This window comes from Chelon labrosus (assembly GCF_963514085.1).
Source record: "Chelon labrosus genome assembly, chromosome: 21".
Classification (NCBI taxonomy): Eukaryota; Metazoa; Chordata; class Actinopteri; order Mugiliformes; family Mugilidae; genus Chelon; species Chelon labrosus.
The window spans coordinates 14,709,338-14,765,259 of NC_140354.1; the positions used below are offsets into that span (position 1 = coordinate 14,709,338).

Below are 55,922 nucleotides of genomic sequence, written 5' to 3' on the forward strand. Positions count from 1 at the left end.
TCCCTTGAGTTCCCTTCACATTGTATGTGTGGAAATGCTCTTACTTTCACTATTAAACATAGCCCTGAGTTCTACTGTTGTTTTTCTTTGATATGATTTCACCAAATGTTTAACTGATCACAGATCACAATCAATCAGGATTTTCTTAATCCAGTTTTAGTAGTTTCTTCAATCACCTTAGATGTTTTCTCTGCTTGATGCATGCCAATGATTTGACCCTTCTCAAACAGACTAACATCTTTTCCACAACCACGGGATGTGTCTTTAGACATGGTTGTTTAAGAAATGAGAAGCTACTCATTGCATCAGTTGGGGTTGAATAACTTGTTGCCAGCTGAAAGATAATCACCCATGCAGTAATTATCCAATAGAAGACTCGTACCTCTTTGGTTTGTTAAATCCAGGTGGCGACTTTTGTTTTGGCCAGGCAGTAGATTTTTATAAGTGGTCAGACTCCGGACACCATGACTTTTGATATGTGCGCAAAATGAAGAAAAAAAACACGACTCCACACGAATGCCAGGTCTAAACGTTTCCTAGCAGAACATTGTATTGTCACAAGATGTTATTTACTTCTCCTGCCAGTGGTCATAATGTTGTGGCTGATAGGTGTATTGCCTTCGCTTTGCATTTTAGAGTTTTAACCAGGTAATATCTTTTACAGAAGGCAATGTTTTTAATGCAGTGAGGGGTCAAAGGGCATTCAATGTTGGTTTTTGTCTTTGCTGCTTAGGTGCAGAGATTTCTCCAACTGTTTTGAATCTTTTGAGGATATTATAGACTATAGATGATGAAATCCCTAAACTCCTCACAAATGTACATTCAAAAACGTTCTCAAACTATTCGCTCACAGTTGCTGACAGAGTGGTGACCCTCACCCCATCCTTGCTTCTGAACGACTGAGCCTTTTGGGAAAGCTCCTTTTATACCCAATCACGACCATCACCTGTTTCCCATTAACCTGTTCACATGTGGACTGTTCCAAACAGGTGGGTGTTTTTGAGGATAGTGTATGGGAGTACTGAGTCACACTTAGGTAAAGAGGAAAAGAATGAAGAATTTCCACGTTTTCCTGTTGTATTGGCACTTTAATGTCGACTGCAAGCTTTTTAAAAAGTATCTCAAACACTGATCGTGGGCTAAGCACATTCAACACATCAACAGCATCAGTTCTATCCAGTGTGGACACGAAAAAAACAAAAAACAAAAAAAAACAAGAGGTTAGTAAATGCTGAAAGTCAGCACGACGAAACAGTTGATACACATGCCCTCCAAGGTCCTACGGTATATTCTTTTAGTTTATATTCCCTACAATCAGTCGAATCTATCATTCACTTAGATCACGTTGGTGAAAATAATGGCAGCTGTCTCTTCAAAAAAAAAAAAAAGGAAACCAAACAACAACCAAGCAGGCTGGATGACAAAACTCTTCCAAGATTTGCATACTCCATCCGAATCAGAACTTAGAAACAGATGATCAAAATGAACAGGCAAGCAGTTGGCACAGCAGCTTTTCGATGCTGCAACTAGATGTCGCTATTTCGGTTGCTTCTACCGCAAATCATCAAATCAAAACCTTTCCAAACAACATTATTATTTTCTTTTGATTAAGATGACATTTAAACACACGTGACCTAAGCAACAAAAACATCTGTCGCTACATCGATTCGTCTGTGGACACTGGTAAAAAAAAAAAAAAAAAAAAAAAAAAAGTATCTGGTCAAGACAAACTTGGACATCAATCTACAGCCTCCGGTTTGAGTCTGTCCGCCAGATTTTGTATCCCGGCTGCAGGGATTTCCTCCCACTGAGCCGCAAGAGGTTGAACGTGATCCAACGCTGATCCTGAATGTTAAGGCCTGGGCTAACTATATACACATTTGTGAGAGTTATGCTTATGTTTCCTCCCACCGCGCCACATTGTACTGTCCTGCTCTCTCTCTCTCTCCCCTGACCTCTGACCCCTGGCTCTCTACATGCCACCATCCTTCCAGAATGTGACCTCACATTCAAAAACACACATTATTTTTTTACGCATTTCATATGTCTTATGTAAAAACAGATAGAATTTCACTGATAAACAATCCACTACTTGGTCCCATAATTAAAAAAAAAAAAAAATTCTCCATCTCCTGTTTAAGTGGAAAAAATAACCCCCCACCCCACCCACCCTTCGTTCTGAACATCAGCACTCCTTTGTCAACGCGGGGACAGAGCTTAAAGCTGGCTCTCTGAATCGCATTTGTCAGTTCCGTTCTCCAGCGGCCAGCCGGACGGCCCCAGCTCGCTGAAGTTTATGTTGCTCTCGTTGAGTCGCCGCACGCGGTAGGTTTCGTAATGGATGTTGTGTGTCACGTCCTTTAGGTCCTGAAGGTGAGACCTTTGTGTAGAGAACAAAGACAAAAAAAAAAAACTGTCACATTCAGCTCTGCGGCACCTGGTCGTGATTAAGTGTATCGCCGTGTTTTGGGTAATTTCCTGTCTAACTCTCTCTAAGTTACAAACTGTCAACTGTCATTTCAGATGTCTTCACTTCCCTCCGTGTGGTTACTGTCCCACCTGTGCCTCATTTTCCCCCTTGTATTTAGTCTCTGTGTTTCCTTCCAACTATGCCAGCTTGTCTTTCTAGTCCTTTCCTAGGGTGCTTTGTGCTTTTTGGACTTTGTCTTTGCCAGCTTTTTTTTTTTTAGTATAGACTTTCTATCCGCTATCTGTGTCCTGAGTCGTGCGTTTGAGTCCTCCTCAACCTTGATATTTATTTGGCTGCCCTCTATCTGATGTGTCTGATTCGAAAGAGCGAGCCGTTCCCAAAAGTGATGTGTGTCTTGTTAAGAATACTGATGTAGCTTCTACTGGAGTAGAAGTGGTTTATCTGAACAGCTAGTGGGGTGGAAAAGCTCCCACATAGATGACGTCAATTACATGAAATTAATTAATTACAGTTCATATTCCTTTATCTTGATGGATATGGTTCATCTGAACATGTGAAAGGAGTTTTAATATTTAACAACAAGGCTCAAAGGCTGTTTTCTGTGTTCTGTGAGACTGGATTTCTCCATTTAGTAAGAGAATAAGATCCCAGACTGGAAACGGAGCACATTTTCACACAATAATGTCAATAGATTAAAATATCGAATCGCGATTAATCGCACGATTTCCTTAGTTAATGCAAGATTAATGAAAATCGGTGCGAACTCAAGTCAGATCAACAGTTCATGCAGATAACTTTGGTCTTGTTGAAGGAAGCACTTGGCAGGACTTTGAAGCTGAACTTGCCGTTTCCATATACATTTCTGCACATTTGCTCATGCTTTATTTGTTCTTCTATGACCACTTTTTCTTCTTCTTTAGGGATTTTCAGCTACAGTGCATATTGCTGCTCTCTGCAGGGTAAAATTGTTCATGACAACTGCAAAAACTATTGATGCGTTCATTCTGACAGCCCTAATTTTCTGTCAGTTTGCCAAGTTTTGTTTTTTGTGACTCCAGGACTGATCTGGTTGAGCTGATGAGATAGGCTCATGTGAGTCTTTGTTAATGCGGCTTGCCCTGACTCAACCTGCTGATTCTGTAATCCTCCCACTAACAATGTATGCAGATAAAGTCCGGCAATTTATAAACACCCACACAAAGCATGTGCCAACAGTTTAGACGCACATCTGCCCCTTCACAGTATTTTTTTTTTTCAACAAAGAAGCCTGCGTCTCTTGCATATTTTTGTTGTCTCCACCTGATGTATCCAAATTTGGTGTACTTACGAAAGTTGTAACATAGGAAGCAGCTATATGTGTATGTGTGAGTGTGTCTATATAACACCATGGTGACTATTAGTCGACAAGGTGCACTATGACATGCAGGAAAAGGACGCTCTTAGCAAACATTCAGCTGCTGACCCTCATCTTGCATGTCATAGCAGTTCCCTGCCTTATTTCTCAGAAATAAGCACCACAGCCAAACTCACCTGATGAGTAGATCTCTCAGGTGTGCAAACTCACAGTGTGCCACATTTTCAACTGTGTAAAGAGAAAAAAAAAAAATGACATTAAGCTCTTAAAAATCTCTGTGACATTAAAGTAGGGGTGCAAATGAACATCATGCCACTCCTTTTGGAATCGTTATATATTGCTGTTAACAAACTATTAACACATTAAACATCTGAATGCATGGAACTCCTGCACTTTTAACCCTCATAAAGCATCAGGCTTCTGTGTAATCACAGACAATGGAAGTTAATGCGTGATATTATAAAAGACTGTCTGTTCTGTTTGTGTTAAGGGGTGTGAGAAAGAGGTCACTGAAACATAAGGCTGATTTGTGTAAAGACACATTATTTAAACAAATTATCGTTTAAACTTCTGTCTAAACTCAGACTTTAACTGGCTAACTGAAATCATTCACACAGTAATACAGGTGCTCAACTTTCACATAATGACATCAGTTAAAATGATTAGCGCCAAACGAAATTAACATTAACGAAATTAAATGCATTTCTAAATCTCAGTCAGCTGTCCTTTTAGACTAAAACTCCATTTTTCTCTGTCCAGATTTGAGCTTTTTCAAAGTGGGTAAATCTTAAAAAGGGCCCTCTGTTATGCCAAGTTGGATTCCTGGGCGGCTACAAGAACTAAATCTTAAAAATCAAGTGTGACACTCGTGATTTACCTTCAATAATTCCCCACTTTGTTTTACGGCCCAGCACCTTGTTTCCATTCACCTGGTGCTCCTTGTCAGTTCCCACCACGGCGAAGGGAATGCTCTCCTGGAAACACACAATTGAACAATCATTGAACATTTTTATTACAACACGTGTCTCATAAAATTATGACACATGTACTTGTACACTGTGCAAAATATCTGTGACAACTGGGAGACGCAGTACAGTAAGTGCTACTTCCAAAACAGCACAGGTTTACATCAAATACTGGATCCAAGAGGCTTTTTGTGGTGGTCTGTTTCTTTGACATGTTATACGGGGACTTTGTAAGCACTTAATAAACTCTGTAGGATTTATTTTGTGAATTAATTAGTTCAGATCTGTACTTAAAAAATGCACGGAGCTCAAATGTACTACTAATACTAATAGTAGTTATACAATGCAAAATGTAAAACACAAACTTTGTTTCATTCTGTCTAGCTTTAATTATATAATTACTTCTTGATGAATCTAGTATAATGACAAGTAAAGGAAGACAAAGTGAATTATTGGTCTGGCTAGATGGCAGGAGTGGAGATGTTACCCGGATCCTGTCATTGAGGATGCGCTCTTCGGGATCCTCGTCGTACTCTTTCTGCGGGTAGACACGAATCCCGTTGGCTGCCAAGTCTTGCCTTATCTGCAATCAAAGGTCAAAAGTTAAATACATAGCTCAGTTTAACTGGTTTTCATATTCCCTGAAGGTTGCATATGGTAATAAAAAGCTATATGCGCAGGTACACAGGTACCAACCATGTCAAGGCCCCGCAAGAACGAAAGTTGAGCTGCTCATGTTTGTTAGCAAGAAGTAAGGCTGACCCTAGATAACCTAGTTATCCAAAAAAGGTTCAAAAAAAGGCAACTGGACTTGTAGAGTTTTTTGAGAAGACGTTTCACCACACATCCGCTAAGCTTCTTCAGTTCCAACCAGAAACCAGTGCACAAGCAAGTTCCAGTAGGAGTTCCTATTTAAACCTCAGACTTCCCACCAGTCCCCTAAAACTGAAGAAGCTACTCAGATGAGTGGTGAAACATCTTCTGAAAAAACTCCACAAGTCCAGTTGCCTTTTTTGAACCTTTTTTGGATATACCATGACCTGGATGACTGAGAACCTTCATAGACATACTCTATATTGTTAGCATCAATCTGGTAAATCCAGTCTGGTATGACCACCTGGCCATCACAAAGTTTATTTCCTATCCCCTGTGTGATCCAATGGTTACTGGTAAAGTTGGACTTCTAACAAGCGCCCCGAATGGTCCCTGCATTTGAGTCAGTTCCCTAAATTCTCATCTGGTTTATCTAACACCTTCCAATAACACAAAAGGAATAACAAATTACATTGCAGGTAAAGTGTGTATACATGTCGCCTCACCCTCTCTTTGAACTCCTGTCTTTCCTCAACGGTAAGTGTGTCCGCTTTGGCGATGACGGGTACAATGCTCACTATCTTCCCCAACCGTTTCATGAACTCAACATCGATGGGGCGTAACCTGGAAACACAAACAGATGTTGATCGTTGGATCATTTTGGACAGTGAAAGTCTACAGAATAGGGAACTTGTTAAAGGCTGACAAACACGCATGATACTTTTTTTTAACCTTCTGAAGCACCTGCATCGACTCTGGACTACTATTCAAGTCACCCGCAACTCATCGCAACAGGAGAGGTTGGACGCTTCCAAAGTTGGTGCCACTTGTGATCAACCATTGAGGTGTTTGTTTGTTCTAATCAGTCTCTAAACCATTTTTTGAAAAATCACAGCTCCATTGAAGGGAATTAACGTTGTTGAGCATATTTGCTTGTCTGTGTGACGCACACTGAACTGTCTTTGACGTTGAACCCAGCAGTGAATGAGTACTGACCTGTGTCCAGTGGCAGGGAGGAAGTAGATGCAGCAGTGGACCCTACTGTCAGGTATTCTCCTCTTGCGGTTGACATGCAGCTCTTCTCTCAGGTATTTCTCATACTGCTCGTTGACGTACTTCACTATGGGCTCCCAACTGCAGCAAGAGGAAGCACAGAACTTGTAAGTTATGCATAGAGGTAAAGCTGCATTTAATTTTAGGTTACTTGCGTAACCCTGGCTCTCTGAGTAGCATAAGTGAGTAGTGTCTCACCAGACCAATACTACTTCTACTTCTGGTCTTGTCCTTTTAAATGTCTCTATGGGTCAGACGTGATGACAGAGAGAAGCAGTGTAAACATCTAATCATGTGCTCAGTCACTGGTTGTTATCTTGTTTGAGTCCCCCTGAAGGAAGGAGCCATACCTTTCTGAACCAGGGGGAGTCAACACCCAGTATAAGTGCAACATAATCCTGGCCAGAGTCACAGCACGTATCAAGGCATTTTAGAAATACTTGCGTTGATTTTTAATGTTTGATATGTCCTGCCAAGAGGCGTTATAAATCGTGCAGACAAGAACTCCTTGTCCTTTGGATAGTTTGCGACTGAAATACCCTTTCTAGCTTGCAGATAGTTATGAGAAGGAGAGCCTATGACCAGAGATTGGCAAAAGATTACCTCAAGAATGCCGCAACATAAAGAAGGGGTTGTGGTATTACTCTGAGCAACAAGAAAAACAACAAGACAGGAAAGATCACGCAGTTGGGATGTTCTACATTTTTCTGCACATTTTCAGCAGTGGAAATGTGCTGGGCCTGAAGTCACTGAGCCAATCAACACTCAGCAGGATGAAGAGATAAACCTCAACGAGCTTGACTGGTCTACAGTAGGGTCACATGCTGCAAAGTGATATGACAACAATGTGCATGCTTGATGAACGTGCTGAGGTGTTATTTTAGTAATTTGATCTGCTACTACTTATAAGTACTGCTGACTTCTTTTACTTCACCACTTTGATTTGGGTCTCAGCACAGAGGAAGACGCACGTACAACGCAACACGTGGGCAGAATGTGGTCATTTGTGAAAGACGGTGATCAGACTGTGGTTGAACTTTAGCCTATATGCACAGCCTGAAATGTATGAGAACGTAAAGGAAGGGCAAAAACATTTTAAACCCACTCTCAAAAGTAACCTTTACCATAACGCCAACGCTAACTCAGTTTCGTATTTCTCAATACACTGTGCAGCGACAATGATCAGATGATGAAGATAAACTGGAAGTAGAAAAGGTGAGATAAAAGCTCAGATCACTGAACCAGACGATGCATGAACTAGCAACCGTTTCCATGTTTAGAGCACACAACACGGTCCAAAGGACTGATCGCTGATGCTGGAATGCTAACATGAACGTGGACTTTATTTTGAATTATTTCACTTGAATAATTGCACTGAAATCTCTGACAGTTGGGGTTTCTTCAAATACTTCAGTCCTACATACTTTATACTACTGTCACTTATACATAGATGCATTCCCTCCTGGCTACTCACCAGTTCTCATTGTTGATCTGGTCTCCGAATCCCGGAGTGTCAGTCACCGTCAGCTTCATCTTCACCCCCTTTTCTTCAATCACTAGACAGAGAAGAGCAGACGGACAGGGCTTTACATGTGTATGCATGGCTAAGTAGTTAACTGTTACCAGACCATCCCTGAAATCCCATGCTGATGTTTCAAATGTGCAGCCGATGTGAAAGCATGGTGGAAAATGAAAACGGTTTACATGATGTTTCTATTCAAAAGTTAAATGTAGGTGTTTATAAGAACATATCCATCTCATTATAAGAATCTACACCGATCAGGCGTAACATTATGACCACCTTTCTAATGTTGTGTAGGTCTGCCTTGTGCCTTCAAAACAGTTGTGACTCCTCAGAGAATGGACATGGACCTTCTGAGGGTGTCTTGTAGTGTCTGGCAACAGAAAGTTGTTAGTGAGGGGCCTTTGGATCCCATGGGTTGAGAGGAGGGGCCTCTGTGGATCATCCCACAGATACTTGATCAGTTTGAGATCTAGTGAATTTGGAGGCCAGGTCAACACCTTGTGCTGTTCTTCATGTTTTTTCTTGAGTTGTTCCTGTTCCTGCTGGGGATGGCTGCTGCCATCAAGGAATGTCATTGCTATGGGGTGGGGGTGCCTGGTCTGGTCTAGGTGGGTGCTACATGTCTAAGTAACATCCACATGAATACCAGGTCCAAACGTTTCCCAGCAGAACATTGAGTTGTCACGAGATGGTCACAGTTATATACTTCTTCCATCAGTGGTTTTAATGTTGTGGCTGATCGGTGTATACAGTAGGACTTTACATTGTTACATAAAAAAATGGTAAACATGTTGTTCATGAGGATGAGTTGAGAAGATGTTGCATTAGTCTTGTGTCTGTGTGTTAAGCACTGAGCTGGGTACAGGGTGTTGTTAGCACATGTCTAAGCAACTGTCACCGGTCATAATGTTATGCCTGATCAGTGTACCCAATAGTAACAAGAGTCATCTCAGGTCACTTACACAGATGAAGTCATGACCAAACAAGTTAGACCTCAGCACCAATCATCTAACATTTCTGAGCGGCACAAGGTGACATGTGGAATATGCACATTATCCTGAAGGCTCAGCCTGGCGTACACTGTGGAAAAACATTTGCCAGTTCATTCATCTAAGATTCCTGTGTGTGTCTGCGTGTGTGTTTAGTTAAAGTGATTCAAGTTTAGCATCAGTGTTTGCTTTCAGGTTGCGGCCGGTTCATTGTCAGAAGAGAGCCTCACTTCGCAGGGTGCAGATTTTTGTGTGATGATGAAATCCCGGTTTTACCTTCACTGAGTCAGTGCGAGGAGTGCGCTTTTGAGTGTTCGAGGAAAGACGCGCGGTAAAGACTATCATTTGAGTCTGCAGCCATTGTTGAGTAAGCAGACAGGAATCTCCTCTGATCGGAAGCATGACAGCGAACATCTGGAACCTGATGATTAAGATTTTCACTAACCTGTAATAAAGTACCTCTTTGTTGTTGCCTGGACTCAATCGACAGAACCGCACGCCGTACGGTTTCACCGGTTCCAACGTATGAAGTAAGAGGTAGCACCTAACTAGAGGCACACTTCCTGTTTATGTAATTCTGCATGCCAGAGCGATCTGGATAATGTTTTGTTTTATTGCTCTAATGGGGCTGTTGTTCTGTTATTAACTCGGTTTCAGCTAAAGGTTCAGGGCGTGTTTAAACATGTGCAGCCTAGGCCAACTTCTCATGATCAGTGAAACATCATTGCCGTGTCTCCAGAAGCTGTGGTTTAAACATGCACACATGGTTTATATGAATCTGACTCGTCTGTCCTGCAGACATTATCTAAACTGTCGTGCAGACCATTGATTCTGAGGTATATCTTAAAACTTGCTGCAGATGTCCCTCAGTTTTAGGTTCTTAAGATTCAGCACGAGGCAAAATATTACAGCTAAGAGCATTTCATTGATTAACCGATGCGTTTTCAACTTGGCTTTCCAATGAAAAGTCACCATTTCTTAGCATCACAAATGTATTTAGATTAAGTCACTCTGGTTAAAGAGCTAGCAAACAACAAAACACCGACTGCTACTTTTACTCATAACAAAGACATTACTTAATATTTGCCCTAGAGAGGAAGCTTTGGTGGCGTTCCCTGGACTTATTGGAAACCACAAATGACTTGTGGCTTTTGTAGAGATTTGCGATCACATGACCTTTGAGGTGGAAACAGAAAGATCTACACAATGCCGCCTCCACGTCCAAGAAGACGCAGCAAATCCACTGCAACTGATGATGAACGTGTCAGAAAAATGGCTCATGGAAGAAAATCCCTCTTGCATAGCAAATGCTGTAAACAGACTCTCTGCAGGTCTTCGCTCCCGTTGCAGATTTTGTTGACATTGTCCACCATCAACGGGACGTCCATCTCACGCGGACGTATGATGACTACAGATGCAGTGTGTCACATTAACAGGGTGATTAACGTGTTTCGTAATTGTCCATTCCCAAAACTGTTTTTACAGAAGTAGTCATGTCAAGCAACCAAACTTGTGACAATGTGGAACTGACTCTTATGATAGGCAGAATTCTAGTAAGAATTCCAGTAAGAACGTAAAAACGCTCAAAATCTGAAAAGGTTTTTGGAAGCAGCTACAGCCCGAACTGGGATTCCTGTACACGACGCAAGTAGTGAAAGGAAAAGCGATCTGATACGAGGATGTGAGAGCGTTCTCTGACAAAACCTTTTCACACTGGCCCGAATAAACAAATCCCGTCGCAGGAGATCAAAGAGGCAGAACAGAAACACACTGACTGGAAACCAACCAGACGTGTGCTTTGTATTCATGGCACGTGGTGTGTCTTCGCTAAGTCATGTGAATGCTATTGTTTAATATTCAAGGTAGAGGTCAAATCATACAAACGCTGTCTTCTATTAAGAGACAAAGGAGTGAGTATAGGGGCATCACCGAGGCTAAGTAATCATAAGAACCTGGCTGAGTGTTTGAGTGTGTACGTGTGTGTGTGGGTGGATGTGGACTCACCGTGGCTGACTGAATGCAATTTGACTGTTTTGGAGATCTTCTCTCCATAGTTGGGCGTGCAGGACTTTGGGCTGATCTTGGACTTGAAAAGAGTGTTGACCAGCGTGGACTTCCCCAAACCACTCTGACCTGCAGACGTGTAAAACCAAAGTTTAAAATCATTCACCAAGTGTGTGTACAATTCATGCCACTGTCATGTGTCCATATCTAAAGGAGGCCGTTAAAAGCCTTTTCATGGCGCCTGGTCCGTCAAAGTATTGTGTAGATTTTGGACTCCCCCAAAACCTGCTCTGTTTGTTAAATGGTGAGCTAAGATAAGCAGCAAGTTACTGTATCACAGTTCAATATCCCCACACACTTGATGCGATGATAATGAGCTCTTCAGACATGTCACAGGATGTCTGACTGAATATGAAACTCCGAAGACATTCTAGTATGTAGGTAGGAGTGTGCGTATAGCCACACAGGTGGAAAATCATTAAACATAAGTAAATGATCAGCAAAAGAAACATTTAACATTAAAAAAATCATGTGCACACTTCCTGTTTTCAGTTCAGCGACGAAGGGAAACGACTGTGAACCACTTCCTCCTTAAAGAATCATACTTCCTCTTCCAAAATGAAGAGCAAAACATGGTATCTCGGTGAGGAAGAGACCTCTTAACTCTATAAAATCACTAACGTGCACACATAGAAGTTAGTGTTGCACAGAAATAGAGAGTGACAAACAGAACTGGTTTGAACAAGATTCAGATTCATGGTAAATGTAGGACATTACTGCTGCAGAGTTCGGCCCTTCTAGGTGCTAAATATTAATTGAATTAATATTTAAAGTGTTGAAGATTTGGTGGGATCTGGGCTTTCTCTGTTTTTTTAAATTACTTGCATCCCGTAGTCATCAAAGGAACTTCGGAGAAGGTTCACTCATTTGACCTCAACCGTCCTGTTTCAGGAAATTTGCCCAACCTTTGTTGCGCCACTCTTTCTTGCGGAGCTAGTTGAAATCTACGCATTGACAATAAGAAGAGCAGAGATGATTGTGCAATCGTCCCCTAGCTTTCCCTTACTCATTACTTTATAAATATCTCTGTGCAAGGCAGAATGAAGGTTTCTCTGGGCTCTTTGGTGCAGACCACTCAGAAGGTGTTCTGAGGTGTTGAGATGTCATGGCATGTTTTTGTAGAGGGTTAGGGTTAGGGCTGTGTGCTGGGCTATTTGCAAGGTGCACTGAAAAACTGGTCAGCATTTCTTTAAAGCATACTAACACCTGGCTACTCGCTCTTGCTGTGAATGTTAAGAAAAGTCACTTTACTTTCAGTGTTTTGGAATCTGATTCTCCTTCTCCCACTCTCTTTTGATTCTTTTCATCAAGTGTCTTATTCAGTATTTGCGTTTAGATGGTTGATTTCACCGGCTGACTGACCGTATACTACCTGAGGGATCATTACTTATGCAAATCATTTCTCACTTTTTGTTTCGGCTTACCGTTATCGCCAATCGCGGCGCTTAATTCTTCACGGCTCTCTAACCCAAGCTCTCGCTCCACTGGCGTGAAAAAAAGCGCCCTCTCTTCAAGGCTTGATTTGCCTATTCTCAAATCGTCACACGGATTTGCAGAGCCGAACTTCTTGGATCTTTTAAGAGAGATATGGAGATCGCGCACCAACGACCATCTCTTGAGCCTTGCCTGTGGTCAAACGGCAATCTTGCCTTTGTGGTGACCTTTACCAAATGGCTTAGAAGAGGCTGCCAACTCTGTGTAGTTTACACCCTAACCTCATTCACACAGCCTGCCCAAGTCTTAAATAGTATAGGTGTTAACTGTGTGTGACTATGACTCACCAACCACCATGATGTTGAACTCAAAGCCAGCCTTCATGGTCTTGCGCCTCATCTGGTCCAGCACCGCCTCGATGCCCACGTACCCCAACAGGTCCGTGCCCCGGATGAAGCTCATCTGCATGCCTGGCGCAGACTGGCGAAGCTCCATCTTCACCTCGGCCTCCAGCTCCACCTCCTTCTTCACCTCTCCCGTCTCCATTCCCTTTTCGTTCTCCTCCTGCTCTTTGTAAATCTCCGCACAGTTCTCCTCCCTTTCCGCCGCTGGAGTCTGGGTGTTTCGCTGTCCGTCGCCCTTGGCCGCATCCTCTCGCTCTTGTCTAACGACGCCTCCCTCCTTCTCCCCTCTCTCCTCCATTGGGGTGAAAAGGTCCGTCTCCAACTCTCTAGCAGTTTCTGTGAGGGAAGGAGACGTGGTTTTAGATCAGTTGGCTTCCTGCTCAAACCTTCTGATCTGGGTGATGATTATGAGGATACAAATAGGATGACCAGTGAAAGTCAACTTGCTGATGCTGCTTTCACAGATCAGACATTAGTTCTTTAAATTTGCTGTGCATTGTGGAACACACTTCGAGATGTATGACAGTTAAACCTGAAATACCTGCAGCCCCGTAACGCCCCCCTATAAAATCAACTTGTCATTTTATCCATTTCTGTGCAGGTGAATCAAACAAGATGCAACGTGTTAATCAGAGGCCTTTAAAGGTGACTGGCAGATGTGTTTTTTGAAAACAGGAAGGCTAGATGCTTCCCCCTGTTTTACATCTTTACGGTATGCTAACAACATCCTGTACACAGCTCAGTGCTTAACACACAGACACAAGCCTAGTCCAACATCATCTCAACTCATATAACCTGGTGCTACTTCATTATTTTTTTTTTTATGTGCCAGTGTAAAGTGATACTGTATACACCAATCGGACACATCATTAAAACCACTGACAGGAAAGGTAAATAACATTGACCATCTTGTGACAACACAATGTTCTGCTGGGAAACGTTTTGATCTGGCATTTGTGTGGATGTTACTTAGACATGTACCACCCACCTAGACCAGACCAGGCACCCCCACCCCGTAGCAATGACGCTCCTTGATGGCAGCAGCCATCCCCAGAAGGATTCAGCCTGACACAGGTGCACACACAAGAACGGTTTAAGAACAACTCAAAAAAGTATAAAAGACGGCACAAGGTGTTGACCTGGCCTCCAAATTCACTAGATCCCAAACTCATCCAGTATCTGTGTCCTCCCCTCAACCCATAGGACCCAAAGGCCCCCCACTAACAACATCCTGTTGCAAAGACACCACAGGACACCCTCAGAAGACCCATGTCCATTATCTGATGAGTAACAACTGTTTCGAAGACACAAGGGAGACCTATCTTTTGTCACATCACAATGCTCTGATTGGTTGTAGCTCTATCCAGTTGTGTGCAGACTTGGCTAATAGCGTGTTACCAGACTCATATTTCGTTATATTTGCACAGGATGAAACAATCATAAACACACACTTACCCACAGGTGACAGGGACCTAACTGTAGCTCCTCAAGGCTAAAACCATGTTTACACACTCAACACACTCCCTTTCCGGGACTTAGCTCACTGGTACATGTGTGCAGGCCGCTCTGCGCTGTAAGAGGATTGGACGGCGCTGACAATCCCCATGACGCCGGGTTTTGCTGTCTGCATGTACTCCTCAAATATAATCATGACACGGTTCGTCCAGCATGACTGACACATCTGCGTGTTTCTGTACTTGCTTACCAAGCCGCAACAACCGGCCCCTCTATGTTCCCGGGCTAACGCGCAAGCAGCGCTCACACATAAAGGCCGTTGATTCGCGTTAGTCCACTTAATTTAATCAGCTATAAATATCCAACCGTACAACCATTAGAGTAGAACTAATCCTCATGAGTCAGGACAGAGAAGGGTGCGGGCGACACAGACGAGACTGGGGGTTTTCAGCTTCATTAAAATTTACACTTTATGTAAAACTGCTGAAGAAGCTTTACTTTCCAGTATGAATAAAGAATAAATGGAAATTTATCTGGTGAATAAATACATCTTAAAAGGATCCAGCCCAACCATTTATTTTTGTAAAAGCTTTTTCGAATACTAAGCTGCATCATGGGCTATTTGTACCGTGCAAACAATGACTCAAGGATTTAAGAAAGTCCTTTACGTTAAAGGCTAGAGATGTTCCCATAGAGAGGATTTTTAAATAACACCGCACTCAAGAGTTGCACAGATGCACCTTTTAAAGGAGGGCTCTGCTAATATATCACTGACGAGGGTCGGACAAAAGGATGCAATCATGCTTTAGGGGAATGTTTGCTTGATCTTTATGCCACCGTCCTGTTTTATAGATAGAGAAGAAAATTAACCAAAGGCGAACACCCACCTTGTTTCAACCGCAAGAGGAAGAGACTGAAAGCTGTGTGTAGCATTAGTGCAAGAAGGTACAAATATAAATGAAAGGGAAGGCAATGTAATATAGAAACCTCTCTCTTCTTCTTCCTCATGTGGGACAACTTTCATCTACTGAGGGCTCCCCAGGCAGTGAACTCACTCTGCTCTTAACAGCGAATTGTTCTCGAACAAATCCGATTATCTCAATGGATAAACATGACATGACATAGAAACTGCAATTGGAATTGGCAAGAATCAAGTATGCTAAGCTCTCTGAAAAGGACTCAGCAAACACACTGTTGCACATGGAAGAGACTGATCGATTAAGTTTTGAGAAGATATACACTTTATCTAACAAGAATAAATCGCATTGTGACCATCATTACACAAGAAATGATAAAAAAAAAAAATGCTTATATTATACGGCGTATGACCGTTTGAGCCGTTTACACTGAATTTGAAGCTGTGTAAAAAAGTCAATGGGTGAAGTGAAATTTGACAGTTCCTTTTTAGTCATGGTATGAGTCGCTGAGGCGGCTGTATGCTTCAAAAGATGTCCTGCAGTAGGTGGGAAGTGTTGTCCCATTAACCTGGAACAGGCTCAGACTCACTTCTTATGGGAATTTGAGTGTGGTGACACACCATTTGGATTTCTATGGTATTATATCTGCACAGCAGCGATGGCTGCAAGCTAAGGTGCAGTATTTGGTCATGTTTGGCTGCATCAAGAGCACATGGACAGCTGAATGTGTAGCTTAATGCCATGAAGACAGATTTCTGTTGGTGTGCATTTTAAATGTTCATATAGTTTTTCTCCTTTTCCTGTATTCACGATGATATTGCCAAATGACATCCCAACCATTAAATCCTCTAATCAGCTGAAAAGAGGACGAGGCAGAAGCTAGACTGTTTTAATGGAAGGAACAGGGCCGGCAGTAGCGTAACCGGGCTCCGACATGGCTGAAAGAGATCCCACAATAACATTCATGTTGGGCTGTATAAAACAGAAACACGGGTGAAACAAAACTCCACACCGCATTACGGTTCAAACGCGCTCCGAGCCGCACAGCGGCTGACACCTCCAAAACCTCCAAAAGACACCTGCAGACACACAGGTCGACCTCACACCGCAGATGACGAAGCCAAGAGGAGGAAACCATTGTGGGACCGTCACCAAGCAGAACCACAACAGCCTGCTCAGTGTGTCTACATTTGGCCCGTGGAGGCTGCAGTGGAAGTGTACGCCCGCAGGGCTTAGCCTTGGCGAGGCTAAAGTAGAAAGGCCCACGGAGGGAAAACCTAAGTCTGACAAAGCCAGTCAGGCAGATGATCAGGCAGGTTGGAAACAAACCAACAGTTGTTGTTCGGTCGCTACCTAAAGCAACTGTCGTCACAAAGTGTTACTGATATTTGTTCATGCACGGGACAACGTGAATGATGATCAATCAGTCTCCCAAAAAAGTCAAATGTCCTCAAATTAAACATTAGGACGATTAGAGAAACGAGAGCTAGCGTTAAAGAAGTTATTATTAAGCACAAATGCCAACCATTTAATAGCCGATAGAGGACTGTTCTCAGCTATTGATGCTTTTGTGTCTTATTTTGCATGACAGTAAACTGCATGAGTTCGATAACATCACTCTAGGAATATGTGGAGGTCATTTCTCGCAGTTCATAGTTGTCACAGAATACATATTAGTTATAGCCTTTTGCAATTTATTATAGAGCCATTAACTACAGCCAGTTACCCCAAACTAAATGGGGACAGTTTGCATATAAAATACCTGAATACAAAGTTTTCCAGGGTTCTCAAAGTATCCGCAATTACATTTGTGAGGTACTATAAATATAAAAGATCAATGTTCGATCAAATTGGGTCTTGCAATCCACAGTGCACGCCCGTCGACTTCTTCGTTGGATCTGTTTGATTCAACTATTTGTAAGAAAACAGCCAAGGCCTAGCAACAAAAAAAAAAAAAAAAACCCTCACCCCATTCAGACTGACAAAATGGACCAGTCCTAGCAGCTTTCATTGTTAGCCCTGAACACTGAGCATGGACGCCGGTGGGGTGACCACCGACGTCCATGCTCAGTCACAGGGAAAAGAACAAAACAAAGCAAAAGACAAATTCCTACCTTCTCTCATTCACATAAACCACTTCGGTATGTCCCTGTGTTTGTCAGCGAAGGCCTCGCAAAGCAGGCTGCTCAACTCCCCGCGGCAAAGTCTGTCCCTTTTAGAAATGATGCCCTCCTTTTCCCTCTCTTTGCTGCCTTCCTCGCTCTCCCTCTCTTTGGTTCTCCCCTAATGTCAGGAGCAGCGTGAGTGGAGAAAAGTTGAGAGGCAGAAAGAGGAGGAGGGGGGAGGGTGGGGAGGGGAGCTGCTTGCTTGCTTGCTTGCAGATCCATTCACATGCAAATGGCCCAAGGAGCTTCCACTAATCCCCGCGAGGAGAAGAACTACGCCCTCCTCACCCGTCAGGATCATTTACCCGGCAGCGGCTGAGCTGTCAGCCAGTGTGGGATGGAGGTGCAGGGAGGCAGCAGTCACCACACTAAATAGTCAGTTAGTGTTCCAATTGGCTCTGTGACTTGCCAACAAAAACCAATTAGTCAAACTCAAATGTGACTCCTTAAAGAGACAACATTAGGCTACTACACCCCCGAGATGTGGCCAGACATTGTCTCCGTGTTGTGGGGCCTCTGTTTCCCAGAAACACTTATGAGCTCAAGGGTCATATATAGATCTCCGAGCACTAAATTTACACAAGTCCCTCTAAGCCACACCACCCTTGATATAGCGTCACACTCAAATTTGTCTGGCTGGATTCGCTGTCCTGAAATAATCCAAGGCAAGGATAGAACATAGTAGCAACCCCTGCCATTTAATTAACTCAAACAGATTACATTTATTTCTGTATAATCACATGCAGCAGCAAATGTTGGCTTAAAATGAGCTCTTCACATCTACATGGGTAGAGGGTTCTCTTGTTTCTCATGTAAACATGTTTGTGTCCCGTATACGGGCTGCTTTAACCTGTATGATTTTATCAGGTCGCTCCAGATCCTCTTCTTCTCTGCCTGATGTAGAGGGCTTTTCCTATAAATTCAACTAAGTCTGCGGCAACTGCAGTCCGAAATCTGTTCCCTCCTCCACCGTCTTTGCTGGACAAGCAACGTCCCTCTGCTTCGGTCCGGGCTCAGTGGCCCGTAAAACACGCCTACTACTCCGCAGATGTTCAATATTTACCCGTATACAAAGAGACTCACAGTTGCAATGAAATCCTGACGGCTACTAGCACTTTGGTGGCGTACTTTCAGGAACGTACACAAGTATAAATCCACCTGAGAGGTCTGCAAGGATACGCCTCGGGAAATATAAACCAAGCGCAATGGTTTATCCTTGCATTGTTTAACTTATCTTACACCTATGTTTCATTTTACTAGTGGTTTTCATATGCAACTGAGCAACTGTAACCAAGCAATTGATCCGCTGTGGATCAATAAAGTTTATCTTAGCCGAAGCCTAAATCTAAATCTTTAAACTGGTTCTTGAAATCTACTGATTCGCCGACTTACGTGGCTGCAGTTGAGGACGTATCTAGGCACGTTTGTTATTATTATATTCTTTATTTAGCCAAGTAAAGTCTCTATTTTTGGCCAAGAGAGCAGCAAAGTCATAAACCACTAGGACCTAAGATGACCACACACAAAACACTGTAAAAATGAAAATCAGCTTTACAGAATATACTGTATATGCACCGACATCCATTTGTACGCGGCCATACAAGGCCCCATGGATGCAGTTTTGGGTTTAGGTGCCTTGCTCAAGGGCACTCCAGCCCTTACCCAGTTACAGCTCTCCTCTAACTGTCCCACCCTGCAGACGAAAGATCACCACTTCCATTTACTCAGAGAGGAATGAATCATGTACGTCTCCTAATGTTCCTGTCATGACCTGTGACCTAGGCCGTGAGTAACTCGGTTGCCACGGTGATTCGCAGCCGCGAGTCACAGGGGTGTGATGAAATAAAGTAGGCTGAGTCGCATCTGACGCTGCGATGAGAGCAATATTTTGTTTTTAACAGTGTAAGCGGCGCTAAGTGACGCACTTTTGTTAAGTAGATCAGGAGCAATTACAATTTGAAGCTGCAAGCAGCCGACGGCGGGTTTTTATTTATTAGAGAACGCCCAGTGATATATGTCCTGTCGCTGCATATTACGTTCGGCACGTGGTGCGCACATCACACCGTGCAAATTTTGTAAACGTGGCGACGCTGGGAACAAACTTCCCAACTTACCTGCCACTAGATGGCACTACATCTGCGAACACTTACACAAGGTAGGTCTTCAAAACACGACTCTTACAGTATCAAGATTGGCTTTTTTTCTTTACATCTAAATTTGCCCGCGCTGTTCTCGTAAAAAAAATAAATAAATAAAATGTTCCATAAAAACTCACGAGATCCGCAAATGTGGCTTCACCGAGGCGTTAAAAAAGACTATTCTGATTAAATTTGAGGTAGATCTGGTTAACCTGTTAGGCAGAAATTGCAAAAGCACTGCAACAGCAGCTGGTGACCAAATGCAGTCGCTACTAATAGCATTACTGCTACCGCTAATAACAATAGTCATGTACAGCTTTGATTTGATTTGAGTCTTTGTTTAGGCGGCCTATATTTATACATAGAAATAGAGCATGTGTGTATAATAAAATAAATTAATTAAATCTGTCATGATGGCAGTGATTAAACTAGCCCGAGCTATGAATGAATGAACAACGTGTTGCACCTGCCTGGCGCTTACTCCGCTCTCCTTTACCTCCGCGAATGTTATTTTTAGCAATTTGCCATCTGTCAGTTGCAGTGATAACATCAACCGACTGCTCCACAGAACTGAAAGCAAAACTCAAATTTACATATCGGCCCGTAATGAGAAAATCTAGGCTCTATGGACATGCAAATTGTTTTTAACTGCCGTGTACGTGTTTGTCTTGTCAGCGTTTGTGCAACGCAGCCATCGGGTTTCCCAATCTGATGTAAGGGTCCATGTCAGACTGGGATCGGCTTCCAAAGTAATTGTGAGGTCACCAATCCTGCACGCAGTTACATGTTATTATGGTGGTGATAGACAAGTGCTCGTTCAGTATCAGGCATAACAGTGTTGCGCCTTAAAAAGCAAGTTAATAATTAACTGACAATTAGACATAAAGACTACTGCTAGTAATTCTATCAGTAATCTTAATCATAAATGTCATAAAAGGTTGGGAAAAGTCCCTCACGTATTGCACCTTCTATCACTTGTGATTATAATTATGTTTCCTGCTCTGAAAAAACCCCAACACAGTCGCAGCTAACAAGCGTGAAAACCAGTTTGTACACGTCCAGATCTGGAGTGCCAACCTTCCAAGGCGCGCTTAACGGCGTAAAGAAGCGGCGGCAGCACATGGAAAGAAAACACAGGGCCCGTACCGCCGGACTAATTAAAAGCTGTTTAAAAAAGGGGCGGAATGCAGGAAGGAGAGAGCGCGAGAGAGAGACGTTCTTTACCTGGCGTTGAGGCACGGCCGTCTGCACTGACACACACGCAACTGGGCAGGATGTAGCATTGCTGCCTGAGTGTGGAGGGGAGTGGCATTGTGTGTAAGAGCATGTGTCAGAAGGTGATGCATTTCCTGGTGTGTATGTGTGTGTGTGTGTGGAGGAAATGGTTTCCTGGTTAAAATCTTCTGCTGCCTGGATAGCTGTGTCAAAAACACATGGTCAGACAATGATTATGATACTTCTACACAGTTTGCAGCACTGTTTTTTTTTTTTTTATAAAGAAGCTCTGAGTAGCGAGCTCTGGATGACATTTAAGATCAACTTAAATCATCAGATTAAGAATTTATTATCCACAATCTGTTGGCAACAGTTTTCTATTTACACACACAGCATTTTTAGTGTCAATTTGTCATGTGCGTGTCAACTTGGTGAGCGTAACGGCCTATATCCACTCAGTTTTGGTAAACGCCTGAGAGAAATATTAGACTGCTGCCGGGTTTGTTTTCCAGCTGTTTTATCAGAGCTTGATTTTTAGATTTTCTACTGCTTGAAACTAACCCGACTGACCCTGACCTGTTGTATAACGAGCCAGTTCCTGTGACACTGACTCTACAGGAAAGAAACGATGTCACCACTCCCTCTCTGACGCTCCACCACCACCACAGTATTTAACTTTCTCATCTCCAGATATAATAATAATAATCAGACAGACAATCAATGTGAATAATAATCACATTTATATTGATAGAACTGCTCTGTGACATAGTATTTTAATCTACGCCAATCAGGCATATCGTTCTGATTATTATTGTGTCCCTTGTGCCTCCAAAACAGCTGGGACTCATCAGAGAATGGACATGGGCCTTCTGAGGGTGTCCTGTGGTGTCTGGCACCAGGATGTTGTTAGTTTTGGGCCTTTGGGTTATATGGGTTGAGGAGATCTAGTGAATCTGGAGGCATGTTTTTCATGATTCTTTTGAGTTGTTCCTAAGCCATTTTTGCATCTGTGCCAAGCTGCATCCTGCTGGGGATGGCTGCTGCCATTAAGGAGTGTCATTGCTAAGGGGTGGGGGTGCCTGGTCTGGTCTAGGTGGGTGCTACATGTCTAAGTAAAGTCTACATAAATGCCAGGTCCAGGTCACATATCCTGTCAGTGGTCATAATGTTATGCCTGATCGGTGTATATGAACATATCTGGATATGAATTGCCATAAAAATGATGGCTGGAATATTTCCTCTGCTGCAGCTTCAAATTAAAAGTTTTTACTAAAAAAAAAAAAAAAAAGCTTAACTATATCGGTCAACAGTTCCCAGATTGGCCACTAGAGGGTGGATCCAAAACAGAGTCAGTCCCCAAAAACCCTCAAATTAAAACGCTCAACTTCACAGCAGAAATAAACATTTACAGCTTGGTGCAGTCTGTGGTTTTAGCCTCTAAAGGGAATCTACTCGTATTTATATAAGTCACCTATTTAAATTTTGAGAGACAGGTGGGCGCCATCACGTGTCACTTCCTGTCTGCCTACGAGGAGGTTAATGCAGCTGTAGTTTAACAGCTCTTCCTGACTGTCTGAATGTGCTGTGTCTAAGATTTAATTAGGCTGTATATATATATAACATAATATTTTATGAAATCTTAACTGAACATCTTTTTCTCTCTGTGTCTCTGCTCTTTCTCCACCAGATTCCATCCCTGCTTGACCTCTTAAAAATAGTTTGCGCACACACAATTAACTACTTGAACCTGTGTCGAATTGTGCCGATCGCCTGAACTCCAATTGACCTCGGCGGAGCCGCTCCGGCCCTGACTGATGTACTGGGTTCATTCAAGTCAAGTGTTGGACTTCCTCGTCTCTGCGTGCTTTATGTAACGGGCCCCAGGTTGATGTCAGACCGAGACAATGAGCCAGAGGAGAGTAAACACTGCTCAAGTGATCTGATGAATAACTCACTAGCCATTCATAGCACATTCAAATGCCTTGTTTTCTGATGTCCCTGTGTTCAGTGGCATTTCCTCATACAGACCACACGCCTTTCTTTTCTTCTCCTTTTTTTTTTTTTTGCAAAAATACACAAAACCATCTTTTTACTCCTACTCCGTGGTTTCGACAAGATGCGCCCAAGTGTGGCCTTTTTTTAACAACACAGCCTGTTCACAGGTGTTTACACAACTCCCTGTTTAGAAAAAAAAAAAAAAAAAAAAAGAGTTGTATGAAGCCTTTTGTGGCTCCAGAGGGAGCTGTTTGAAGTCTGATAAACTGTGGCCGTTTATCAGACGGCCCGCGATGTGAAGAGGATGGCCCTCGGGATCAACAGACGACGGCGGAAAAGATCTGCACGTATCGAATATCAAAAGGGGCATTTTCCGAAAGGTAAAGTTTTCAGCGTAAAGTTCCCCCTTTGTCTTTTTCCCACAGAATATTCTGTTACCAAGCTGGAGCAGAGAAGTCAGTGCATTAAAAGCCTCTCTATAACTTTTGAATTTTGCAGTTTTACAGTGAACAAGCACTGTTCTTTATCCTTTTTTTTCACTAGACATTTAGATAGGAGTATTGTTTTAAGCAATTTTTAATGTAGTACATTAAGAACTCTTGTACAACTGGATCTAAAGTCAAATTTCATGCAAATTTGCTGCAGGGGAAAGTTGCACAAACACTTGCGAGTGCATCATTTTTTGCACACATTATTGCGTTGCATATTTCATTTTCGATGGAGAAAAGATACCCGGAAACAATCTAAGTTTATGAAACAGTGAGTTATAGTTGAGACAATCCCCACATTTCTCAAAGCCGACGTTAATATTAAAGTGTAGTCTCCTGGCACACACACACACACACACACAATCATTCATTATCTATTAAAGACTACAAACACACTGGAGACGGAGGGGTCTATTAAAGATGAGTCAGGCTCTAATTCTTTGCTCAGAGTGGCACTTGGAGGCTTTACAGTTTCCTGTTGATGTGAAGTTAAATGGTGTAGTGTGTGGCCCCGTGCCCACAGAAAAAATAATAAAAGAAAAAACACGTTCACACACATTTCAGCGGAGAAACCTACAAATATTTACATTTAAAAACCAACCAAAACGGCCGGAGAAAAGGAACGGCGGCGCCACGACTTTCAAAAACCAGACGAATCCTCTAAGTGCCGGTTTTCGTTTGGAAACACAAACGCTTTAGGTACAAAACGCCCTCAGAAATGTTGGAGATGCCACATCTGTCCAAGCCTGCGCGCACACAATAAGACGCGGCCCTGACTAAATGACAAATGTGTGTTTGTGTTTGTTAAATGTACTTCCTAAAAGGCGGCGCGATGTTGGAATATGGCTCAATCGGCCTCATGTGCATGCAGGGTGGCTAATTACAGACAAACTAGATGTCTCACAGACATCACACACCTGCTGCACAAAAACAGATGTCGGTGAATCTGCTCCATCGTTCAGTTAACCGTCTCATTCCCTTCATGCAGACTCAGTTTGGTTTAGAGTATGCGCACTATTATTTCATTAATTTATACGCGACGCCTCATTAACGGACGGAATGCGCGTAATTATTTGATTTAGGTTCGACTGTAGAGACATTAAAGCTGTTGTTATTCCTCGTTGACACATGTGCACACGCCCACCACGTCGACTTGTATGACTCACGGCCACAGCTGTGTTTCGAAGATGTCTACCCTTTAAAAGCCTCTTATCCAAACTGCTGATGTACGGCGCTTTGTACTCTCCCTGCTTCTCATGTCACGTTTCCCCTGCTGCCTCACCTTTGACCCGCCGGGGTCACGCAGTCATCCTTCCTGACTTTTTCTCTTCCCTTCGTGTCCGCCCGTGCGTTCGAAAACTGAAGCCACCGTTAAAGCCTATTTATTGTTGCATAGCTATTATTATTCTGCTCACCCTCGCTTTTGCAAGGGTCGTGTTTTCACGTTCGCCCGTCGCGTCGAACGTTTCTTCATCACCGTCTATCTTATGCTTGTGCGTGTGTGTCTGTTTTGGGTGTTCATGTAACGAGTCAAAAACAGCCAGGGTGCGCTAATCTTATCTGGTACAGGAAACACATTTCAGGGCCTTGAACCAAACAACTGGGCAGGAAACAGGGTTCTAAACTGAGCAAATGGGAAGGAAAAACCAGGAGGCTGAAACAGAGACACATAAAGGGGGATCCCTTATGAAAACTTAGATTTGCCATTTCCTCTATTTATTTGTGTGTCTCTCCCTCTGACTGTTTTGTCTGTAAATCAGTGATCCACATCTTTTTTCAATTATTTACATTTTTGGTGAATGCGTCATTTGCTAGTTTGTGTTGCCCCGAGAAAAGCAAGCTGTTGGGTCTTTTGTCTTCGTCAGACATCGCCGATTACGCCAAGTCAACAGTATTGACCGTGACACTTGCACATTTGGGTCAGATTAAATTATAAATCTGAGAATAGGTGGTGCAGTTTGTGATGCTACTTTAAGTTTGATGGTTAAAGTTTCTGCTTTGCTGTTACATCTGTCGACTGACTTTGCATGCAGCAACCTCAAACGTTTATCATGTGAGGAGAATCTGAAACGTGAAGTGATTTGGCTTTGGCACGCTGAGATTTTTCACTTGTTGTGAAAAACATTTAGAACTCCTTAACATCTACTCTTGCAGCTTTGGTGCTAAAGGGCCCTTGCATCCATCGAATGAAAGTCAAATTTCTCAATGTCTTGGAGATCTTTACATCCCAAGCTTGGCAAACAAAATTGAAATCATAATGCATCCAATTACAGAACATGTCAAAACATGAATTGACCTTCTGTTACGTAACCCTAAATCCACTTAAAACAAACCAGATCATGAGCAAAAAACGTATTTGTACCAGGGGTCTGGGCTTTACCCCTTCCAGAATAACAGGAATCCTATCACCCGTTCCACATTTCCTCCTCCTCCCTTCGCCTACTCACATGCCCGCTATCTTTGCCTCTCTCAAAGTAAAGTTCAGCGCTTGACATTTATTCTCCTGCCGGCTAGAGTATTTAAAACTTACACCAGCTAAAAATGGTTTTACACCAAACAAGCCAGAAGAAACAGGAGGCACGGACTTTTTTCTAGAGCAGACCTGCTGAACCAGACCTCAGACCTCTCACAGTGTCAATATACAGAACCTTGTAAATTGACGAGAGTTAAGGGACCTCAGCTGGACCCGAAGACAGCTGCTCCATGAAAAACACACAACACTGGCCATTGTGGAGAACTCAGGCTAGGTCAGGACCCTTGGACAGGATCGTGTAGGCTGTGCAGAACTCATTTGAGCAGCATCTGATAAGAATCCAGGCCTGAAGACATCTATTGTTGTACATTCCCACAATAAAACCTCTCAACCGTGGCGTGGCGTGTCTTGACATGCACAAGTGCAATGGTCCAATCTTAGCTGTTTGCAGCTTTTATAAACTACGTTAAATAAATTCTCCGAAACTGACTTTTATCCTCAAAGGGGGGAATACAGAAAACAGTCCTAACTGCATTACTGGTTAGATTCCTACAGTTTTGTTGCAGGATGATACAGCTGACCTTTATTTTCTACTACTTTTTACTTTAATGAAAAATTGATCCTGATAAATTGCTCCTGTGTCTACCTCTATTGACTGACTGCAGTCTGCGTTTCCGTAAGACCACAGGAAGGGAATAGAAGAATAAGCCCTGCGGCGACTTTTCTGTTTTGATGCTTTTTATGGGAAACAAACCATCTGAGTAAAGCACAGGATAGAGCAGGACAATAATTTTACTGTAAACACCCATTACCGCACATCAACCTGCAATTTACAACATGTTGTCTGTTCTATGGAAACCTGGGCCAAAGCTCTGATTAAAGCTACACTCTGAAAAGAAGTTGTTTGGAACAGAGTGGAGAGTCCTATGCCCAAATTCACTGAGTACGTTCAGGATTTTCACTCGTGGCTCGTGGGATTCCTCCGTGTGGGGCGTGACGACGCATATCCAAAATCAGTTTCATCTTCTCAGCAAATGAAGCAATTCCAATATGGGTTGTCCTTATACCTTTGATATTGTGATACTAGGATGCTTCTTTAAATCTAAATCAAACCCAGATACCCCAATCCAAGTATCTGTGTTTTCCACTCTGCAAAACACATCTCTTTGCCGGCTTTGAACACTCCTGCTCAGTGTTTTGTCATGGTACAAGGTAGTACTGCGGGATAGAAATGAAGAAAGAAAAGAGCTGGGTCCAAATAAGGGCGATGGAAAGGAGGACGTATAACCTGTATCCCTACTCCGCAATGGGAAATGTGAGATTGCTGGACAGAGAGTCAGAAGAACCCTCAGGAGGAATCAAGGGGACGTCTGTGACTTTACTGTTTTGTGTTTCCCCGAGACATGGCTACAAGAAGAATCCTGCAAATCCCATCATTACCTGTGATGGCTGGTTCAGACGGGCAGACATAAATCTGGGAGTGGCATACTAACAAATGGCTTCCCTTTGGTCACATAACTGCGAAGGAAGGTATCTCCAGCCCAGACATGAACTCTTAGTAGCGGGGCTAGGTCCATATTACACACCCGGGAGGTTTTCACATGCAATTTTGGATGTTGTGTACATTTCCCACTCTGCTTACCCGGTGTAATCCAATCGGTTACTGTGAGACACTGGACAACCCCCCCACACCCTCCCCAAGGTATAATTTGGAATTCATTGAAAAGTTTACAGCTTGCATGCTCTTGAGCAACTGTTTCAAAGCAGCGTCTTCCCGTGGGGATTAATTAAAGATCTCTGAATTTGACTGGATATTTTTCATCTCAAAGGAACTGGACTAATTCTATGATGGTAATGGAAAAGGAGGAAACTCCCCACAGGTGTCTTCAAACAGATGCGTCTGTTTGTAACAACACTCAAACATGTGTTTTGAATCTTCACTTGACAAGATTCTTCTGTAAACATCCTGGCGTCTCATCGGCCCAGATTAAAGCGAGACTGGGGCCATTCAGCCCAACAAACAAATGATTTTGCAAGTTCAAGAATGGTTTGCATGATGGAATTAAGGTATATATATACATTTTGCATGGCCACATTCATATAGCCCTTCAAAATGTTCACCCTTTCATACGCAAACACCAACACACACTCACAAAGACACTGGCTTGGGAAGAAAAATGAACAGGCAATAGTTTCCCTGACACATTTGACTATTGTGTATCCTCTGTTGTTGGTCAGACATATGGTACCATTTACAAAGTGCCCAATAAAACATGTGCAACAATGGGGGTATTGCTTCCCAAATGGCCAGGTTTTGTTGTTTAATACAGAGGTATTTATTGTGATAGATTACCCGTAAATGAAAAAGAAAAGGCCTTTCGGTCCGGAAAGAAGTCGGACCAAAGGGCCAGCTGAAAGTAGGTGGACAGAAGCAGCTTTAAAGCCTCTTTTAAAGACATACGACATGTGCGTGCATATGCTAGAATAAATGTTTGTTCTGTATTGGAACTGTCTAATAAAAGTTAAAAAGTGGGACCAGCTGCTGCTGAGGCCGCAGAAGGGAAATGTGTTTAAATAGTGTGTGTGTGTGCGTGTGTGTGGAAACTATTACTAGTAAACTCCTCTGCTAACCTTGACTTGTCTCCCTGCACTTGGATGAAAACAATGAAAAAAGCAGGAAGTTCCCTGTCATCATTTGTTAAACACACACACACATACACATAAACACACACACATAGTGCACAGGAAATAGTTTGAAGCGTGAATCCCAACAGTGATCATTGTTATCTATCCTTCATGTGTCATAAAGAACTCATAGATACATTAATAATGAACAAGATTATCCTCTAGTTTATGTTAATGTGCTAAATGTAATCCCTGCCTTGATTTTGTTCACAGTTTTTGACAGAATTAAGTACTACACATTAACCACCAACCGAAATCCCTCCTACCCTTTGGCGTTGTCTCATGAGCAACAGATAACTGTATATCAAATCATTTGGGTAATAAGTTATTGAAAACAGCTAAAACAATATCTTACCTTCCAGTTGCTTCTTCTCCTGTCTCCTTGCAGGCCTGGGCATTGTCTGGACGTGGTCTGACAACCCACCATTGCTCTGGACGGTGGGAGATTGGGCCACACTTGCTGGGTTGGTATCAGTGATGCCAGGTGAGGAGAAAGAGGCAATCCTCTGTAAGATTAAGTTTACGCTATCTCTCGCATCACCTACGCCATCTTCCAAAGATCCAATAGCTCTCGGGCTGGAGGCGCTAGAAGAGCTTGAAGGGCTGGGCAGGTTGGGGACCACCTGGACAACTTGGGGCCCCGGCAGAATATCCAACTTGATGTTCTGGGATGGAGAAAGGGGTACAACGGAACAACGCATGTCTGAGATAGAAATGGAGCCTTGTGAGAGGGATGGAGAAGATTGGGAGAACTGTACAAAGGGATGGGGAAAGGGGTGGGAGGGCGTGTCAGAAGAACTGTCTAGGCTGCTGAGAGAGGCTGAAGGGCTTGCTGCGCTGGATGGAGGGCCAATGTGGTGATGGAGGCTTCCTGAACTTCTTGGAGGAGGCTTGGGCGGAGTGGGTCTCATGGATCCTCCTCTAGCCTCGGTGGGGTAAGTGATGGAGGTGGTGCTTACCAAGCTGTCTAGATCCAAGGGAAACTTGTGGAGACGTGGAGTTTCTTTGGCCTTGGGCTGGGGAGACTTGACGAGCCGAGGCCCTTGCTCTTGGCAATGTTTTTTGGAGACACTGTAGCCCACCTCCCCAAAGGAACTGGCATTATTAAGATGACCATTCCAGTTTGCATTGGCATCGACCTGCTTCACACCTGCAGCCATCCTGCCTTCACTGCCACCCCTTTGCATACTCGATATCCCTACTCTTTCATCAGGACTTTGGAAGTCTAGAATAGACATGGAGCCATGGTTCATTCCACGAGGCTCTCGGACACCCATCATCCCCTGCTTTTGGTTCATCTCAGAGTTGAAAACACTCCCATGGGAAGAAAACTTCTTCAGTTTTGCTTCTTGGTTATGTTGTGGGAGCTGGGGCTGGGTTCCATGGTACTCCCCCTGAGGCTGAGGGCTGTGATATGACTTTGGTTTGGCAAGAGGCAGGGTATATACACCCCCGACAGAGCACTCCAAGCTGGATGTGGAACTGTGAAGGCTGTCATAGTCACTGCCCGGACCAGACAACACGGAGCAATTGTTGGGATTTAGCCTACTTTGAAAGGAAGCAGCTCTGGTCACTGAGGAGCCATTGTTGTGAATGACTGACTTGTTGATGCTTCCTCGGTTAAAGGACAGGCTACTGAGTACAGGACGAGACTTGAGCGACGGGAGGGCACTGGAACTCAGGCGACTGTGGGAGTGGGCTGCAGAGCCCAGACTGTTGTTGTTGTTGTTGAAGGCAAAAGAGGGAGACTGGCTGCCCCCTCCCTGCTCCTCACTAGCTTTGTTGAGGAAGTAATGGCAGGAAGAGGGGGATATAGGGGTGGAGACAGGGGAGGCTGTGGAGAAAGATGGTATGTCATCCACATCTTCAGTGTCGAAAGATCTCTTCAGTGCTGCAGATGGGGGAAAAAAGCACACAGCATACACACCATTATTAATATGTCTCACCAGTCTAATAGAGGTCAAGTCCAAAAGAAAAGAAATTCAACATATGGTACATAGTGCGAGATCAGTTAGATAACATAATTTATCAACAAAATTGGATCTCTGGTCATTATGTGAACAAGCTGGCATCGCACTGGGTTAAACTCCCAACTTGAATACCTGTTACCCTGTTGTATGCATAGAGTACATGCTTTTGCAGTACATGAATGTCCCTGTGGCTCTCCTCTGAAGTTCATAGTTCTGGATGTTCTTATCCACTTGTCTTTGTATTGGAACAGTGTCCCCTTCCACTTTTGAACACACACACACATGCAACCTTGGTCCCGTCAGCACAAAAGCTGGATTGAGGTCGGCGCTGGAGTCAGGGCATCCTGAGGGGTTTAGTATTACAAAAAACAACTACTGCAATGTGACCCGCCATGAGAATGAGTGGGTGGGTCACAGGGGGAGGGGCATATAATTAGAGTGCCACAGTGAAACTTGTATTAGTGGCTTTATCCTCACGTGTCAGATTTCCTCTCTATATATTCCTTTGAACGAAGCATGTGTTGAGATGACGCTCAGATGGATGTGATCAACATCACATGCTTGTTCAAGAAAACCAACTTGCAGCCGTTCTTGTATGCATTGTCTTATCACTTGGCTGCAGAAAATGCCAGAAGTCCACTTGTTATTCTAAGCAAAGAGGGTCTTTCTTGGTGTCAAATCCTGTGTAAGCTGACGAAGAGCAGTGCATAGCATGCTAAAATGTTTTGTGCAAACCCGATCACTTGCTTCCAGAGCACGATGAAGCTGTTCAAAAGTGACCACAGAAGATTACTAAACCAAGCTTTGGTTACTGAGAATTCAGAGGCATACTACACTCTTTGTTTTATATCCTCCTAGAGAATCATTCATGCCGCTGCAGGATAGTGACCACATACTCAAAAGATTTGCAAGAGCAAGGAGTGATGAGCACAGGGGGCTTTAGCCCACTCGAAGACTGAGAAAGCCGAGCATTCCCCAATCTGGGAACTGATTAGCTATTGTCTGATGACTTAGTCTCTGGGGTCAATGGCCAGTGTCTTGAGGCTTCCGGTGTAGCCTGCAGATATCAGGATAACAGATAGCAGATAACAGATATCCAGGCCAAGACTGCACATTCCACTTGCCATTCACTGTTTACAGTCCAAGCAGCAATTTACAATGCAGTTGAAGTCAAGAGATGATGAACACGACTGGCCGATTGTTGACTCAGTTGAGAAACAACAGCTTTGAAGCAACAGATTAGCTTGCTTGCCAACAGGGTACAAAAGCCCCACTCAAACGATACTGCTCGACTATACCGCTCCCAAAATCTTGACCCTTACCTACAGATTTGCCATATGCATATGCAGACACCTCCAAGTCAAAAACCCTCAGATCATTTGAAACACTGTCAAATTATCCTGGGATAACATCTCATCAGGTTTTACACACCTTGACAAGTCCAGGACAGCTCAAGTGCATGCTTAAAGCAAAAAGGTGTCATAGTTTTTGAGTGACTGTAGTAATTATTTCTCATTTTACTATGAAAGATGAGTTTCCTCGTGTGTTGTAGCTTGTTTTATTTCCTACCTTTGTGTTCCTCCTGCCAGTTTTGGGTGTCACAATTAATCTTTCGTATATTTCTAGTCTAATCTCTCCTTCACGTTCTTTTCCTGGGGTGGATTTTAGCAAAGCAATGCACATATCAGGCCTCCAAAAAATGCTCTGTAACCATATAACCATATTACAATTACAAGACTCCTGATATGATTTAGATGTTCACTCTCTGATTCGACCAGTGGCACACTCACAAGCATTCACAAACACAACCACATGCATAGCATTCACTGGGTGTTTAGTGGGTCTTATACTGCTTCTGGACTGTCTTTGTTTAAAGGGACGCATCCACATCCTGTTTGTGAAAGTTAAATCGGCTCATTTTCCATGCAGTCAAGCACTTTTCAGTGAATTTTATCTGAGTGGTTGCTGTCTGTCCCTTAAGGCAAGGAGCATACAGTTTAGAAAAATATGATGAAAATACTCATTAGTGGCAGCCCAGCCTTAAATCACACACCAACATAGTTTGTAACTGAGCAACTAATGGCTCAAAGCCTCTGTAGGCTCCAGGCAGGCTGGGGAGGGGCATGTGTGTGTGCATGTTAGGACATGGCTAGGTTCACTGAGGCTACAAGTATGAACCTGCCCTTCATAAAAAGAGATAAGGAGTCCTGGTATCAGGTAATTGCTGGCACCCTGTCAAACGCTGGAAAAATAATCACCGTGATCTGCTCTGGTCTACCTGTGTGTGTCTTGTGTGAGTGTGTGTGCGAGCTGTGTACATTGACTCCACTCCTTCTGTTCCCACATTTGCGCAGACCCTAATTCCTCTTTTATTACACAATGTGTCATCTGATAAAGTGAGATGCCTGAACTCTCTGTGTCTCCCTCGTGCACACGCGAGTGCACATCAGAGCGTGCTGAATTCACGCTGAGGAAGTGTGTGCATGTGCATGTACATGTGTTCGCGTTCACGTCCAAGGTATCTTTATGGCCGCTGCAGGTCATGTCACTGGGAAAGGTCTTGCATGTTTACATTCTCCTGCTTTGTGCTTCTTCTTCCTCTATAATGCTGGATTTTCCTCTAAAATGGTGCATTACACTTCTGTGTAAGTCATAATTTTATTTCTTGTCCGATGACAAATAGTCCATGCACAGCTACAGGGCTAGAAATGCAGGGTGTTAGGAATCTGATTAGTCTGGAAGACCTAAAGTAGCCAGGTATGTTAACTACAGTATATTTAGTCTTAAATAAGGATATGCAGATATGTTCCTTGCAATTTGTCTATTGTCTCGCATCGGTATTATGGACATAGGCCAATGTTGGAAGATGAAGTAATAGACGACCATCATCTACAGACCTGTTGGCTCTGTAAGCAAACTGTGGGGGATCAAGGAGGGGGGTCAGTGATGGCACTGAGGTGGAACCACACAAAGGGCTCTAATGACTTAAAAACCACAAGGGTCATGGTGATGGGTCTACAGTCAATATGGCCTTTGGCCTTGGTTGCCTCAGGGATGACGCTGGAGGTCTTGCAGTGGGTTGGCACATGGCATGCCTGAGGTGTGTGTATGAATACAGGTGATTAGCACGGGATGGAGAGACAGAGCATGACCCGTGTGTTTTCCGGGATTTAGATTTTGGCTTGCACATTGGAAATCTGGTTTTTGTCTTCAGTCGGAAAGGTTCCAACTGGCAATCGTTCTCGGGTCAAATGGGTCTGCAGATATTTATTGGCTTCAGCTCAGACTGAAAGTGATGGAAATATGACAACTTTTCCAGTGCGCTGGTCTAGCCGAGTCTAGCCGTGGCCATGCATGGCCAAAGGCGACGACTACTACAGAGTCAGGAGTGCCCATAAAAACTGACCAGTGCGAAAGAGACGTAGTCACAGGGTAAAGTAGAAGAACTCACATCGGGAGGACTGTGTTGCTGAATCTGCAGCCACTGTTGATATAAAAACAGATTCTTCCACCTTTTGTCTTGCCCCAAAGTTCTGTGTGGCAACCAACCCCGACGAGCTGGAGGCATGCCAGCTGCAGAGCAGAGTCTGGTTTCAGTCCATAGCCCACACAAAACAGAAGATAAAGAAAAGTCTCTGCTTTCCCCTCAACCAGCTGAAGTTCATCTAGGTTTTGATCGGTGAATGCACATTAGAGAGAAATATTCCCAGTAATGACGTGCAAGACCCACATCAACAGAGACACACAAGCACACCAGCAAGTTCCTCCCTCTCCTGGTTTTTCACTTTGTTCAGAGACATGGAGGCTTTTAACCAGAGTGTCCAATACTTTCACAGAGGTGACAACAAAAGTGGGAAATAAACATTCAGAGGTTGTAGCCCTGATAATCTTGAGCTCTTCCCTGAGTATTGCAACAAAATGCTGTTGCAAAACGTACCAGGATGTCAAAAAAAGAAAACACAGAACAACTGGCCAACTCAGCGGGTCAAGATCACATTCCCTGAAAGAGGAAACTGATACTGCGAGTGTGTTTGTGTGACATCTGTCCTCGACAACACAAAGGTCCTTGGAATATTAGGAATAAATTATTATAGGGTCACGCTACGTTCCTTGAATAGCTTTAGGTTTGAACTCCACAAATTCATATAGAAATAACCAACTCTGAGCAATAACCTACAAACAAGAAAGTGTTTTTAACAGCATCAAACAAAAATGAACTGGTTAGTGTGCAAATATTATAGACCCCATTGGAGTTTACAAGTACTTTACCAGCCAACAGTTGGTTTCTGAGCCATTATTCCTCTTTTGTCGTCTCTCTGACTCTTTAGCTATGTCTCTGCTGTCAAATACCCGTACGTTGTCCCAGTTGTATGTTGTTACATCTGCTAAGTAGGAAAGCACCATAACATGTAAGACCTGAGGACACTACATGCATGTTTCCACCAATCAATTAATTATCCTTTGGCATTAGTGACCAGTGAACCAGTAAACACCGGGAGGATGGGAGGCCCAGCCTGCCCTGTGGACACACAACGAGGGGATGCTGAGTCTGGGCTTGTCAGACCCACCCCCACCGACCAACACACACCACCACCACATTCCTTGCAATTTTGGGGGCTAGGTAACTTGCAGAAAGACTGATACAATACTGCATTTACACATGCACACTGTGGGTTTCACTTCAAAGAACATTACTTTGAATTAATTTCATAGAGACTTACCCCAAAACTCAACAACATGAAATAGCCTTAACATAAAACTAACCCTTTCCTAACCTTAGTCAAAGCCTTCACCTTAAACTCTAATGATTTACTTTACAGGGATACAGTGACTGTGTAAACTGTGTTTATGTCACTACAACACAAGCACGCTACACATACACATTCACACACAACCACATTAAAACAACTTCCACTTACTAAAAAGCACATCTGGAAGACACATTCCAAACAGCCGTTTGCAATGTTGTAATGCCGAAAATAACACAGTGCCAGGTCTCATAACCATGCAAACACACACGCAGAAGAAAAAGAGAGCTCTTACATCACTGTATTTCAGATGTCTGGCTACCATTTGCCTCATAAGCACCTGTTGCCTGAAAAACTATTAGACAGAAGCTGGAGTCAATTAAAGACACAGTGTGTCCAAAGTTTAACTGTCAGCATGTCATGCTTTTTCAGATGAGATGAGAACACAGCAGCAGTTACAGACATGTCTAAATGTTACCAGTTACCCCCAGCAGATTCCATCAATTTTGATTATGAAACCCTGCTGCCACACAAAGAATGAATTATTTTTGCTTTGCACAAAACAGTAACAAGTTAAATTTGAAAAACCCAATAGAAACATGACCTCCTGAAGAAACTGGCTCTGAATAGTCCTTTCATTGTGAAGATAATCCCAGCTGTTCCCTCTGATGGACGGAACTAACATCTTAACCCCTTAACACTCCGCTATCAGTACCTAAAAAGCTTGAAAGCATGTTGTTGGTCAGATGCTTATGGCAAAAACACTGTGCACCACATAGAGATTCAGTTCAACGAGTATGCGCCACTACAGATGAAAGAGGAGGTATGACACAATGCTTTGTTGAGTATGTACTCTTACTACAAAGTACGTAGTAAGCAGTAAGTAACTACTGCTGCTCCTGCTATTGTGCTATTGTTGCAGAGGTGTTGGTGGTTTTGTGATTTCAATCACTCATAGGTTTTTAAAATAGAGCAGCAGAATTGATTATCATTTCAGATCAGTGAGTGATGTGTTACAAAGGCACCTTTCAAACACCTAATGCTGCAAGGGTAACCCTAACCCTAACCCTAATTAAAGGCTTATCTTATCTTAACCTGCAAGCAGGGCATGTGATCGCGACCTCTTGCCATTTTTGGCGCGATTAAGTGTTTGGGAATCCAATCACTTATGTTCTCTATGGTTAGTTATGGTATGTCAGTATTTTGACAATGGGTTTTGCACTAGGATTTTGAATGATTTTGAATCATTTTTATCATGAGCTCTTTGGATGTCTACACGACCATCGCTACAGGGCTTACAGATAGCTGTATGACACAGGATTCATTGACCCATTCACAAAAATATTCTATTTTGGGTTGAGCTTGACACATGCACAAAAATGTCAGATTACCTACAATTGCTTGATGGACACCTAGACCAAAAAGTGGTTTCTCTGTAACTAAACACATCTGGGATTTGGACCATTGGTCATACAAAACCATAATTCGAAAATTTTCGATGGTCCGCTGAGTTTAAGAATATTGATACTTTTCCCTGCACTGTTAATGATTTTGTTTCAATTCTCATTGGTTGATTAAAAATATGTGTCTAAGAGCCAAACAACTCCAGACATGTCTGAATGGCAGGCAGATTGCACTGATGTTCTGCCAAATGGTTGACAGCAAGACACATTAAGTAGTGCTTTTGTACTTTGCTGCATAATGGGCTCACACTGGTTTGTGGGTCAGTGTGCGTGCAACATGCTATGGCACCTGTGTTAACGTGCATTAGAACATGTACGGGTCTCTGTTATTCTTGATTTAAGACAGAACTTCTGTTTGCACTACTGAACATAAAACGTAGACCGACTGGTGTGTCCTTAGGCTGCTGTGCTCCACTGCTTTAATGCAGGCTGGAATGTCAGAGGGGAGCAGAAGTGTGTTTTTCATAGAGTACCATTAGTCATGAGAAAAAACAACAAGAATTCAGTGTGTGTGTGTGTGTGTGTGTGTGTGTGTGTGTGTGTGTGTGTTTTGAGAGGTGGGGGCAAAGTCCTTATAGGCAAATCTCTGTAGCCATCTTGGTAAAGACTCTGGGCAGTGAGTTCAGGCTAACAAGACCAAGCCCGTGTCTGAATGAATGGGGAGGGGATGGATTCATAAACCGCATATAAGGAATCACCAGTCAAATCTACTGGGCATGTGCATGGTTAAAAAACACCAACTTTATTTATGCTACACGATCAACACCATCCTAAATTACATTAAGGATACAGTAAGTCAAGAAAAGCAAGATGTAAACTTACATACATCTATGTCACCACAATTCAAGCTGCTGTGAAAGTCACCCATGCACTTCCATCTGTGCAGCAACACAATTGTCTTCATGTGTTTCACAGCATGGCTGGTGCAAAGCGCACACTTTTGGGGGAGGGACCATGTGTCATACAACCATCTTCTTTGGCGTAAAGGAATTTTCCCATAGATTTCGATTCAGGACTAAGTGGTTTGTCTCTACACTATAAGTTTGTCTCTGGTGTGGGGAAATAGAGGTGGGGGGAATCACTGGGTCAGTAAGTCATGGGACCCTCTATAATCTGTGCTTGGTTCATGACCCGCTGGAGTGCAGTACCAGTAGGTGACAGAGCAGAGAAGGGCAGCTCCTAGTCCTCCATGATCTCCTCTAATCTCCCATCAAAATGCAACATTGCTCCGGTGCTGAGTCCGACACATCAGTTTTAATTTTGCTTGCACAAACACTATATGAACAACCTCATTACAAAATCATACAGGGTGCCAACCTTAAAGACTTAAAGACTTGACAGGTGTAAAGTTGTCCTGCACACTTATTTCAATCAAATTCTATTTAAACTGTCAGATGAGTTTGAAAGAAAGACTTTGACTTCATATTCTAAAAGTTGGAAGGCATGTAGTGGAGGAGAAGGGAGGAAATAAAAGAAAAATACCAAAAAGTAGAGATGCCTCAATATCAGAAATTTGGTAGTCAGTACCATCACTAAAATCCGCAATTCTTAATACGGTACCATAAGCTGAAGTAGAAGTTCCTACTGACCTTTGGCCACCAAAATCTAATCATTCCATCCATGAGTAAAGGGAATATTGGTGCAAAATTTAAAGGAACTCTCTCAAGCCATTTCTAAAATGTCAAATAATTTATGGTCAAAAAGGTGTTTTGTTAAGTAACAGTGATCTTGACTTTTGACCTTTTGAACTGCCCATTCTTCTGACTTCGCCCTTGAGTCAAAGTGGATGATTGTGCCAAATTTGGAGTAATTCCGTCACCACATTCCTGGAATATCACTTTCACGTGGACAGGATGGACATGAGGTCACGGTGACTTGACCTGTACCTTTGACCCCCACGATCTAATCTCTTCATCCTCGGGTGCAAGAGGAGGTTAGCGCCAAATCTGAAGAAGTTCCGTCAAGGGCTTCCAGAAATGTCGCATTCTCAAGAATGGGACATACGTTTGACCACCAAAATGTAATCAGTTCATCCTTGTGGACAGTCATAGCAAATAGCACTTCCTCAAGGTGTTTCTGAGATGACACATTTACAAGGTGAGTTATGGAACACGTTTTTTGACGAAATGACTTTGACCTTTACCCACTACAGAAAGAGCAGTACCTTCACTATTCTCTGTGCTATCATGTTTTTTTAGAATTTTAGCACTGACTTGGTAGTAACGCATCAGATCTTGTGGGTGTGGAATTATATCAGGAAAACATAAGGCAAAAGAGAAAAATGAAGAAGAAAGATGACAAAGCAGAGGTACCTGCAGGAACACTCAGGGGACTGGGTCAGCCCTGGACCGGATTGATATCCTCATAATTAAGGTAGATCCACATTAAAGGAGGTGATATTTCCTCCACTCATGAACGTGGACATTGCACACTCACTAGCACCTGATCATGTGTTTTGGTTAAATTTGGTGATGTGCAAATTCAGTTATATGTTTTTGAGGAAGTTATATGTAGTTAAAGGTAGTTTGGTGTTGATAGGCGTTCCTGACTGTTGTCCTTCCTTTTGACATACATGCATGGCAGAATAACATTAACTCCACTCACCATACAACACCACCACTAACTAATCTATAACATACAATAATTAAGTGAACAAAATGCAAGTATGACTAAAACAGTGCCGATAAAAAAGAACCTGACAAACTGCTGCACTTCGCGACATGCAGTGACCAGATGCAATACTTTTGGGCCGAACACAGACACTGTGTGGGTGTCACATAGGTAACATCTGTGTGCAAATCCTAGCTTTTTCTTTATTGTACTTCTTTGGCGAGATTGGAGGCACTGACACACTTTGGTTTGAAGCGACAAATAGACCAAAACAGCGAGAGCCGCTACATAGGCGGTCTGTGGCCAAAGGCTACACTAATTTGTTTAAAGGCACGGAACAACACCTGTCTAAATAGAAGAATGTGGAAAAAGCGTTAGAATGAGTGAAGGCCGGCTTTTGTTGTTCTGTCCCTGCAGGCTGCAAAGACATGCCTGATCGCCCCGAGGAAGAACAATCTGTTCATTCTAACATTCCCCCACTCTTTCCCCTCACTATCCCCACGCTGAATGTACTCATAGCAATTAATGGTTTTCTTTATTTTTGTTCTTTTTTTATGGGGTTTTCAATGTTTACTCAAGAACCGCTGTTGCAAAGAGGGCTAAAACTGAGAGCAGCTGCAACCTTTGATTCATTGTAGTGAAAATTCAAGAGATGATTTCAGGATTAGGGTTGGGGTTAGGGTTAGAATAGCCCGGAGCACTGATGGTTACAATAATAAACACCAACACTAACTACTATTTAAGGTAAGAGAGGAATTCTAATGAAGATCAAAGTTGGTACAAACAGCTATCAAAGGTCTTTAAGTACAAAGTTTTGGTGCATCAATCCACTCAAACCTCCCATCTGCTTTGGGAGCACTCCAGCAACCTCACCTGACTTCCCCCCTTGGTTCCTGTCATAATTCATAGCGCTCCTCGAAGACAGGAACCTTTCACTTCATTTGAAATGATAACGTTACCACCACACAGAGTATACAGAAAGCCAAAGTCTATACTCCTATACTTCTAGCAATTTAGAAGCCATATTTTTCTAATTTCTATATTAATTTATTATTATAATGTGACTATAATGTTAAATCAAAACACATATTAACACAATGTTGTGGGTTCAGCCTTGCTAGTGGCTTTCTTCTGTGCTGTATGTACGTTATAACTCCAATATCTGGCTTTGCGATTATCTTAGTTGTAATATTTGCCCTCAGGTACACAGAATGCATTTCTGAATGTATTCCACTGAATTAAGGACGATGTCTCAGTAACCACTCAGTGTAGATAGAGCACTCCTTGCTGTGTTAAGTTGTTTAGATAACGGTGCATGATAAGAATCGACTGTACTGTTATTATAAGGAAAGCTATATAAACATGAGCTCCTTTCCTAGTACCTCACTAAGCTTACTTGATAGATGTCTCCTCTTGATTCCTTATATATATGAGGCAATTTAAATACAATACTGGTTCTCCTTTGTGCTGTCCCTTGGCCGCTGCAAAGCTAATGAGGACACATTAGGGAAAGGGAAGTTAACACTACATAGAATGAAAATGTAAATCTCTACGTCACATACGTCCTTTAGCAAACCAACTTTTCAAATTTTCATTCTCCACACTCGAGTCGTGATGATCGAGTAACGCTGCGTTGACCAGCTCACATAACTAAGCTAAATGAGCTTCTCTGCTGTTTGAGAGCAGTGAACGTGGCAGGCCTGGACAGGCTGCGAGTCGAGTTCTATGAAACGTTTAGAGATAGATTGCTACCACCGTTTCTGGAAATGGACTAGGAAGCCTGTGGAGGCAAACTGCTTTAGCACCATCACTTTACAAAGACTCTCTTACAGTTATTTAAAAAGAAAAGGAGGTAAACTGGTCGGCAGATGTGAATCATACTGGCCTACCTCCCTTATACATACTGATTAGCTAAAGTGTTAACAAGAAGACTGTGCTTACATCAGTATTATAGTTTCAGAGGTCTTTATACAGCCCTGCTTATATCAGACACTCTTATTGTTTAATGTAGTTATTAGGCTACTCAATCAGTTGATTTTATTTGAAATGATTAGTATGGTGCAAAAACACATTTGTGAAATTGTGCTTGTTATACGAACTATACAACTCACTTTATTAGGTACACTACTGAGACCTAATGCATTCCGCACTGAATCCCCCTTGTTACTTAGCCTCACCCACTGACTAAAATGGAGTTTATTTTCAATGGTGTACCAAATGAAGTGGCAAGTGAGTGAACCCATCTGTTTCTGCACATACTGAATTACTAAATCTGTATGGATCCTTTGCTGGTTACAAAATTCACTATGCAAAGTATATCGAAATATATATTTATAGCATTTGTCACCATTTGTCATCATTTTCTAACTCCATTTTTTGTTTTTAACCTGGTTTTAAGATGCAGTCAAGAATCTATGAAGCAATGGTCTAATCCCCTCAACTGTCTTTGTTGGTATCGGGGACTTATTTTGCCACCCTATCTATACAAAGGTAAAAACAAACAAAAAACAAATAATAACAACCTTAATCTGGAATGGGAGGATTCGTACATTTAATTTACTGTACTTCACATCTGACAGAGAGGGACTGTAAGCTTCTAATTTCATGCGGTTTGAACTTGGCTGCACATATGACAGCAGCAATGCACTGGTTTTCAGACAACCCTTCTATTCATCGGGCTAAAAATGAAAAACGACAGCACTTCATCCTTCGTCCGACGCTGTTGTATACTGACACAGCAGATAACCTAATGAAAGACACCTCAAGGCAGCTGTTACAATACACATCCAACGTAAGGTCAATCAGGTGTTGTTTCATCATGCATATACAGTATACTACCTCCACTCTAAATTAATTTAATAAAATAAAGATCTTGTTAGTTGGAACTTATTTACTTTATGTCTTCATCTCTTCAAACTGGGTCTCTTCTCCAGGGAAGCAAAGGTAAAAATGAGCCTTTGGTTGCAGGCAAAAAAAAAAAAACCCTGAAGCACCAACTGTTCATAAAAAGCCTTTCACGCTGCCCGGCCAATGAAAAGCCGACTTGTGCTGTGAAATGCTACCTTTATTCTTCTTAAATGTTGTTGTTGCTTCACATTTTTTATGCGTCTTTAGCAGAAACCAAGTAAACACATCCGAGCAACGTGTTTTTGACTTTGCCTCTTTTTCTTATTTATATCCCTTTGTTTACTTTAGAAGGAAACGATAAAATCACAGCCAGGAGGCTACAGACAGTATCAGCCTTTGAATCAAAGCCAGCTCATTCACGGAGCACGATTTACTGCTTATGAGAGACGCTTTAAACAGCTCCGCTCACCACTTCCACCGCCACCAACTCCACCACCACCACACCTCATCCACACTCACACACAGACACACACACACACACACACACACACAGGGCATGCTCTCCAAGGCTTACACTGTGTCATTAGTGTACTCTCTGACCTGCCCATGCTCTTTTAAATCGGGCCCTGGTAATTATCCTAATGGCGAAACAAAAACAACCAGTTCGTTTGAAGGCCTGCCACATTTTTGATGGAGTCCTGCATCAGTGATGGTAATGTGATATATAAATTGTTGCAGGCTAGTAGTCACAATGAACTAGTGAATCACCTTTTAAAGAAGTCCATTCCGTCCATTAACTGATTGATAAGTCTTCAATAAAAGCGTAAAATAAAAGTCTGCAAAACACCAAACCACCAAAAAATTGGTTTACTTATCTTTAAACAAATAGTTAATTGACTCATTGGGTCAGCTATAAAAATAATCATCATAATAAAAAAAAACATTACTGCTCATCATCAGTCCTGATTTGACTTTTTCTTAATGATCTAGCATCTTATACTGTATAAAACTGTGATTTTACGCACTAAAATAGCTGATGTTTAATGAAAAAAAAAAAAAAAAAAAGAATGTTTCACAGCACAGCACCGTCTACTATTAATATTCCAGCCTTGATGCACTTTTCCCTTTTTTAAGTGAAGCATGAAAACAGCCTGCAGCTGCATCTCGCATTTGCCTTTTACGTGCCAACCAAACAGCCTTAAGTAATTCAATATTACAGCCCGCATACCTTCAAAATCTGATAAAATCCCTTCTAGGTGGTCATTCACGGGAAGATCCGACATCCTGTCCTGTGTGCAGATTCTCGCAGATGCCGCTCAGGATCAGATGAGAAGAAGAAGAAAAAAAAAAAATTAACTGTGAAGACAACTTTTATTCCCCGTCGGAGAACAGCTAAACTAGTCCGAACCGATGAGGTCTGAGCGCTCAAAGTTTTGTGCGTAACCTCACTGTCCGTCCTGTCGAGCTCCCAAGACCATCGGTGCCTCAGCGTGTCGGTGGCCCATCCCCCCTGCTAAGCCCTGCACCCGGGGGGGAGACGAAGGGGGCGAGGACATTGGGCGGGCAGCCGATGGGCGGAGCCTTATGCAACACCTGGAAAAAAAAAAAAAAGTCTTCAGTCAAATGTCCCCCCCTCCTCAACCACCTACCTTTTCTGAATTAGTACAAACTGAAGTTTAAACAGTGACAAATAGTTCTTTGTTGTCTAAATCTCCGGCTTTGGGGTGTATTTGAAACCCGAGGCTTTACTTGTAAATAGAAATATCATTATCTTGCTATCAGTTTAGAATATATTTGCTGAACACATTTCAACAACCTTTTTGAATCCACAACTAAAACTAAAGTCCTACTCCCTCATGGGCTTAAATCAGAATGAAATACCGTAACGCTTCTAGTAAAGGAGTCAATTCTGATTCATCAGAGCATGGACATGGTCCTTCTGAGGGTGTCCTGTGGTGTCTGGCAACAGAATGTTGTTAGTGGGGGCCATTGGGTCCTATGGCTTGAGGGGAGGGTCCACTGGGGATCATCCCACAGATACTTGCTCAGGTTGGGATCTTGTGAATTTGGAGGCCAGGTCAACACCTTTTTCATGTTTTTTAAGCTTTTTTTTGAGTTGTTCCTAAAGCGTTTTTGTGTGTGTGCCTGTGTGAGGCTGCATCCTGCTGGGGATGGCTGCTGGGGTGGGGGGTGCCCAGTCTGGTCTGGTCTAGGGGGATGGTACATGCCTAAGTAACATCCACACAAATACCAGATCCAAAAGTTTAACAGCAGAACATTGTGTTGTCACAAGATGTTCAATGCTATACTAACTTCTCCTGTCAGTGGTTTTAATGTTGTGGCTGATCGGTGTAGTTCTGTGCAACATACAGTGCAAATGTGTTAAGAGCTGGTGTTTACATGGCTGACATTTTACCAGAGCTGCCACATGACAAATTGACAAATCAACGTACACCTATGACACTTACACCACTAACAGATCCTCTTGAGATGGGAAATAACCAAAATGGAAGTGGGATCTCCAAAAAAAGGTGCACAAAACTTTGTATTAAGAAGTACAACGTCATGCAGTTGGAGCCAGTGGGCCCGCCAGCTTAAAGGGAGGCACCTATACTCACTGCTGCTTCCGTAGCCGCACTCCAGAGCAGATGGTGAGACTGGTAAATCACATAAGTCACTTACACTCTTAGCTGAACTGGAGTGCTGATTTTAATATAACATCTTCTGAGAGATTGTAGCTGTTGACTGACAGGAAGAAATGTCTGGGTGGGGCTGTGAATCAGCAGCGCTTTCCCCTGTCAACATCTAGGGCCGAAGTGCCCTGGAGCAAGACACCTAATCCCCCCCAAATTGCTGCCCAGGTGCAGAACGTAGCTGTATAGAATATGTGTGTGGGGCATGGGTTGGATGTCTGTAAAGTAAGTATATGGATGAGAGAATCTTGTGCCGTCGTCACTTGGTAGGTCTTGACGTGGGGAAGCAGATAGATTTTAATGCTGGATAACTCAGCTTTGCTCTCACCGAGGTGGAGTTCATGTGCCCACCCAGGTAAATGATCAACTGGGTGGGAAAAAGAGAGATCTTGTGCCAAGTTATGGAGAAAGCCGGCGTTGACAGGTGTTGCGCGAGTACCAATGTTTGTGTTGGAAGAGCAACTCTCTAACAGGAAGGGGCCACTACTACACTTTTCTAGTGTAGTAGTTCTAGCACCTTTTCCAAACGCTTGGAGAAAACGCATGGAGACAGAAAATAATAATAATAAAGTTGGTCTGGTACTGTGGCACAGGAATATTTTGAGCTTTTCTCTGTTCAGGCGCCTGGACACAAACTGTGAACTCCATCATGTGAACTAATCATTACACTGTGTACCTGTTGAGGATACAGGTTTTATTTCACATGAATTTATTGGTGCAAGACAGTATCAGGAAACATTCCTTTATTTTTCTTGAGGAGGACCAGCGCACTGAGGCGTGTAAAGGTTTATGATTAATCTTGACATGTCTGCGTTTATTTGTAACAGGCTTTGCCACGCTAAGCAGTGCTCTGAAAGGGGGGACTAACCGATAGTTGACACTAAAATACCCTACATTTGGTAAATCTGCATTCTCAAATGTTATTCTGCCTCCCTGTGAGCCGTGGTCAACGAGCACTTGCTTCACATAGACTGTAAGGCAATATGGTAAGATCCAGCAGTCTGATTTGAGGGGGAAGCTGAAACATGTTAATCCAGATGTTACGCTCCGTCATTGCCTGGACAAGATCCCTGTTGAGGTTCTGGTGAAAATCTGCCAGTTCAAAGCTAGGTATGGAGAAAGGGAGGGATTGCAGAGGAAGGCGGCTTGGGATTGGATCTGCCAAATAAGTTGCTTTGAAAAGCAAGGCAAATATACTGCTAGAAATATACTGCTAGAAAATAGACTACTTCCAACGATGAGTAGGGAGAGCTGCGAAGAAAACTGTTAACAATGGGTGCTGAGCCTTGTTGCATGTGCGTGCCATGGGTATGAAATGAAACTTCTAGTTCAAGAGGCTGCCATCTTCACCCACGGGGGAGAAGTGCCTTTGAAGGTATCCACTCACTGCAGTAGCCACCCAGGTAACTAGCGTGATAAGGGCAGAGGCAGTTTGCAACTTAGGTGATGTAGGGTGTAACAGGTCAGGCTGTGGGTTCATAGGAGGCTGGACTTCTTTCTTCTTATTATTATACTCAGATGTTGACTGTTTGATTGCTGTTCAAAACTGGATAGGAAATGTTATACTCTCACTTGACAAAACACAAGGTACTGCACTAAATCCCCCTTCACGGCTACTGACAAAGTGAAAATAGAGTTGGATCAACAGCTCTCTCAGTTATTTTAAACAAATGCCGGATACCACCACCTTCATGAAGCAAAGATTTAGAGGCAGACTCTTCCCCTAGTGTATCTTATGAACTGTCTAGTGAGAGTGTACTGTGCATATTAACCTAATAGTGTTCTGGGCACGGGGCACGAAAGAAAGTCTTCACAAATGCACATTTGAGAAGGGAAAAACCCAGTCGTGACAGCTCTGAGAGGGTTTAGTCTGTGTGAAACAGAACAGTCAGACCTTTGGAAAACTGTCTCCGGCACTGACATGAATAAACCAACTCTGACACGCCGGGGGGAAACGCCCTCATTAATACGTACCTGTCATAATTTTAAGATAATCCCTAGAAATCTATTCAGATTGACCTTAATAACCCTGACACACTTGAATGGGGATGGACAACCAAGGAATTTAGTTTTGAACTTGTTACGCCCCTCTGCAGCCCCCTCTGGCCTTGCAGGGGGCGTGTACGTGTCTTTGGCTCATGCATGGGCTTAAAAACCTTAATCAGCCCCAATGGTGAAGGTGTAGGTAAAAGGCATGTCAGAAGAGGTATGGTATGCAGAAATTACCACGTTCTTGTCGTTTTATGCTTACTGGTTGTCATTTTTGTCACCTAAACCATTTAGTGGGGGCCTTTGGGTCCTATGGGTTGAGGGGAGGTGCCTCTGTGGATCAGCCTTGTTCCAGTGCACCCCACAGATACTTGATCAGTTTGGGAAATAGGGAATTTGGAGGCCAGGTCAAGACCTTGTGCTGTTCTTCGTGTTTTCTTTTTGAGTTGTTCCTAAACTGTTTTTGTGTGTGTGTGCCCATATCAGGCTGCTTCCTGCTGGGGATGGCTGCTGCCATCAAGGAGTGTCATTGCTATGGAGTGGGGGTGCCTGGTCTGGTCTAGGTGGGTGGTACATGTCTAAGTAACATGCCAGGTCCAGAAGTTTCCGAGCAGAACATTGTATTGTCACAAGATGGTCAATGTTATTTACTTCTCCCGTCAGTGGTTTTAATGTTATGTCTGATTGGTGTAGCTTTCTTGTGTTCACTTTCTTGTGTGATTTTATTTAAATTGTGGCCAAAAAACAATCAGTAGTCGACCACAACATTTCTTTCTATCCTTGGCAATAATAACTTTAGAGTCTGCATCTCTTGAGCTCTCTTATGAACTCACCCAGTCTACTACATCCTTTCTCTCTGTAATGAATAATGTTCTCCTTCTTGACTTCGTACATGTTAAAGTTGTTACATTATCCAAGCAGCTTTCCATCACAGACACACATTCCTGCGTCTGTGCATATCATGCAAAGCCGTTGTGACATTAATCCTTCCCTTGGTACAGAGCCACAGGGCTAATGAGAGCCCCTTGGCACTCAGTCCTAATAGGGAAGTATGTGAAATAGAATTTTAAAAACTTCTAGAGAAACATTTTTATAAAAAATTAGGTGAATTATGTGGTGTGCAGGCGTGATATAAGAAGTTGTGTACGTGTAGGGAATTCAGACGCACGGAAGCGCTTAATTAACCATCTCCTGTGATATGCACGATAGTTCCAGACAATGCATTTGTTTGCTCCTGCTCTGACTCGCCTGGAGGAATCTTCTTGCACAGGACTCGAAGTCTGTGGTGAATTGTTAGCGCCAAAGAATTCAGGCAACACGTTCCAGAGTAATTTGGATATAAAGACGCAGACATGGTGGAATATGATAATCATTAGCCACAAAAATAAGACTTTACGACTGGGTATTATTTACAGGGTAGAGTTCCTGCAGTACGAATATGAATATATACGAATTGAATATGATAACATTTCCCCCTCCAGCTGCATTGCAGAGTTTAAACACGGGAACAACGAGGGATTGAAGCTCGGTTTCATCTCCTTCGGTAATGACCCTTGAAATCTGATTTCTGACACGGCCCTTGGGCTGACCAAACAAATATATCAAAGAGCTGAAACCAAGGCAACTAGACTTTCTTGGGTCTCTCAAGACAAAACTGTTCATTCAAAAAGCTTCTCGAGTTCTAATTGTCGTTGCGAAGTCACAGGCATTTAACCTCTAGTTGGGGTTGTTAAGAGTCATTGAGGTCACATGTGAGTTGTTGACCCATCTGACCGTCATATGAGTAGTTAGGGTCACGTGACCTCGGGCGTGAATGTGTGTTGAGCCGTCTGAGGAGGGATTCAGGGGCCGCATCGCGAGGTGAAACATCTCCAAGGAGCTTGAGCGAGTCCAGGTTGTTTTAGATATACAGTCCCTCGAAATGGATAAACAGAGAATTTTCACAGATTTATACAAATGTAGAATGTTGTGTAATTTAGATCAGCTCTATTAAACAGCGGCAGGATCTGACTGCAACGAGACTAAAATCTGCCGAGGAGAAGTACGTCAAGTCAAAGTTTATTTCTAAAGCACATTTAAAAACCTAAGTTGAACGAAAGTGCTGCACAAGCAGAACTATATAAATAAATCAACAATCCCCGCTGAATGTAAAACAAATAAATATGAGTTAAAATGAGCAATAAAACACCAAATAAACCACAAGTAAAGTAAAACTGTTTTTTAATTGACATCCAAGATATCTTGCTCAACTTGGACAGAAGGCCAGCAAGAAGTGGGTACGTAAGAACGTTCTCAACTTGTTTAAATGATGCATCTACCCAAAACTGAGGTTTCCTCAAGAAAAGTCTGACAAATGTAAACCTCGGACTGAAGTGTCTCTCAGAGTGTTAGCTTTGTGGTAGGGAGGCCTCTAGTTTAAGATTAGCCTGGCTCGTAGTTGGCGCCCAGCTCACAGAAAGACAAACTTGTACAAAAACATAGTTATAAAGACAGCTGTAAATGCTGCAAGCGTACGTTTCTGAAGGAATGTCCTGAGTTAACAGGATGTTAGATTAAATCATGTATTACTAAGTTACAGGAGCATCTAAATAGAACGATGCACTGATGTATAGCAAACATTCTTTCTGGCTCACAATGCACAACAATCAGGGCCAACTTATACTACACAGCTATGGTCTAACTTCTACAATGTGACTGTTTTATTTCAATCTGGACTGTATATAAAGATGGACAAACCCCCAACGATGTCACCCATGGGTTTTCTCAAGAGTGGGTTTGCTTTGTTTTGGCCACAGCCATGATTTCACCAAATTCAAAAATGGCCAAAGATTAGGAGTGCGAGTGTGTTGTGAATGGGGAAATAAGCTATTTTAAATGGGCGTCTATGGGGTTTGACTTTGTTGTTGGAGCAAGCCTTGAGTAGACATTTGAGAAATTGCAGGTTTTGGCACTAAGGTTTTCCTTCATTTTTCATTTTCAATAATTTAATTTATTCTCAAACAGGAAGACAACATCCGGACATGCAAACCAATCAATTGTTTGCGGTCCCAGATGGCTTCATTTTGCCGTATTTTGCAAGGACAACCATAAACCCCGTTACAAAGCCCTACACTGCACTGACTACACTCCACAACTACGCCTAGAGGTCATCTTCTATCTATGATATGACAGATTTCACTTGTTTGGACTCCCTATGTTTAGGTCAAGGTGGCGAAGGTAGCTGTCACCGACAAGACTACCCTCTCCAAAAATATTCATACCCATTTCTTACTACAAAAACACACATTCTCACAGCGAGGCAGGAAAATTAGGAATCATTTATTTCCTGTGACTTAGGCGGTGGACTGGGTTGGCCACTGATCACAGGATTGCTAGTTCAACCCCCGGGCAATTAACATTTACAATAGTATGGACATTATACCAGCTTGACTTTAAGTAAAACAGGCTTGTGTTTTTTTGTGTTTGTGTTCACAATGACAATCAATTCTGATCTTTTACTGCTTGAATGGTCATCAGTATTAAGAGGAGAACACTTCATAATATCAATATTTAAATACAAGTTTAAACAGGGGCCAATGTACAGATACTTGAAACTATGGATATTTTATATTATTTCCACAGCAAATTTCACAAATATAACACCAGGAAAGGTATGGGTAAAGGCGAAACTTTAGTCAGTCTGCAGTATACATAGAAACTAGACCATATCAGCTAGGGTGAAAGATATCCAAATAGATTTACAGCACAGTAGATTATTTGCTGCACAAACACCTGCCCTTTTTGTAACGCTTCCACATTTAATTTTTGACACAGTACGTTTGAGGCTTTAACACACTGCGACACCTGCTGGTCATTTTTGGTAACTACACTTGGAGTTCTTGCTGTCAGTTATATTACATTGATCTTTCTAATTATTATTGACTACTATGTGTGTATTACTACGATATCAAGGGGGAATTTTACCAAATTATTGCAAAAAAAATATGCAAAACACTGTTGCATTACTTTATAATCCGACATTTTAATTTTTACTCAAAATGTTATTGTATGGCATGAAATAAAATGATGCACTGTTAATGATATGTTTGATATATACATGTATGAACAATTTTCAATGATATAAAAGGTAATTTCATGATTATCCTGAGTTGCAGTCAGACGGGAAAAGAAAATGTGCAAAAGAAGTGGAATGCAGACACACTGAAAAGCACATAGCCTACATTTTAAATGCAATAAGCAGACCACATTCATCCAGACTGGGACTTTATTCAGTTGCAGGTATGGGCTCAAACTTTATTTGAGCCCAGGCACAGTGCACACCCTGGCAGATTCTGTCTCCGATATAATTAATAGTTGTGAAAAATTATAGAATTACAACTTGTCCCAAATGCGTAAAAGCGCGCAGCTTTCTCTCTTTTGGGGGACGCTCATATGGATCCTGCTGCACGTATTTAATGGGCTCTGATGAAAGAGTCTTGTAAAAGGGACACAAACACAACTCCAGATCTTCTGTCAAAGCCCGGAGTACAACATGGGTGAGTCTCATAAAACATTACGACCTGTTACAGACAGGTCTGTGTGTGTGCGCCTCTGGCCATTTAAGCACGCTCATAGTTTGAGCTGAAATGCGGAAAAGGCGTGATGTCCACACATTGTCCCCTGTGTGCATATGAACAATTTTACCTTTACATTTGTAATACCTGCCGTCAATCCCTCTCCGGTGATCAACAAAACAAATGAGCACACCTACAACGTCCACGTGTTTTTGGATTCCTCGTCTTTTCGTAGCGGGCGCATATTCAGTACTCTGTAGTTGGAGCCATAAACGTGCAAACTGTAACAGAACTCCACAAGGACAGTGTAGTGTTATTTTTTCTGTCCGAATTTGCTAAAATAATAATAATAAAAAAAAAAAAGACTTTCGAAAGTACCGCTACTATCGGTTAGCCAATGGAAGAAACTAGCTTCCCACTACTTCCGCTATTCACCGGAAGTCATCTCCAGACATTTTTAAGGATCCCCCGCTAGATGGCGCAGTGGTAGCGCCAATGTGGACTGAAGGTACCACTATAAAGTGTAGCACAAACCTACGTTATACGAAAAAACTGACTGGTAAATACAAATTTAGAAGCTATTCGTCTTTTGGGAGCTTTAATATGAAGATGTTAGGCCTAGTTATCAATTTGAGTGTGCTACTCATAGAAATTATATTTAAAAATGCACAGCCTTTATCTGCTTTGTTAGTAGTGACTACATTAATTCTAGATTTCATGTCATCTTTGACAATAAATTAATAAATGTGTCTTTTTTTTATTTCAGTTCATTCTCAGCTGAGCACTGTATAACTTTTACAACATTAACCAGGGGCATAGGCTAAATGCAGACAAATGATTTCCTCTTTGCAGCTGTAGGAAATAATAGTACTTAACTGTCACCAGGCAGCGGTTATCACTTACATCTCTGACTTCTATAACTAACTGAGGCTGAATAAATGTTTTACAAATGTATTATTCTCCCACTTCGATTCATAAATGTGAAAAAAAATGAGTAAATAGTTGTCATAACTAGTAGAAAAATACCATACTAACACAAATACATTGTGTTATTTCATAAGAAATGTTTTAAACTGCACAATAAAGCTAAACAAAATGCTAAAATACATTTAAACTAGGTTACTGATTACTGTCAAACTTTATCAAATGTTTCTTAATTTAATGTGAATTAAGATTGGTTTTAGATCCAACAATTAAGACTGAGAGGAGATTAAACATAAATTTGAAGCCTTGTGGAGTGGTGCTTAGCAAAATATGGCGCTGAAGTTTGACTACAAGACACCCGAACATTTTAGAAATGTTGTAGAAATGTTCCTCCCTTGGTTGGACATGATTTGCATGATGAGTTTTTGTTGTATGCGGCTGACTAAGGTTACGTTAACGTGCCAGTAAATCGTGATTGCTCCGATTTAATATTGGACGTTTCCATTGTGACATTTCACTGTACAGTATTGTCTGCTACATTTTCTTATTCAGGAGGAAAATATTGTTGCCCTTGGTGTGGTCGGTCGGTCGCAGGCATGGCAGGCTCACGCTGCTTAGAGCAATGGGGGAAGGAATTAATTGGCAGAGACAATTCAAAGTCAAACAAGAGAACCAGTCGAATACAATGCTCAAAATTTGAGCCCATACCGGCAACTGAATGGAGCCTGTCTACTCGAGGAGACAGCCACTGAAAGTGTTGCACTCACGCTTTCCAGAAATACGCACAAAGAAGACGTCCCTGAATGTCAAAAAGGAGCTAAGAAACAAGTTCTATTTCATATGTAAACCTTATGCCGCAAAGAATGTATTTGGATCAAGCCACTTTGTGAGCACCAACAACTGCATAACAGCTGACTGAACTTATGTTCAGCGCAGGACATTACTGTCCAGATGGGGTATGTTTTATTTGAGTCAATAAGTTAGTTATTATATATGTGCGATAGAGCTCATAGTCACCTACCAGCCAAACTGGCAGAGGCGTAGCTCCACTACTGGGCTGAGCTGTTGCAGTTGAAAAACAGAATTAGCTTTCACTTCTTGTAATGTTCAGTATATCTTGCAATGTTTGCAGAGACGGGCTTGCCGGGGCTAAGGTCAGACCGTCTGACTGACTTGTTACAGAACTCTCAGCAACAGTTAGCGGACGTCATGATGGCTTTTAAGTGAGCCTTCTGAGTTACCATTAAGTTATTACAAGATTACAGGCTAATGTTACTTGATAATCTGCGGTTTGCTGAGAAAGTGTGTGGATAAGCTGTGCTGATTTAAGATGAACATTACCCTTTTAGAAGAATGTTTCTTAAACCAACCAGAATCTGAACAACTGAGGTGAACAAACGCTTTCTAAGCTAATTCACATGTCACATACAGTCACCACAGCATGGTAAGATAGCTGCTATAGGACTAAAAGAAAAGTTGGGTGATTTAAAGCTCTTGGTGATGTGGAAAGTGGTTACTAAGAAACTAAGTCTGCTGGGAAATCCAGTCGTTAAGGGATTGACGGTAAAAGTACAGTAGCGTCACTACTTGTAACTCAGCCTCTATAAAGCGCACACACATGTTCTTACCTTACAGCAATACAGTTAGATTCATTCACAGTGATCCAGAGCATTAGAAATTACCCAAGGAGCAGATTTAAGTTCTTACCAATCCAGATTAAACAATACTATGAAGCATAGTATGAGGCTACCAAACTAGCAACAAAACAAGACCTTGTAAAAAGGAAAAAAAAGATGCATAAGTCCAATAAATACCAGATAAATAAAGAAAGAAGTAATAATGTCCTTATACTGTATTCTTTTGTCCTTCACTGTGTTGACAAGCCGCAGTCTCCGGGTCCAATTCCTTGGTCCTTTGGACTGCCAAGATAAAGTCAGCTCTATGAATGAATCATAGTGAAGTTAAGCCGGGGGATCTGCTCTTGGAGACTTATTAGGTTGAACAATACAAAGCTTGAGAGTAGGGTTCAGTGTTTCTTACGTTCTTCTGGCTTAAACCTGTAACCAGTCCGCCTATCACCTGAAGTTCTGGGTCCCACCAACAATGCATCAGTCCCTGTCTTTGCCTGTTTATGTCATATTAGTGCTCCTAGCCACCTCTGTCATTCTCTTGTAGACCAGATCATAGCACCTAGGAACTGGACACATATACACATGTATGGAGGCCTAGAGAGAAAGGCTGCTTTAACAATTGGTTTGAAGTAGTGGAAAGGGTTCTCCTGTCTAGTCCACTTCCTGCTCCTGTCCTCATATCGCCTTCCAGGGTGGATATCTGGGTCAGCTACCTGGAAGGCCTCCCAATTTTCTTTCAGCTCCTGTGTAGCTACATCCTCAGTAAGGCCCGTATGCTTTATGGTGCATGCAAGCATCAATGTTGGGTTCACAGCTTCCCCTACATACATGCCCTTCTCATTGTTGACCCAAATATTGTTCCAGAGCAGCCAGCTTACCCTGCTGTTCCTCTCTGAGATCAGACCAGTCTGCTAGCTTCTGGACACTAAAGTCAGGGTTCTCATCTGGCCCATACTATCCTCACTTCTACCCCACCACCAGCATCACCTTTAAGACTGACATGACAAGCACCCTGGAGACCTGTGTCATCATTCAAGTGATTCAAATTGGAGATACAAACTGGTTCCCTTCTGTCTTTGACTACAGCCAATGCCCTGACCACAGAGGCAGAGTTAAGCTCTTTAAGGCCTTCAACCAAGCTGAGTAGTCTTTTCCCTTTGTGCCAGCCCAAGAGTGTCCACCTTACTCCAGGTGGGCCCTGTGACTGTAAGCCATCTTGATGGTTTAACATATCCTCAGAATGCATCCTCTATGGTGATGGTTGTCTTGTTCCACAGAGCCTAGGCTTTCTCTCCGGCATGAAAAGAAAAAATCCCAACAGGTCATAATCAACCCCATGCCAGTGGCCATGCCCACATTGCACTCAGGGAATTGCCTTGTCAATACGTTGTGTTGCATCATAGTTACGTGTGAACCTGTATTCACCAGTCCACTGAGTACATCCCATCCTATTTACATTTCTGCATACGGACAGTTCTTGTGACAGCCCTTTGTTTATCAGTGTGGCCTGACCGCACTCCCTTGGGCCTCAGCTCAAGGCTGGCTAGTTTAAATGCTGCCAATGTTTGGAAAACCCTCTAGAAAAAAGGCTGGCAGTGTGGCGGCTGGATTGTTTGCAATGCCTGCAAGCGGCTTACCCAGAAATAACAACCGTGTCATTTTTACTTCACCATTTTCCAACCACCTGTCGGTCTTATATTTTCCAGAAGAAAGTGAAGATGACACACTAATTCAACTGCGTTGAGCTGCTTATTGATAATTTCTTTGGTTTGATTCTACTCTACCGCTGCCCGGAGAAATAAAATGTGTGTGAAGTGGGTCATTAGGTGTAAGAGATACAATGGGCGTTGTGTGTTTAGCTGTAACAAGTGGTTCTGCTTTTTGCTTAATGGTTCCAGAGGCTACCTAATTTTGAGATCTTTATAAAATTT

At 42.6% G+C, this 55,922-nt stretch overlaps 1 protein-coding gene across 1 annotated transcript; it reads right to left on the reverse strand.

Moving 5' to 3' along the window:
- Nucleotides 1-2,181: 2,181 nt before the first annotated feature.
- Nucleotides 2,182-43,665, reverse strand: septin12 (septin 12). Its single transcript, XM_084570046.1, has 11 exons — nucleotides 43,430-43,665; nucleotides 28,919-30,454; nucleotides 12,976-13,368; nucleotides 11,135-11,263; nucleotides 8,091-8,172; nucleotides 6,560-6,697; nucleotides 6,070-6,187; nucleotides 5,238-5,333; nucleotides 4,663-4,759; nucleotides 3,962-4,013; nucleotides 2,182-2,380 (listed from the first exon to the last, which is right to left on the reverse strand). The coding sequence occupies exons 1-11, from the start codon at nucleotides 43,482-43,484 to the stop codon at nucleotides 2,218-2,220; spliced, it is 2,859 nt and encodes a 952-aa protein (XP_084426172.1). The 5' UTR covers nucleotides 43,485-43,665; the 3' UTR covers nucleotides 2,182-2,217.
- Nucleotides 43,666-55,922: the final 12,257 nt, after the last annotated feature.

Coding starts and splice junctions, on each gene's coding strand:
- septin12 (XM_084570046.1), bottom strand. CDS start 43,484: ATGTCGGATCTTCCCGTGAATGACCACCTAGAAGGGATTTTATCAGAT. Junction 6,698..8,090: donor CAGATCAACAATGAGAACTG/GTGAGTAGCCAG, acceptor CTCTTGCTGCAG/TTGGGAGCCCATAGTGAAGT. Junction 5,334..6,069: donor GACAGGAGTTCAAAGAGAGG/GTGAGGCGACAT, acceptor CTTTGATTGCAG/ATAAGGCAAGACTTGGCAGC.